Source organism: Chenopodium album, chromosome 6, assembly GCF_948465745.1.
Source record: "Chenopodium album chromosome 6, dcCheAlbu1.1, whole genome shotgun sequence".
In the NCBI taxonomy this organism is placed as follows: Eukaryota; Viridiplantae; Streptophyta; class Magnoliopsida; order Caryophyllales; family Amaranthaceae; genus Chenopodium; species Chenopodium album.
Window position 1 is genome coordinate 17,661,732 of NC_137839.1, and position 72,089 is coordinate 17,733,820.

General features: G+C 37.1%; 1 protein-coding gene and 1 long non-coding RNA gene across 10 annotated transcripts; one reads left to right on the top strand and one right to left on the bottom strand.

Moving 5' to 3' along the window:
* Positions 1-20,752: 20,752 nt before the first annotated feature.
* On the bottom strand, positions 20,753-40,293 carry LOC145634686 (uncharacterized). The gene is made up of 4 exons (XR_014113485.1): positions 40,159-40,293; positions 40,030-40,050; positions 21,991-22,053; positions 20,753-20,938 (listed from the first exon to the last, which is right to left on the bottom strand). It is a non-coding gene; the product is annotated as an uncharacterized LOC145634686 (long non-coding RNA).
* Positions 33,411-39,493, top strand: LOC145635931 (polyadenylate-binding protein RBP47B-like). 9 transcript variants are annotated; one of them, XM_081687310.1, is made up of 8 exons: positions 33,411-33,583; positions 34,079-34,641; positions 35,120-35,285; positions 36,074-36,141; positions 36,235-36,366; positions 36,504-36,626; positions 37,597-37,680; positions 39,201-39,493. In XM_081687310.1, exons 3-6 carry the CDS (start codon positions 35,225-35,227, stop codon positions 36,579-36,581), a joined length of 339 nt encoding a protein of 112 aa, XP_081543436.1. In that variant the 5' UTR covers positions 33,411-33,583; positions 34,079-34,641; positions 35,120-35,224; the 3' UTR covers positions 36,582-36,626; positions 37,597-37,680; positions 39,201-39,493. The 9 variants fall into 9 exon arrangements, with proteins under 9 accessions (XP_081543436.1, XP_081543435.1, XP_081543438.1 ...); XM_081687309.1 differs by having other exon boundaries at positions 34,431-34,641; XM_081687312.1 differs by having other exon boundaries at positions 34,436-34,641.
* Positions 40,294-72,089: the final 31,796 nt, after the last annotated feature.

The window sequence follows — 72,089 nt, forward strand, 5'->3', positions numbered from 1 at the left end:
GACATTCACGCCATTCGAGCTACTTTCGAGAATCGCCTAAACTACAAATGCTTTACATAGATCTCGAGCCTTACAATTTTCAAATGTATCACAATGATATAATAATCATGTTGTTCCTTTGAAAACTAAGTTTGCAACTGAACTTGGCCATTAACCAGGTTACATACTCGAGCCATTTTCAAGTTCAACTTCAAAAACTAATCTTAGTGCATAATTGTTGTTTCAATACTTTAATTTACTCTAAAGATTAGAGAGTATGACTAGTATAGAGCAAAAGAAACAAAATCATACTTGCTCATATGAAAGTTTAGTACTTAATCATTCATCATGAAAATTGTATCAAGACACGTCATTAACATAAGACAAACAATTTCATGATTTTGAATGTAAACAAAAGACTCCTAAGTTCTAAATTAAGAAGTCTTCATTTTAAATTATTCTCCATTGTTGCACACATTGGAATTTCACAAGGAGGATGACATCTACTTTCTCGAGCTTCAAAACAGTTACAAAATTTGAACTCAAAAGAAAGAATTCAAAAGTAGCAAGAATAGACGAAAAAATTTGAACAACATTTCATTTTTCATCTTACTTGTTCTAATGAATGACCAATATTACTAGACTTAGAAAATTTATTTGTTCAAACTATGAATGGTCAAAAAACGATTTAAACACACTAGTTTAAATCGTTTCCAAGATCCTAGTTGAAACACAGGATTTCTAGACCCATTTCAAGCAACATGAAAGGGTTTAATTATTAAAAACAAACAATTCATCGAAGTCACCCAACATTGGGGGCTACAATATTCGATAACATAAAATGGGGGCTCAAAAGCCCGAAGTATAGCCAAACTACTCTAGTTCGATAATGTCTTCAAGAATTCCCTAAACTAACTAGTTTTGTGCAAATCTTGAGATCACAGTTTTATAAGTGAATAATAATAACCGTCGGTTACTTTTATCATTGATAAAACTAATTTTGAAACTTACGCATGAAAAAATAAACATGAGTCGCAAGAACAAATTCATGTTATTATAAAAGTTCAAAATTTCATTGATAATTTTAATGCATAATTGTTGTTCTAAACACTTCAATTTACATTAAAATTAACAAGTATAGTCTATGCGAGCAATAAAGTTCAAGCATAAAGTAAGAATTAGAACAAAAAAAAAACATATATATGCTTGACATGCTCATACAAGATCAATACTTTGTCACTTTACATGAAATTTGTTGCAGTATATTGCTTAAACATGTCACAACGACAAACAAACAAATTCATGGAAACAAGCCGTATAAAAAACCACCAAATTCGAAATTTGGGGTTTAATATAATGGTTCGAAAATCACCCAAAATTCAGCCAAAAGAGAACGAATTTTAGCAAAAAACTTACATTGGATTATGGAAAAAATGAATAAGGGACGAGATCTACTTCCTTTAGCTTCGAAAAAAAAAAGAAAATCCGAGCTCTTTAGAGAGAGAAAGAAGCAAAAATAGATGAAGGAAGGAGAGAGAAGGCGAAATGAAAAATCGCGTTTGCGATTTTCATTTTGCTGAACTGAGTGTCGCGTGCAACTGAATCAGTTGCGCTTGACAGACCAGCGCAACTCAGAATGATGTGCGTGCTTGGCCAGCGTGACTTACTTAGTTGCGCGCGGATACCGGTCACTAAAATGACCGGTATCCAGATTTTGATTCGTTTTATAATTTTTTCAACGGTTTTTGCTCGTTGTTAGACATAATAACGCGCAAATTATCAAAATCTTTTAAATTTCTTTGCATTATGTAGTTTATTTTCTTCTTTGATAATTTTTTGCATCATAATGCATGCACACCGTGCTTTGTGCCTTCCCCAAGCATACGTTTTGAACGTTTTTCGTAAGAGTGCCTTAAGACGTTCCGTGGTGGTGCTTTACGTAAAAGCACCCATAGACAGGTTTGTCATTTTACTGTACTGACGTTACAAATGTCCGGGTTTTCTTCTTTTATCATGTCCGAAGCAAAAAGGAAGGCGTTTTCATGCAGCGTAAAAATGACAATGGTCTATCGTACGGTGCAAAATTGTACGGCGTAGGTGTTGCGTAAAATTTCACTTCAGCCCAAGCTTTGCGAGATCTACCTCTCGTAATTAAAAGGTAGAGAATTACTGTAGGCGTTAGCTAACGAGTCGACAGGCACGCCGAACCATCAGGAACATGCACTTCTTGAATGGAGGCAAATACGGTAGTTAGTGAGCTTACTAACTTACCAGACAGTTAGGGTGTCGAATCATCCCTTGTATAAAGAAGCGACGAGACGATGTCACGCCTATGTAGTCACCAGCCCCCAATCCTGAGACACGTGTACTCATCTTGTGGACAAAACTGCTGAAAGAGTTGCTGACTTTCTTCCCTTTTACTAGATTTGGGTATATGCCTCCAATCCTAAGACATGTATATCTATCTTGTGGACATCCGGCTCAAATACCCGACCCGACTCGAATACCGGACCTTTTCGGCTCAAATACCGAAAACCCCTTTTCATCTTTTTTACTTTGTTAAAGTTAGGCTAAAGTTTCAGTGACATATCGAGGGACTTTAGACCAACGATGACATGATTGAGAGGAAATCATCCCCTTTTATTGTTTTTTTTAAAACCGATCTCTTCTCATGACACGACATCACCTAGATTACCTTTACTTGTAAAAGCATTCTACAATTGCAAAGGATCAACCTAGATTCTTTAGCGCGTTAAGACTAGGAAAAACTTTTTGTGGCCTTAATAGCTACTTGTTTCAAACACTTAGCGAATCAAGGATCGTTTCGACATCCTTAAACATTACTGAAAGATTCTCTATCCTTAGAGAACTTTGCAGATTGAGTCTCGGATTTATTTCCTTGATTACTTTGATCATCGTCTATTCTAGACTCGATCAAAGTGGGGGCTAACTGTATACACCTACTTTTGGCCTCTTGTCCCGAAAAGGAAGTGCGATAATGTTACAAAAACCCGTTCTTCATGCTAGATCAAAGTTGAAGTGTTTATGGACTACGAAAAGCACTATGAAGTAAGTTAAAACCCATATTTGAGACCAAGTTATCTTAGATCCTTGTCCGATTACTAATTAGGCGTAAAACGTGTTCATACATGTTTAAACTTGATTAATAACGGACCCAAATGCGTTAAATGCAATGATTGGATCCAATGGAAACAACATTGTTGAAAACCGAGTCAAACAGATAAAAAAAACATTTTAATTCCCGTGCAAGGCCTATACAGATGGATAACCCTTTCAAAGAGCTTTCCAACGGTATATTATAATCCCAATTTCGAGCCAAAATGAAGAAGTTATGAATTTATGATCAAAACACTAAACCGGGCCCAAAACCGACACCCTTACACTCAAACGGCCATAAATTTTGATTAATAACATATTTTAACCTAATTCTAACGGTATTGAAAAGTAGACATTTAGAGCTTTCCAATGATATCTCACACGCCTAAATCCGACTTTGCAATAAATTGTTATGGAAGTTTTACAAACGCGTTTTCGTATAAGGCAAACCTAGATTCATACGCCTATAAAAAGGGGTCTTCATTCAGCACTAAACACACAGAAAAATCATAATTCTAAACCCAAAATTCTGAAATCCCTAATCTCTCTCAAACCCTCTTACTATCATACTACTTTTCCCTCTTTCTTCCCAACTACTCTTAAACCCTAATCCATCCATTGAAGCTCTTGAAGGTACGAAGAAGAAAGAAAGTCCATAAATGCATTAAACGGAGATTTAACATAAAAGAAGAACGATTAGTTTCCTCAGCACTTAGATAAATCACTTTTCTTTTATTGTTAAAATAACTTTAATTGATTAATTAGTGTTGTTTGATCACTTTAAACAAACTTTTAATTAATTAATTCACATAGTACTCTTTCGTTAATCAAGACTAGAATTTGAGTAATTAATTATTGTTTTATCACTTAAGACAAGGCGAATATTGTTTATTTCTTGATCATTTCATGAATATTGATTAAATAAGAATAACGACTTTTGCCATGTAATTCCTACATGATTAATGCATGTAAATAAAATCAACTAACTTAGTTTTAGGTATCACGTTGCATATATTGTTTGGTAATGAAATTGTGAAAAAGGAAGAGCTAGTAGAGGCCGCACTAGGGCTAGGATAGCGATTCCCCCCTAAAGGGAACGTTATTTTAGTACCCTCGCTCCCGAACTCATTTCAGGTTTATGTAGACCAATTTGGGCATGGGTAAACTTATGATTCATAATAAATATCCCTTGAACTCTACTTGGGAGAAAGGCATAAACGAGGTTTATGGGTTTTCCTAAAACTCATTGGCGACTCCCTACTTGTTTCTTATAAAAAGGCGTGATGACAAGATGAATAATAATTCAAGGTCTCCCAAACAGTCAGGAATTCAAATCCTAATACACCCTAACAAGTGTAAAGTCCTAAGCTCTTAAAGGGCCATGGCCATTTAAGGAGAGGACCTCTTATGATGGGAACACCCTCCTTACAATGTCGGAAATTCGAGCTTAGAGCGTCGAAACCGAGCGTCGAAAGTCGAGTCAAAAATAGTAAATGACGAGACGCGCAAATAATATTAAATCGACAATTTTCCCATAATACCCCTAGCATCGGAATGCCCCGAGCATCTGAATGATAGGGATATAATATGCTAGCATAGTTACCTAGCATGCGCACTATGCCGAGCCATGGCTGGCTGGCTGATGCGTGCTAGCGCACCATGGCTAGCAGCATCTAGCAGTCGCAAGCACCCCTAGGCAGTAGTTGCTAGCAGCCCGCACATAGTGTGCGTGGCATGCTAGTAGCAGCCCGCACTTGGAGTGTGTGGTTTGCTAGCCACAGCAGCAGCCCGCAACTCCAAGTGCGGGGCTAAGCTACAGCTGGGCTTAGGCTCGGGTAGCTAGGGGCCAAAACAAACGGGAAGCATGTGGGGGTGAGGGACATGTGGCAGAAGGAGAGTATGGAGTGGGGAGCAAGTATGGTCCCCTACTCTCCAAGTGGTTCTCACTTCCCTTTACATGTATTAGTGACACTTGTAGATTTAATATTAGTGTGCTTATTTATTTTATTTTAACTTTAAAATAAATTGTGGAATTTCATGATCCCACATTGATGGGATAGATATTTCCACTCTCACTCTTTTCTATAAATACCCACCTTGGGTTCTTGGAAAGAGTGCTTGAGTAGGAGTTCAGTAGAGCATTGAGTTAGAAAAAACTCTTAAACTCATATAATACTCGGGTTTTGGTCGGATCTCGCTAACCCCGAGGTAACGGACCTAAAAGTCGGAGTTTGCTTTTGCGGGTCGATTTCCGTTGGAGGCTCTCGTACTTTCGGAGCTAAAATTTTCAAGTAAGAGCCCATCCGTTAGGGCGAAGCACGCTTCAAAGGTATATTCCTATTATGCCCTTTATGTTTATTTGTTATGCTCTTGTGATTTTATTAATTGCGAGTGGATCCTTGGCTCGGGTTCATTTCCGCGGTGAGTTGGACTCACTAAACCCCAACAGCATCATGTCATGGAGTAGGGCAGTCGCTACTGTCGTTAGTAATTGGCACCCGCGTTTTTCAACCAGAATGGCATTACCGTGTAATAGTAAAAACCCCAAGGTGTTATGAATGTTGTCTTCTCCATGTCTTCATTTGCCATGAGAATCTGGTTGTAACCTGCGTATCCATCCATAAATGAGAGAAGCGCGTGATTCGCTGTATTATCTACTAGAATGTCGATGTGTGACAAAGGGAAGTCGTCCTTTAGACTTGCCTTATTTATATCTCTACATTCGACACACATTCTTGCCCTTCCATCCTTCTTTGGAACTGGGACCACATATGCGACCCATTCGGGGTATTTGGATATCCTCATAAAACCTGCAATTATTTGTTTTTGAACTTCTTCTTTTATTTTAAGAGTTACGTCGGGTTTCATTCGACACAACTTCTGTTTTACATGTTTCATTCCTGGAATTAGTGGTATAGTGTGTTGAGCTACTTCTCTATTTATTCCTGGCATATCTTCATATGACCAAGCATATCTTTTAGTAGATTAATTAATTCGGTTCTTTCATCTTTATTAAGCGTTAGTCCGATTTTAACCTCTCTTTTAATGGTTAGATCTTTTGAGATATCAACCAATTCAGTGTCTTCAATTACCGGTGTATTGTTCTCAAGTGTTTCCATTGCTTTGATTATTTCTTTGCCATTTTCATTGTTAGTTAAGAAATGCTCGTCATCTTGAGTTAAAGAATAAAACGAGAAGTAAGAGGAAGAAGACATATTAAATAAAGATAAGTTTGTTGGGACTTGACTAATAATTATTATAGGAGTATGTAGGTGCTGAAATAGAAGAAATTGGGGGAGGTGCTATAGCTACAGAGTTAGAGGACTCGATAGGGGAAGACTTTGACTCAATCTCTGACTCAGATGACTCTTCGAACATTGGTCCTTGTCCTGTTGTAATGGAGATCTTTCTTCCACTTGGAGTAGTTACCCTCACGGTCTTGCGCCATCCTTGCACTAAACCCTCTGCTGGAGTGATAAGCTTTGAAGGATCAAAGCTCACACTTTGTAGAACCGTTTGAATGAGCGAGGAGTTATCCTCAACATATTTTGGCTCAATCTTCTCATGCCCAAAGAGGAGTCTCATGACATTAAAGTCAAATCATGGGGGTGCTTTCTCCTTATGAATAGGAGTTGGGATATCATTCAAAAGGTTACAATCCTGAAAGATTTTGAACCTCGGTTGTCTAATCCCATTAACGACAAAGGGTTCAGGAAATTCATGGCATAAATAATGCTCTCCTTCTCTTATGAATTGTCTGTTAGAGTAAGATGGTAATAATCCATTGGGATTGCTTTCTTTTGGGTGCGAGCATTTCTGCGTGCATTTGCCTTTTCCCGGGCTCGCTTAAGATCTTCTAGAGTCGGTTCAAAACCAAGTCCAAAATTATCTAATCTAGGGAGGCCGGGTAATCCCATTCGTTTAGCTATCTCTTTCTTCTTTCCAAGAGTCATTCGAGGAAAGTGTGCCTGTTTTCTGAGAATAGCGTTTACTGTCAAGTTAGAGTGGAGGTCATAGCAAAGAGGGGTCCTTTCATCTTCCTCGATTAAGGAGACCTCTTCATTAAAGCCCCAAAAATCTTCATCATTCTCATCGTGCTCCACGTTTATGATTGGATTTTCGATGGCCTTGATTATCATTGGAGAAGCATCAATCGTAATAGGGATTCCTCCAAATATAGTCTTCACTTGTTGATGAAGGGATGAAGGGACGGCCTTAAGGTCATGAAGCCAAGGGTGTCCCAACAATAATTGAAAGATGCTTTAATAGCTACCACTTGAAAAGTAGTAGCATGTTCTATGGCTCCTGCTATTACATTCATAGTGATTGATTCGAGAGCTTGACGACGAGTATTGTCATAAGCCCTTATCTCTTGTGTAGATGGAGACAAGTCTTCATCCCTTATTCCTAATATTCTCGGAGTTCGAAGTGGACAAACATTAATTTCCGATCCATTATCTACAAGAGTCATTAGGACATTCATTCTCTAGTAGATTACTGTGAGATTTAAGGCTAGTTTGTGCTTGTGACCTTCTGGAGGTAGATCCTTGTCCTTAATGGTGATCAAGTTCATGAGACTAGGAAGATCACTCGTGACAAAGTTAGAAAATCCCCCAGGAATGGTTTCAGAATCTATTCTTACTTTAGCTAGAGCATTCATTACTACAACTCTATGCTCGTGGGATGTAGCTTGAAGCTTCCATACATTCATCTCAATCTTAGTCTTTTTTAGTTGTTTGACAACATCGTTGTCTTCTATGATGGGTATGGGAACTTGTTGAGTAGTAGGAATAGGTTGTGCAGTGATGGGAGGTTGCATACTCCCAGATCTCATGAGAACATCTATGGGTGAATCTTCTTCTTCCCAAATATCGTCTACTAGATAAATTGTGGAGAGTGGAGTTTCTTCCACATCTTGGAGGTAGACGTCCTCATCATCACTCTCCCAAACTCCATTGATGCTAGCGTCTTTCTCTTGTGGAATTTTGACCAACTTCTTATTATCAATCAATTTTTGAATTAAATCCTTCAAATGGTCTCAGTTCGAGAGGTTTGATATTACCACTCTGGGAGAGCATTTTAAACATGTTAGCATAGGAAGTCCCAATTGGAATATAGGACTTGTTGCTCCTTTTAGGTGTATCGACTACTTGGAGAGAAAATGGCTTCCTCTCAGTAGTCTCTATGGATGTCACCTCTTTATTGACATGCTTGCTTTATTCTAACCTTGGGCGTTCAAGAACTTCACTACACATGTCTATTGTTTTCATCATTATATTTATGAGGATCAAAACTTCTTCTTTAGTGGCAAGTTGTTAACTTGGAGCCCAATCACTCATGGCATCAAGAAGGTTTCCTTCTCTTCTTCAATAGCATGAGTTTCTTCAATTGGTTTAATAAGAGATGATGGGTCAACATGGTCTTCCTCATCAGAAATAGCCAAAGAGTAAGAAAGTGGTGAATTATTATTGATACTTGGCTTTTTCCTTGCAGGAGGCAATGGGAGTTTATTGCTATCAATTAAGTCATGGGTAGCTTCTTTTAGCTTCCAGCAATTCTCAGTAGGATGGCCCCTGCCTTGATGGTATTTGCAATGTGCATTGGGGTACCAACTAGCCATTATCCTTTCGACTGGTGGATCTCCAAATGGTCCAATAGGAGTTATAAGACCTTTTGCATAAAGACGATGAAATGCGGTGTCATAACTCATACCAATAGGAGTAAAGTTGTTCCTAAATGGTTTCTTTTGTCCTTGATTGTTCATAGCGAGGACTTCATTTAGATTAAAGGTGCTAACTTTGTTTAAGTGGGTGGTTTTGGAAGAAGAAGGACTGTCGCTCTTCTTTCCTTTCCAGCAACTGTTGGAATTATTGTTAGAAGCTTTTTGTTTAAGGTCGTCCTCAATATTGATTCCAATGTCGTAAACGGCCTTGAAAGTGTTCAAGTTACTTTGGTACTTGAGATGCTTAGAGTACTTTTCTTGGAGATTCTTAATTAACATCTTCACAGACTCTTTTTCAGTGGGTACCTCATTCATTTTAGCAGAAGTTTCCCTCCACTTATTAAAGAAAGAAGTAAAACCTTCATTCTCTTTTTACTTAAGTATTTCAAGCTCTCTATGATCAGTTTCAACTTGAATATTACATTTGTATCTATCAATGAAAGCGTTTAAAATAGAATCCCAAGTAGAGGTTTTCTCTTTATCGAGGGAAAAAAGAACCATTGTTGACAAACGGTTTCAAGAAATAATGAAAACAATGAATGAAAGACTTTCCTATCAATCCCCTTAATGTTCATTATAGTCTCAAAAGCTCTTTAGTGGAAAGATGGATTGTATGTTGCCTTCAACCTAAGGATGTCGTTATCATTGAACTTCTGCAAAAGACTCCTTGTCCACCGAGACCCCTTGTGAGCTAATACCCTGGAACCTATAATCATTAGAGAGTTTGCTCAAGCTTTCTTACATGAGCTCCATTTGTTGTTGCTTCACAAGGTCATTAATTTGAAGGGTCAAAGCCTTCATCATCTTAGTCATGCTAGCCACGTCTTTCCTAAGTTTGTTGACTTCTTCTTGACTTGCCATTATTTTCTTATCTTTTCTTTTCCAACTAACTGGTTTACCAAAAAGTAGTACTTGAACATAGGTGTTGTCCTTGATTAATCTCCCTTCCTTTCTTGACCAAGCGCTGTAAATGAAACCATTTTACTTGTTTTAACGACTTCACTCAAATTAACTTTGATTTTATTGGTTTTAAAAAGCAAAAAAGCAAAAATAGGGTACACATTTTTTGGAATCAAGTATGTGGGTTCAAACAAGTATGGTTTGATTGGAGGATTAATATCTGACTTACCCCCCTAAAAAAATGACGGAAAACACGCGCACACAAGACTCTCTAGACATGGTCAAGGTGTAACATGCATATTAAGTGTGTTCTTTATTAGTGAGTGCAAGTGACATGCTTTGACTCTTATGTAAGACCATGAGATTAAGTGCTTAGACTCAATTAAGGACTAAATATGGCTACTGCCATTAATAAACTGGTTACACTGATTAATAAACTATTAAATTAGACTTGTCGTAAAGACTCAAGCAAGAAACTGGATTGTTGCCAGAGCCACATAACTGTCGCCGCACACTGAAGCCCATCGCCTGACAACAGGGTTGTCGCCAGGCGCCACAGTCCAAACCTTTGTGCCATTGCTAGAACATCGGTCTGGGACTGTTTCCAGTATTTTACTTTAAAGGGACAAGCCTAAAGTCATACTACGTCGGGTTTAATCAATCTATTTAGACTTCGATTACTCATATTAATTAATTAATTAATTAAGCAAAGTCCTTTAGTCATTAATTAGTTTATTTAGACTCAAAAACAAGTAAAAAACGGTTAGTTGTTTCCAGGAGCGTTTGATTGGGTAGATCGAGCGTGAATCCCCAGAGAGTTATAACCATATGTAGAACACATATAGGTTTAGAAAAGAAGGAAAAAATCAATCAGGAAGTAGAACCGAGCAAACTGTACTAGAACTGGTCGAAACAAGAAGGCAGATTTCTTGCTCAGTATTGGAAGAACTTGGCGCGAGACAACAGACACTATCGCCAGAAGATGACCCTGTCGCGAGACGACGTTGCCGTCGCCAGGCGACAGAGCTATCGCATTGGCAACGGGCTCTGTTTTTTAGGCGCTAGTTCCTACATGCCTCAACAGCTTTCCGTGTTCTTAGAATTTTCCAGTTTTCACAGTATTATTTCGATTCTAGTTGTGAAAGATATTCCCTAAAATTCCTACGTGTAAAAATCCTATGTTTTTGACACATTATGGATGGTATTTCCAATGCGGACGTTTTTACGCACATGAAATACTTATAACTTTTCAAGTGTCATCCGCTCACTCTAAATCATTGCCAAAATAAGTTTCAGGAATTAAAATAGAAATCCTCCTCAGTGGAGTCGCCAAAAACTGTAGGGAATATTTCAAGCATCCTAAACTTGAACCCCACTGTGATCATACACTTAAGTATGGTGGCGTGCAAAGGGAAGGAAATTAGTGCAAAAGAGTTGCCAAAAAGTTTTCGGAACTTGTAAACTGTTCACAGGGTGAAGGTTACACCCCTTCACGATCCTAGAGATTAATAACTCCGTAGGTCTGGAACCATGACTTGATATTCGAGGATGAAGGTACGAATCCAACCTAAAATAGATTGAACCCGCCCTGTAAATAGGCCTCTACTTTATTCTTCTCATATTCATGTGCGCTTTCTAAATAACATGCAACCATTAAATTAGCCTTAAACTTGTATAATATATGTTGGTTGAATATTATTAATGCATAAAAAAACTATTATTGGCGATCACTTGAATCAAAATCATATTAGCCTAAACCAAATTATTAATTATCTTATTAGGCGTGATTTCAAGTACAAATTCTTTTTAAACCTGCATAAAAGGCGTGATCAAGCAATAACAATAATACATATCAAGCAACATGACAATAATAAACATCATCACGATAATATCATCATAATCATAATACTAAGATTCTAGGCATGATACTAACATTATTAATAACAGATCTTAGCATGTCACTAAACAATAAAAATCAAAGCTTTAGCCCTAACATGATATCATAAAAAGTAAGAAGCATCCTAAACATGATACTAGAAAGCAATAATAACATCCTAACATGATACTAGGAATTAGTAAATAATAAACATGCTTTCTACAATAATAAGGCAATAAGACTACATACTTTGATGCCTCACATCTCTTTCTAATAACAAAATACACGCGTTAGTAAAGTTCAATATAATAATTAAATTAAAGAATTAAATCAAATAATTGAAATAAATAGTTAAAAAGTTTAGATTGGATTTGGGTCCAAACCCTCAGAAATTATCAACCTTTCACGTCTAGGGCGAAGGCAACTTTGAGCTTGGCTAGGTGTGTCTAAAACTAATGAGTGTGATATGGTGTTTGTGAAAAAGCTAGTTTAGAAAGCAAGAGGGTGAAAGAAAGCTATATAGCTTAAAGAGATAGAAGAGAGAGAATTGTGATGGTTGTGGATGATTACAAACGGAGGTCCAAGGATCCTATTTATAGAAAAATAGTCCGAAAACCGATAGAAAAGAAATCGAGTTCCATTCGGAATAAAAGACCTCCTGTCGCCAGACGACAGGGGTTAGCGTCATACGACAGGATTAGCGCCAGGCGCTGAACATCAGTGTCAGGCGACAAACCTTAGCGTCAGGCGCTGATTAAGAAATCAAACTTGTTTGCACACAGAATCCACTCCTTAATATGATTAAGTCTTAAATTTCTTGTTTGTCAAATTATCATATTTTCATAAAACCCTTATTATATTCCAAGTAAAACTCTTTAAAACATAATTATCAATCCTAATTCCATTAGGATTTAAGAGAACCTTCTAAATTATTCAAGAAGACTATAATCAATCATATTTGCTTTAGAAATGATAATTAATAATAGGTCCTCCTCTAGATCATTGGGCCGCATATAAAAACCATATCGGCCCAATTTAGTATTTTTGCCATAACTTCCTCATTATTCATCGAAATTGGGCTTATAATATATCGGTGGGAAGCTCTTTTCAAGTCCAATACAACTACACCATTATTGGACCCTTATCATGTACCAAACTAAATAGGACTGGCTATTTTCATAAATAGAGTAGATTTTCGAAAACAGAAAGAAAGAATTTTAATAAAAACTACCACGTCACTAGACTTTTCACACGTTACGTTCACTTCGTTCGATAATCAAATGACGTGAAAAATATTCATCACTTGGTTTGGTTATGGGGAAACAGATCTGGGTGTCTACAAGTATAATAGAGATATATAACTTAAAACTAATTAACATAAGTATATACAACTTACATGTAATCTATATATTAAAACACCCATCATCCGATAGACCAGTAATACTTATATCAAAACTAAAACTAGATTTATAATTATTAGTTGATCCAATAAAGTATTGTAAATTAAATATCATACTTAAAAATAAATCCAAAAGTAATCTTGCTGCAAGAGGAGTAAATGTGGACTAGCTGTGTCTAATAAGTGGTAAAGAGAATGAATTGGTTTTGCATATGCTGTTGTTATGTCCTATTGTAGGTGCGATTTGGAGATATTCAGCTTTAAGATTGGAGGTGGAGCTAGGAGGGGCTGAGGGGTTTAGTGAGTAATGTTTTGCTGTGAAGATTAATGTAAGTGAGAGTAGGTGGTGGGATATGTTCTGGTGTGGCGTAGGGTGTATGGCTTAGGCAAAATGGTTGGTTTGTGGAGGCAAGAAGAAGCCGGAGATGGAAGTCATCCATAAAGCTGCTAGCTAGGTGGGAGTGTATGTTGATGAGATGGAGAAAGATGTGGTGAAACAGCATGTCTTACTGATGGAAGTTGTTTGGAAGGCGCCTGAGTTTGGTGTGTACAAACTCAAGTTTGATGCGGCTTTTTTCGATTAGCAGAAGCTAGGGAGTGGGGGTATTTTGCTCGACAGTGTGGGTGATGTTGTGTTTGCTTGCTACGAGTCTGCTCAAGGTAATTTCGAGGTTGATGTTGGGGAAACGTATGCTATGAGCTAGAGCTTCAAGGTGGAAATTGAAGCAGGATTTAGAGACTTTCACTAGTAGAAAAATACAAAAAGGCACCGCTTAAAAAATGGGCGGGGTAGGCTAATTCACATTGCCACCGGTTCAAACCAAACCGGTGGCATAAATGGTAAATGCCACCGGTTTTTAACCCGTGGAAATAATTAATTAAAAAAAAAACGCCCCCCTTATAAACCCCAAACCCTACCTAATTTCTCTCATCAGCCGCTCTTTCATTCTCTCTCGTCTCTCCTGCTCTCCCCTCTCCTCTTTCTCTCTCCTACTCTCCCCTTTCCTCTTTCTCTTTCGTCTTCACTGTTCTCCACGAACAGTTCTCCCCTAGATCTCCTCCTTCTCTTTCTCATCTCATTCTCTTGCTCTTCTCCTTCATCTCATTCTCCCTCTTCTCCTTCGATTTCCTTTTTTTTTTTGAAACATCTCCTTCGATTTCCTCGTCTCCTTCTCCTTCGATCTCCTCGTCTCCTTCTCTTTTATTTCCACCATCACCAACACCACCACCGCAACAATAACACCACGAAGACATGCACGAGGTTTGTGGTTAATTAATCGATTTTTCTTGGTTAATTAATCGGATTTTGTTGGGTTTAATTGATTGATTTTTCTGGGTTTAATCGATTGATTTTTCTTGGTTTAATTGATTGATTTTTCTTGGTTTAATTAATCGGATTTTGTTGGAATTTTTTGAGTTTCTTAATCGATTTTAATTTGATTTTTAATCGATTTTAATCAATTTTAATTCAAGGTTTTTTTTTTTGTTTTTTGAGTTCGTGAATCAATTTCTTAGTTTTTTTTTCCTTGGTTTTTTAACTTATTTTTGGGATTTTGTTTTTATTTTTGTTTAATTTTTTTTTCTGGGTTTTCTTCTGGGTTTTTGTTTAATTACTAGTTATTGATTTTCTGGGTTTTTCAGTTGTTTTTGTTTTTATTTTTGTGGGTTTTTTTTTTCTGGGTTTTTGCATTTTTGTGGGTGTTAATGTTGCATGTCTCTTCACCTTCGTCTCCTTCTTGAAGCTTAATTTAATCGATTTTTTTTTGTTTTGATTGATGCAGGAATATTATTGATTTAGATCTTAAATCGAATCGAAGAATCAAGATGAAGGAATATTTTTTTTAAAATTAATTCTTTTTTATTTATATTGTAATATTTTTTTATTTTTAATCGATTTTAGTTTTGTGTAATTTGATTAATTTAGTTCTTTTAAATTGGAATTGTTGTACGAGTAATTTATTTGTAGTTATTAAATTTAGTTTTTCACTCTTAAAAAGTGTACAATTACTTAGATATTGATGAATATATATGTGTTTTATGTATATTATGCATATAAATATGTTTCTGCTACATTTTAAGCAACAAAAATGCCAAAAAAAAAATCTTTTTTTTTTGTTTTTTTAGGGCATTATTAGTTGGTAATACAAAAAAAAAAAAAAATGCAGGAAGGCTTATTTCCACCGGTTAACCGGTGGCAATACTTGATTTTGCCACCGGTTTTGAACCGGTGGCTTTGCTTCAGTTTATTGTCACCCCCCAAATGACCACCGGTTCAAAACCGGTGGCATAGGGGGGTTTTGAACCGGTGGCCAAATGATATTTTCGCCTAGTGTTTGTGCTAGAAACAGATGGTATAAAGCTTTTCCATCACATGAAGAAGGGCATAACTCCCCCATACGAGTTTGGCAAATTGGTTAATGACATCTTGAAACTCTCAAAAGATTGCCGTATGGTGTCTTTTTCTTTCATCAAAAGAACCGAGAATGAAGTAGCACATTTTTTAGTTAAGTTAAGTTGAAATTTTAATGAGTTTAGAGTTTGGCTTGATGAGTACCCTCTTGAATTACAAGGGGCCATTTGTAACGATATTGCAAACTTGATGCCTTAATGAAATTTGTGCTTCTGGCTTGTGTCAAAAAAAAAAAAAGATTATCATCATCCAGTAAATGATTATAACTTCCATAGATATTATACCAATCAATCCGAAAGAAACGGAAAATTAGGTCCATGATTAAATGAGAGTAGGAGACAAAACAACAACAACATACTGCAAACAGAATTCCAATTAAACCATCATAAGATTAAAGTTAACAATGTCATAGTCTCAGATCCGAACTCATGGAACCAAATAACCTCAATTAACCCATCATAAATGTGAAAGAGTAGTACTCAATCTACGAGTATACAATGACACCCACTATTATATTTAAACAATCATGCCCATCACTTGATCATGACATGAGTTAAATACTAAAATTGTAGCAATATGCCAAAAGAAATTAAGCAAAAAAATACACAAAAATAAAATAAAATTGCAAGAGCTAAAGAGACAACAAGTAAGAAGTCAGAACCTTTAAGCAAATCATAATACCAAATTATCACGAACCTTTAAAAATATTATAATACAAAAGTGATTCCAAAGCACATGAAAACGTCACTTCCAATATTAATTGATGCATAAACTTGCTCGCTTAATTATATGAATCGATTAACGCTTTTCATCTCGGTGTACAACTAATCTAACCCAAAGCGGATAATAAGGTTTCGAGGTTCGTCTTGTATATCCAAAACATCTTAGAGGTTCCGCGCAAATTTTTTTTTTGATTCCTAATATAATTAAAATGTTATCTAATCTTAGTTAATGGATTAGAGCTTTGGTGCTAATAACTTGTTATGAAATAAGGGGAAAAATGAGAGATTAAGAGAGAATTAATCTATGTGTGTATTCCATAGAGTAGGGGATATATATACAAATACAATGCTAGGGTTTGTTTTTAGAATAATAAACCCTAAATCTAGAATGTTCTGGAGAGTACAAGAATATATATACATCCACAAATATTTCATAACAAAAACTAATGTTACTAACCTTTCTCCATCATTCATTTTATTAATGCCAAAAATGTCATTTTCCACTTATTCCTTCCCAATGTAATAAAATGGTGGGAATTCACCCCATTTAATCTCTGTCTCATTCTCTTCTTTATTCCCAATCCCATCTAACAAACAAGAGATTTTTTGAGTTGGGATTAAAATTCCCATTCCCACCCTCAATTCCCATTTACCAAACACCCCCAAAGGGTGTTAAATACCGCCATCCCAATTTATCAAAACCACCGTCATTTCAAGCAAAGGGGCATTATTGCCCTTACTAACCTCTGACCCATTTTTTCTCTCCTTTTTTTCCTCTTTCACCAAACAGCTCAACCACAACCCTTCACACAACCACCACAACGACATAGCAGAGGTTACCGACATCAGAAGGCGGCGGCGAAAGGCGGTAGTGGCGGAGCGGATGCAGGTAGCCAGTCATTATTATCCCTGCTCCGGTCCCTGTTTGGGCTGAGGTTCCATTTACTTCTACCTTCTAGATCCCAATGTCATCTTCTTTCTCCTTATAAGAGGATTCCAGGATGAAATCTGCTAAGGCTTGTGCCTTAATAGCTACCCTAGGTTTGACCTCAAACTATGGCCCATTTCAAGAGTCTGCCTGATGCATCCATCTTTTGCAATGCTTTTTCCAGCGGATGATTTTTGAGGATTTGTATTTTGTGCGCGTCAAAATATGGTTTCAACTTCCTTGCTATTGTTACCACTGCGAAGGCCAGTTTCTCTACCAATGGGTACCTTTGTTCCGCCTCAGTCAGTACGTGGCTCACAAAGTATATTGGCCTTTGCTGTTTTTGTCTTTCTACCAGGGGAACGGCTGCGATTGTCTGAATTGATGCAAAAATATACAACTGCAATTTTTCCCTCAGCTCCGGGCTGATTGTTGTTGGGAGCTTAGTCAGATGCTCCTTAATTCCCTCAAAAGCTTCATTTTCTGCGGCTCCCCACTTAAATTCTTTGTTCCCTTTTAGTAGTTGGTAGAACGATAAAGCTTTGTCTATTGACTTGCAGATGAACCTGGTCAACGTGGCCATTCTGCCTGTCAACCGCATGATGTCTTTAATGCACTTGGGCTCGGGCAGGCTTAGGACTGCTTCGACCTTTTTCAGATTTGCGTCTATTCCTCTCTCGCTGATCAGGAAACCTAAGAATTTTCCCGAGCTCAATCTGAAGACATATTTCTTCGGGTAGAGTTTGATTTTGTACTTGTTCAGGGTGGCAAATGTTTCCTCCAAATCCATGATATGCCCTGCCTGCGTTACGCTCTTAACAATTGAGTTGTCAACGTATACCTCGACATTTCTACCCTTCTGGTGTAGGAACACTCTATCCATTGTCTTCTAAAAAGTTGTCCCATTATTCTTCAGCCCGAAGGGCATAGCTATGTAATTGTTCAATTCCCCTTCGGTGATGAATGCGGTTTTCTACCGGTCTTGTTTATGTAGGCTAATCTGATGATAACATGAGAAGGCATCCATGAAGCTTAGCAGGGCGTGCCCGCTGGTTGAGTCTACCAACTGATCAATCTGTGGCAGCGGGTAGTAGTCTTTTAGGCATGCCTTGTCGAGATCTGTGAAATCATCACACATTCTCCACTGGCCATTTGCCTTTTTCACCATGACCACATTAGCTAGCCACTCTTGTTAATTGCAAGGCTCAATGAATCCTACCTCCAAGAGTTTCTCCACTTCCTCCTGGATTGCCTGATTTTTCTCTGTGGAGAAGCTTCGTTTCTTCTGCCTGACTGGCTTAATATCCTCCTTCACATTCAGCTTGTGTACCATGACTGCAGGATCAATTCTAGGCATTTCATCTGCGGAAAATGCGAAAACATCCTTGTTCTTCCTCACTAACTTTATGAGGTGTACCCCTACTCCGGGATCGATGTCTTTTCCAATTTTTACCGTTCTCGAAGGATCACCTTCTGTGAGCTCAACTGTGACATGCTCCCCGCTGGGGAGTGGTCTATCCATCTCTTCTTTTGCAGGCTTAAAAATTTCCATTGCTAACTTCTGTTTTTCCTTCTCCCTGTGATATTCTTCGCGCTTCCTTTTTCTTGACTTCCTCTCAACCTGCTCAGTGGACCTTTGTTCTGAGGTTGGCTGTTGTCTAGTTCTTGCAGGCTGCTTTAGGGCAGTTATGTAACATTGTTGAGCTGTCTTCTGGCTTCCCCTGAGCTTTGCTGACCGTCCCTCATTAGTCATGTAGGCCATGGCAAGGTGGTAGGTGGATACCACTCTGCCTATCTTGTGGATGAGCGGCCTTCCCATGATCACATTATAGGGTGAAGGAGAGTTTATCACGAGGAACTCTGCTCGAACATCACGTCATTTTGACCTTTCTCCCACTCGGACCGAGAGCTCAATTATACCCTCCGGGGTCAATCCCTGATCCATTAAACCCGGTGACTTCATAGCTCACCCTTTTTAAATCTTTCTTGTCCAACTTCAACTCGTTGAACTCGCTGATGTATATGATGTTGGCTGAGCTGCCTCCATCTATCAGTACCCTGTCCACCTCCCAGTTTGCAATTCTCATTGTGACTACCAGAGGATCATCATGAGGGTAAATTATGCCCTTCTGGTCGTACTCGTCAAATGTAGCTCGCGGTTGCGGGGGAAGGGGTGGCCATCTGCGTTTCTCATTGTAATTTATCTAATGTATCATTGCCCGCGGGTCGGCCCGCGCTTTGTTCACAGTTCCTCCATGTACCGGTCCTCCGCTGGTCACATATACTCTGCCCTCTGGCTTACTATCTTTGTCCCTGTCCTCAGCGGGACCCTTATGACATCCTCTACGGTGACGACCTGTTCTATCCTCGTCCCTTCTTCTGGGAGGGTCAGCGTGCTGCTTAAATTGATTCAGGTACCCTCTCCAGACTAGATCCTCTATGTTATCCTTTAGATGCGTGCTAACATCGGTGGTATGGCCGTGGTCCCTATGGAAGTCGCACCCCTTGCTCGTACCACGATTCCTATTAACCATCCTTGAGGGTCTCTGCCACTTATCGTCAGCTTTATTCACGCTGAAGATGTGAGACCTTGAGTGGGTCAGTGGGGTATATTGGTCGAACCTTCCAGACCTTCCCCCTCTCTTTGGATCTGATCTTCTCACCTCTACAGCTCTATCCGCTTCTCTACGGCTTTGCTCAGCCCTGCTCGGCTGGTCAGCCCTGGCTGTGTTCTCTGCCCGGGTGACCTTTGCCCGCTTAACTGAGTCGCCCGGTGCCTTCTTACTCAACATTGCTCTGTCAGTTTCGTCTGCTTTGATGAACTAATACGCTTTACCTAGCGCTTCAGCCAGCGTTTTGAGGCTCTTACGCCCCATATACGCTTTGAAAGGTGAGCCTGGCAGTAAACCGCTCTACATTGCCAGTAATGCTAACTCTTGGCTCATATTAGGGATGGTTGTTGCTTCCTTGTTAAATGTGGTGATGAACTCCCTTAGGGATTCATCCTTCCCTTGAACTGGTGACATTAGCTTAGTTGTCATCTTAGTTCGGTCTACCAAGGTGACGAAATGCTCCATAAACATCCTTTTCAGCTGATTATACGAGTATATCAAACCTTTTGGAACGGCTCCATACCACTCCGCTGCCAGCCCCTCCAGGGTTGGTGGGAATGTCTTGCACCAGACTGAATCTGTCATGGTGTAGAGCACCATGGGGTTCTAGAAAGCCGAGATATGATTCTTAGGTGTTGTAGTTCCGTTATACTTGCAGCTTGGCATTTTTATCTTCTCCATCGGTTCCTCTAGAATCTCCTGGCAAAATAGGGAATCATCTTGAATAACCTGGATTCGCGCTCGCTTCACCTTATCCAGGCTTAGTCCCCGCTCAGAGGCTGGTTACCTGCTGCGGGGAACTCGCTTCTCCGGGCTGCGTTCAGCTTGGGCTACTTCTTCCACACTCCATTCTTGATTCAGGTTCTGTAACACCCCAATAATTCTCTCTTAAAAACCTTTGAGAACCTGTACATAACCTGAACAATTTCAAGAGAATTACTAGCGTGCTACCGCCACGTGTTCAAACGTTAAGGCTATCTCAGAAATTAGCAGCGAAAAATTAAAACAGTTATAAATAAACTTCAAAACCAAAGGATTAAATCAAAATAAGTGTTACAAGTTGGAACCATTAAGGCCCTTATTCAAACCCAACAAAACTAGTAAGTAATTAAAACCAGTGTTCAAATAAATTCAAACCAAAAGAAATAGTGTCGAATAAAATCGAGTTAGAATAAATTCAACTTGCAAAAGAAATAAATTGCAGTCAACCAACTCTCTTCTCAAAATCCCACAACCCTGATTGATGCTGCATGTGTAAGAACCTGTGGTTATTCTGCTCCCCAATATTACAAGTGTAAAAATTGGATCGTCACAGGGTCATTGAAAGGCGAAGGCCATGACCAAAGAAAGACACACACAAAAGCACGCAATCAGCAAAGCTGAGTACATACAAGCTGCGAAATAAGTTAAGAAATACCTAACATGCTACTAATGATCAAACATAAGCATCATTAAATAATAGACTCCACACATGACTCAACCATCCAATTTATTAAGACTTCACTAGTTAATAGTAGCTAACTCATTTCAATTTATTCATTGGATTTAGCAATAGACAAGGTTGTCCAACCCATGCTCCATTTGGAACATCAATAAAAGAAAAACCCCATGCCTCCTTTCAGAAACATCAATAAACATCCAACGACCACGGACGCGACTCCGTGACCGTAATTAGTATGAGATCTCACCTAACTCCTAGTTTTAAGAAAAATATTTGAAATAAGAGACTCGTAGATAAGACGGCCTCGAGAAAAGTACACGGCTAATACCCCTTGTACCCCAACCCCTGATTGTCATTACTCCAGATGTGCACCAATCCAGAGTTTTATTGCTCATCCATCTTGCACTTTACATGATTTACAGATTTAGACTTGGTGATGACTCATATGCATAGCAATACAAACATTCCAAACACAATTCAATCAAGCAAGGCAAGTTTCCGATTTCAATTCTTAATTTATTAGTGACAAACAAAATTTATTATTTATTCCTTTACTACCTCGGTGTATAAACACCTTGAGTGCATAAGGCACCCCAAAACTTAACCTTGTCTTATAAGACTTGAATTCTTCCTTTACTCATCATATTTCATTAACCATGAATGAGTTATAAATAAATCATTTCACCAATCACATACCTTTGCCTCTAACCGCACCTTGCATAGTTAGAGCATAAAAAATACTTGCAATAAGGAATAGTGCACATCAAATGAAATTCACAATCTATAACCAAACAATTTAACCCAGTCATCCCTATACATGATACTAAGTTCTCAACCGTCCTTAAACATGCAGCTGAAAGCAAGGTTTCGTAACTTGTACGTACCTTGTGTAAACAATTCGGTTGGCCACTTTAGAAACTAAAAATCGCCTTCTACAAAGTCCTCTCCTAAAGCAAACAATGAGAAATAAATCAATACTCAAGAAATTAAATTGACAGCAATACTAAACTACTTTAAAAACTTCTCAAACCATCAAAATAAAGCCTTTAAATTGTTCCCATAAGTCAAAATTAATAGTACTACATCCCAACTACAAGTTTAAGTGTTCAATTCATGAAAATATAGCATATAATATAAAATTACAGCAAGTTTAACTTACTAATACATTCTGAAAATTTGTTTAAATAATAGTTTTTGCAATTTAAATAAACTATACTTAGCATATTGCCTAAATAGTTGTTTATATCATATTGAAGCATTCTAAAACTTTATTTTTGGCTCAAATCTAACAAAAATCAGATTATATATAATCTGAAAAATAATTTAAATTATAAATTTCAAACTTTTGAAGAGCTACAATCATAATTCAATAGTTAGAATAGTATATAGCACATTAAAACCTTAAAACCCTTCAACAAACAACATAAAACTCAAATTTCACAATATATAAAATATGAAAATTAATATATAACCAAAATAATCATACTTTGATGTAATTTAAACATAGAATAATTAGGTAACTTGATTAGTACGTTGTCAAGCCCTAATACATGAAAAATTAAGGTTTAAACCCTAAAATATATAACAGATATAATCTGAAATTTTATATAATAATTTAAACATGCTAAAACCCATAAATTATAATCTTATATAATCTAAACATACTATCAAACCATAATAACAATAATTTAAAATTGAAATCACATAAAAATTGTAGCTTTAAATCAATTTCATAAGATAAAAAAAAAAGTAAAGAAAAGGGGAAAGAAGAAGGGCGACTACTATAGGCTGCGTGTGGTGGCCGGAGGTCGACGGCGCGGCTGGGCAGCGGCGGTGGTTTCGGGCGGCTGGGCAGCAGGGCGTCGGCAGCAGCGGCTCAAGCTTTGGTTTTTTTTTTTTTCTTTTTGTTTGTGAATAACGTGAAGAGGAGGAAAGCAGTAAGGGTTTTCGTTTTTTTTTTTTTGTTCTTTTTCACGTAGAAGAGGAGAAAGAGAAGTTTGAGGGCTTTTATTTTTTTGTAGAAGTATTGGCTTAACTTCCTAATCCAAGTAGAATTAGGATTGTTGTTTGGCCTTGAGTAATTTAGTGTGTTAGGCCACTAAACTTAAAAGAGAGTTTTGATTACAAACAAAAAATTAATAGTTTTAGTTTGAAAATAATTAAAATCTTATTACTTTACCTCAAAATAATTCATACTTATAAAATCAAAAATAGAAATATTTGTATAAATAATAAACTAACACATTATATTTAAATTGAAAAATATGGGGGATTACAATCTACCCCTCTTAAAAGAAGTTTCGCCCTCGAAACTTAACCCAAAACCATAATTTTTTCAAAATCATTCAAAATTTTTGTGTTTTGTACTGCTGTAAATTGCTTGATCCTCAACATGTATACTCAACAAACTGAACTTTGTACTGAATGAACTCATATTTGGCCAAAGTTTACATACTTTCATTGTATGTAAACGCAATAATAATGCATAATAATAATCAAAAACATGCAAAATCAAGCAATAAATGGTATAGTTTAGGTAAAAGCGCGAAATTATCGCAGTTTACCCCCCTCAAAAGAAAAGAGTTACGCCCTCGTAACTCACCTCGTCAAATAACTTGGGATACTTGTTTCTCATCTCTTGCTCGGCCTCCCAAGTAGCTTCTTCGTATTCCTAGTTAGACCAAAGGACCTTCACTATCTTCACATCTTTGTTTCTAGTACTACGCACTTTGTGATCAAGTATCTTGACTGGTCTTTCTTCGTAAGTTAGAGACTCATCTAGTTGAATAGTCTCTGGCTGCAAAACATGGGTTTCACTAGGCACATACTTCTTTAATTGGGAAATGTGGAACACATCATGCATTTTCTCAAACTCCATTGGCAAAGCCAATTTATAAGCCACTTTTCCCACACGTTGGAGGATTTCATACGGACCCACATATTTTGCACTAAGCTTCCCTTTCTTTCCGAATCGCATCACACCTTTTGTTGGAGAAACTTTTAGAAAAACCTTGTCCCCAACACTAAACTCATCATCCCTTCTCTTCATGTCAGCATAACTCTTCTTTCTATCTTGTGCTGCCTTTAGACACGACTGAATCATTCTCACCTTGATCACCATATCTTCAATGAACTCTGTACCCAAAGTAACCCGTTCACTGTAATCATTCCAGCAAACTGGGCTTTTGCACTTCCTTCCATACAATGCTTCAAATGGTGCCATCTTGATGCTTGTATGGTAACTGTTATTGTAGGAGAATTCGATCAAAGGTAAGTGATCCTCCCAATTCCCTTGAAAGTCTAAAGCACAAGCTCGTAGAATATCCTCCATGGTTTGGTTTGTTCTCTCAGTCTGACCATCTATTGCAGGATGAAAGGCAGTACTCATCTTCAATGCTGTCCTAAGGTTCTCTTGCACTTTTTGCCAAAACTTTGATAGAAACCTCGAGTCTCTATCTGACACTATGTCCTTGGGAACCCCATGCAACCGAACTACATTCTTCACATAGACACTTGCTAGCTGCTTCTTTTTCCAGGTCTCTTTGATAGGAATGAACATCGCTGACTTAGTAAGTCTGTCCACAATCACCCAAATCGTGAATTCCAAGTACGAGTCTTTGGTAGGCTTGTCACAAAGTCCATGGATATGGAATCCCCCTTCCATTATGGTATTTCCAATGGTTTCACCTTTCCCATGGGTCTCTTGTAATCTATCTTCACCTTCTGGCTCGTCAGACACTTGGATACAAACTCGGCTACCTCTCTCTTCATATTCGGCCACCAATAAAACACCTTCAAGTCCTTATACAACTTGTCTCCCCCAGGGTGAACTGAATATGGTGTATTATGGCACTCCTCCATGATTTTCCTTTTAATATCCTCACAATTCTGTGGTATACACCATCTCTCCTTAGATCTCAAGCTCCTATCCTCATGAATCTTGAATTCAGTCTCCACACCACTAGTCACACGATCCCTAATCTTCTGAAATGACTCATCCTCCGGTTGCTTTTCTTTAATCTCCTCAAATATGGAAGGTTGGATGGTTAAAGCACTCAGTAATCCCTCTAACTCTCCTTGGTTGATAACCTCAAGGTTCAATCTCCTCATATCTTCACACAACTCATTGGCCACAATCAAAGCATTGACATTATGACTCGACCTCCTACTAAGGGCATCAGCAACTACATTCGCCTTTCCCTCGTGATACTGGATGTGGACATGGTAGTCTGTGAGCTACTCTAGCCATCTACGTTGCCGCATATTCAAGTGATCTTGGGTGAAGATGTACTTTAGCCTCTTATGGTCCGTGAAGATCTTACAAGAAACAGATAGTGCCTCCAAATCTTCAAAGCGAACACAACAGCTACAAGCTCCAAGTCATGAATAGGGTAGTTGACCTCATGTTTCTTCAGTTGTCTCGATGCATACGCGATCACCTTTCCATTCTGTTGTAGGACACATCCCAGACCATGCTTCGAGGCATCACTATACAATTCAAATCCTTCTCTCCCATCAGGTAATATATACCAGCACTGGTGTAGTGGTCAATCGCTCTTTGAGGGTTTGAAAAGCTAATTCACAACTCTCGTTCCACTCAAACTTGCTCTGCTTCTTCATAAGGGTAGTCATGGGTCTGGCTATCCTCGAAAAATCCTTAACAAACCTTCTATAATACCCAGCTAATCCCAAGAAACTACGAACATGAGTCACATTCTTAGGTGTGGGCCACTCACTAACTGCCTTGATCTTCGTAGGATCCACAAAATCACACCCTCTTTCGAAATGTAATGCCCCAAAAATGCAACTTTCTCCAACCAGAACTCGCACTTAGAAAACTTAGCACACAACTTATTCTTTCTAAGAGTTTCAAGGGTAGTTCTCAAGTGCTCAGCATATTCTTCCTCATTACTCGAATACACCAAAATGTCATCAATGAACACAACTACAAACTTATCCAAATACTCATAAAACACTCGGTTCATCAAATCCACAAATATGGTTGGTGCATTGGTTAACCCAAAAGGCATGACAGTAAACTCGTAATGCCCATACTGAGTTCTAAAGGCTGTTTTTGGAATGTCTTTATCTGCAACCTTCAACTGATGGTACCCCGACCTCAAATCAATGTTCGAAAATACACTTGCCCCCTTTAGCTGGTCAAACAAGTCATCTATCCTAGGTAAAGGGTACTTATTCTTCACATTCACATTATTCAACTCTCTATAATCAATACATATTCTCAAACTTCCATCCTTCTTTTTCACAAATAAAACAGGTGCTCCCCAAGGTGATGCACTGGGCCTAATGAACCCCTTGTCTAACAACTCCTGTAATTGAGCCTTTAGCTCACTCATCTCAGCTGGTGCCATTCTATAAGGTGCTTTTGAGATAGGTGCAGCTCCTGGGACTAAGTCAATGGTAAACTCAACTTCCCTCTTAGGTGGAATTCCCGAAATCTCTTCTGGAAAGACATCTTAAAACTCATTCACAATGGGTACATCCTCCATCCGCCTACTCTCACTCATTCTCAAATCTTGGACACAGCAAAAGTACAATGGACACCCCTTATTCACTAGCTTCTTGACCTTCAAGGCAGAAATAATCCCAAAGCCCTTAGGCTTCCCTAAACGTCTATAGGACACTGTCTTACCCAAAGGATCACTCAGTTGCACCCTCTGCATCTCACAGTCTATCTTGGCCTTGTATGAACTCAGCCAATCCATCCCCACAATTACATCTAAATCCCCTAGATTAAACTCAATAACATTCGAGGAAAAGATAGCTTCTCCAATTTTCAAACGCAAGCCTTTGAATATTCTATTACAATGAACAAGTTTGCCCGTAGGCAGACTAACTGACACATCAACATGACTCGATTCAGTTAAGTTTAACTTGCGTACAACAGAAGTAGAAATGAAAGAGTAAGCTACTCCAGAGTAAAACAAAGTGTTGACAGAGACAAAATGAATAGAAAAAGTACTAGTAACTACATCTGAGGACCTCTCAGCTTCTCCCTTGCTCATCACAGACAAGCGCCCGGGAGTGCTGTTTCTTGCCTGGTAACCATTGTTGTTGTTGCCTGAGTTGTTGTTGCAGTTGCCAGATCTGTTATTATTGTTGCTACCTGATAAGTGACTTTTATGTCACTTTTAGGGTGTTTATTGAGTCGTATTCCGGCTTATTTTCCAATAATTTCACCCTTTTACCCTTTATTTCTATTATTTTATTATTCTCGTCTTTTATCTTTATTTTGAGTATTTTTGCTTTTTTATTAGTTTTTAGTTTATTTTTGTAGTTTTAGTTAATAATTTCCCGCTTCTCTCGTTTTATTTATTTTCTTTTAGTTTTTAGTTTGTTTTATTTTATTTTATTTTATTTCATTTTATTTTATTATTTCTTTAGTTTTAGCATTTTAGGTTACTTTATTTATATTGTTTTATTTTATTTAATTTTATTTTAGTTTTTGTCCCTATTTCTCTCGGTTTTCTTGGTTTATGTAGGATTGTGCTCGGAGGTTCAAGGTTCGAGGTTCAATATACGTGTCTCAAGTTTTGAGTCATAAATGGAGTCTCGCGTTCAAGCCAAACATCACCCCCTAGCTGCTGCCCACCTAGCAGCTCACTCTAACCTACACCACTCAAATTCTCTATCCTACACCACACCACACTACCCTGCTCCCAGCTCTCCAATCAACCACCACGCACTCCACCAACTGCCACACCAGCCATCACAACCACCAACAACACCAGCACCTCACTTCCCCTGCCCTCACATAACCTGCCAAACCCCAACAACACAACTCCACCAGCCGCAACACACCCGCAACTCCAACCAAACCCACGAAAACACTACCCACGCAACTCCCTCACCACCAACACCAACAGCAACAGCAGCATACCACTCACCAATTAAACCCCGCAAACCACAACAGTGCTCCCCTGCTTTCCCTCTCCTTCTCTCACGATTATCAGCTGCACCAGCCACCACCAAACCACCTCCAATCGCATCGACACCACCCAACATCACCAGCAGCAACCACGCACCACCTCACCTCGGACTCACCTCAAATTCATCTTCATTCACCACCTCCAACCAAACCCACGCAAACACCAACCACCAATCAGAGAAGCCGCTTCAATCGAACCCCCGAATACGCCAATTGCAGCTACCCAAACCTTTGCGGCCGCGCAGCCCTGTCAGAAGGCGCACACAATTGAAGTCCAAAATCAGAGTTGAGGCAGTAGCTATTGTGCGACCTCTGCGCAATGTCTTTGCGGGCGCGCAATTGTGGGTCAATCACGAGCTATTCACGTGATTTTTAATGAGAATTGGATGGCCACGATTTTGGATGCTAGATGACGATGATGCTGATGAACGGTGATGATGGTTGTTTGGGATGATGCGTGAATGGGTGCTTGAATTGGAGCAGGGAAATTCGAAAGTGAAAGGAGTTTAGGGGGTCTGATTGTTTCGTGGTTTTAGGGGGAAATTAGTGGGTTTTGGGTTTTTCATTTTCCTTTTATTTTATTTTATTTTTAGTTTTGTTTTTTTTGGTTTTTATTTTAGTTATTTTAATTGTTTTAGTTTAGTTTTATTTTCTTTTTAATTTCTTTTATATTATTTTAGCTTGTATTATAAATACCCCTTTGGGGTTATTTTCAAAAAGAACACTTAACATTTTAATTTACCCTAGATTAGAGTAGTTTAGCTATTTTATTTTTCTCTCTCTTAGGGTTAGATTAGGATCCTCTCTCTCGAGTTTAGGTAGTTTAGAGAGAGAAAGCTTGGATTTTTCATGGAGTTTTGGGATTTTGAAGAAGCATTTTTGTGGATTTTTCTTCTCATTTATTCAATGAGTCTTCCTAACTTTCTCTCACCTTTATTGCTTTCATTTATTATTGTTTTTGCTTATTTATATGTTGATTTGAGTAGATTAATTAGTTTAGTTGTTTGATTCTTACTTTTATTCTTGCTTTGCCTTGTTTTTCATGTTTTTGTTCATTTTGTTAGCTTAGATTTTGTTCTAGGGAAATGGATGAAGGTTATGTTAATAAATTGAATGATTTATTGTGATTAGTATGACATTGTTTCTTGATTATTGTGTATGGATGATGCTTTTATGGATTAGAATCTTTCTAGCTAATTTGTTCTATGTTCTTAATTGTGTTTTCAATCAATTGCACGAGAGTGAGTTGGTTGAGAGCCCTAAATTCTCCCATACCTTTGCTAGGCTAGTTGCACGAGAGTGAATTAGTCTAGTAGGATAATTAACATGCTTAATTGTGCGAGAGTGAGTTAAATGTGTTGATTGTTCCTAATCAAGGTCATCTTCATCTAATTGTATGATGTTGTTGAATGCATTAATGTAATTGGATTCCACTTTCCCTAGTTTTAGTTGTTTGTTCTTAGTTGTGTTTAGTTTAACCTCTCTCTATCTCACAAGCTTTCCTAGTAGTCTAATTAGCATAGATTGATACACTTAGTCCTTTTGGGTTTGACCCTTTACTTACCCCTATACTTGTATTAGGGTAGTTTAGGATTATAAATTTCTAATTTGATTAAGGTTAGTAGTCCCAACGACCTACTCTCATCCTTATCAAATTTTGGCGCCGTTGCCAGGGACTAAGGCGTTCATTAGTTTGTGTTGATTAGATTATCTAGGTTTTTGTATATTATTTGACTTTTGTTTGCTTTTTTTTTTTTTTTGTATAAAAATGGCATACTTATCTTTTCCTCAATTTGATGATGAAACCTTTTATGCTTACTTTGAAAGACTGGATGGTTTCCTTAGTTACCATGGGTGTTCTCTTAGTGATGCTTGTGGTATAGCTTATTGGGGCATGAATGAGTATACTAGGGGAATGGTTGAGGACATGTATAATGGTAGATTCCGTCATTTGTCTATGCATGATGTGGAATTTCTTCACTTGGCTTGCTAGAGATTCTTATGATAGAGAAAGTCATGTTTCTTGTTTTGATTCTCAATGTCAAGATTCTTCTAATTTTTGCATGAATTCTCTTGATACTTCTAATGTGCCTTGTGATGATCCAAATATGCATGTTGATCCCTTTCCCTCTTATGCTCATTATGATGAGGTTTGTGCTAATTTTGATAATATGCAATTTTATTTTGATCATGAACCTCAACCCGATAACATTGATGCCCAAATTCTTTCTCAAATGCAATATCTCACCCAACAACTCCAAGAGCTTCAAGAGGAACAAAAATTGAGAGAAGTGAGGCTTGCACAAGTGATGAGTGTTATGGTTGATGTAAATGGATGTGAGGCACCTCATTTGGAGTGTGAGAGTGTTTTTGAGGATGATGTGGGCCAAGGGTGTGAAGGTGAGGGGAGATTTTCTTGTGATGAGAGGATTTGTGAGGATTTTAATCCTTTTCATTCCCCTTTTGAGCTTGAGTGCCATCCTTCCCCTTATTTACCCCCTTTGAGAGCTTCCCTTGGTGAGGATGTTAGTGAGCCATCTTCCATTTTGAATGAGGGAGTTCATGAGGATGATGATGATGAGTTTGAGCAATCAAGAGAGATTGAGAGTCCCTTGATTGATGGTGGAAGAGTTGAGAATGAAGAAAATGTCGATTTTGAGGATTCCAACCCACTTCCCCATCTTGATGAGTCTACTTTGCATGTTTGTTACCCTTCTATCCATGAGTCTTTGGACTCTTTTGAGGCTATTTCTAGTATATTCGTTGAAGGAGTAACAAAGCATTATAGCCTTTTGAGAGAGTTCATTGGCAATGCTTCATGGGAAAGGGATGAGTTTGAGAGAAACCTTTATCCTTTCATGCATGGGTTAGAGACTCTAGGCTTTGAGGATCTTGAGGGAGTGGTTGTGCATCGTTGTGATAGAGAGGAGGATGAGGTTGTTTCTATTGGAGAGTTTTTGTTTGAGGGAAATGTGAGTCATGAGTGTTCTTTTGAGGATTATATGATTGATTTTCATGCCCTCATTGGTGATGTGAGGCTTTGTGAGACCATTGTTTCTCCTCCCCTTCCTCATGTCCCTTTTTCGAGGAAATTTGACCACATCCCCTACTATCCTATGTTCCTTCCCTCTTTTGTCAAAGAGCCTATTGAGGACCCTCTCTTCTTTGATGAGACTCTTCCTTCTCATCCTCCCATTGTTGAGGAAATGGGTGATTGTGCCACCCAAATATATTTTGAGGAGAGTTTGCCTTATTTTTATTCTTCTTTCTCTTCTTATTTTCTTGATTTTTCTTTTGATTTTTCTTCTTTCTTTTGGCATCTTCCTCCTCAATTACGTGCAATAATCTTGTTGCACGTTCTCCTTCCGTCATTTGCCTACTATTTATCTTATGAAATGTGTAGTAGTGCATTTGATAAGCTCTTGCGTTCGTTGCAATATTATTTATTAGAGCGGTCTCTCTTGGACGTTAAACAAGCCTTTCTCGGGAAGTAACCCGAGGTTTTCATTGCTTTCATTTTCTTTTCTTTTTAGATTAGATTTTCTCTCATGGAAATGTTTGTGTGTCCCTTGCTAGGTACATTACTTGATATACTCTTATGCATTGGTTCGGATCAAGAATCAAGGAAGTTTGATGCCTATTTTTGCCTAGCATATGGAAATCAAGATTCAATTCAAGAGGAAATCGGCTTTGAAAGGTTAAATTGGGTCATTTGCGGGTATTTACACCCACCAATATCCGGTAATATCTTTCTTAGCTCTTTCTCTAATGGTTGGTGACTCGTTGGACGTGTGTTGGTTTGTTGGATTGATTTCTTTCTTTTCCCCTCCCATGGATTTTTTGGTTTATGTTTGAGTATATTGTCTCATTCAAGCTTGGGGGAGGGTATTCTATCATGCTTTGGTGGGATGTTGATTCATTTATGCCATGCACTTGAGTATATGCATTTCCATGTCTTTTCTTATATTTTGAAAAATCCAAAAAGATTTTGGTTTATTTTCAAGGTAATTTTGGCAAGTTGTGTTTTGTTTGTTCTTATTTTGGACATTTTGTTTTGGACTTGTATTCTTGAATGTTTTTCTTCCTAAGTGGTGAATGTATGCACGATTTGAGAGTGTCATTGGTTGACTCTAGGATATTATATGCTAAGGTAGCCGGTTTAAGAACTTTTAGGGGTCCATGAAGCCTTAGTTCACGGGAATGTGGTAAGATAGAGTTGCTCTCTATAGTGGATTTGAAACCCTTGGTTGGTATTTGCTTGGTTATTGTAGGGAATAGTTTCAAGCCTTTAAAATCCCACTAGCTTGAAACCCACTGTGATCATACACAAAAGTACGGTGGCGTCCAAAAGGGAAGAAGATAGAGCAAAAAGAGTCGCCAACAAGTTTTTAAGGAACTTGTAAACCGTTCACGAGGTGAAGGTTACACCCCTTAACGATCCAAGAGATCGTCAACTCCATAAGGTCATGAACCAAATAAGGGTTTGGGGATGATGGTACAAATCCAACCTAAAAGAGATTGAACCTGCCCTAATAATATGCCTCTACTTTATTCTGCTCGTATTCATGTGCGCTTTCTGACTAACATGCAATCAATAGAATTACCCTAAACCTGTTTAATCTATGTTGGTTGAATATTAATGCACACATAAACTATTATTGGCGATCACTTGAAATTATAATCACAATTTACCCTAAAAAGATTATTAATTATCTTATTAAGCGCGATTGCAAGTACAAATTCCCTTTAACATGCAATAAAAGGTGATCAAGCAATAAAGAATATAAAATAATCAAGCAACATAATAATAAATCATCATCAAAAAAATAAATTATAATCATAATAATATTCACAATCATAATAAATTACAACAATTAAAATTTTAATCATGTTCATGTTAATATTAAAGCATAATAATAATAGCAAGATCCTAGGCATGATACTAACAAGATTAATAACAAACCCTATCATGTCACTAAGCAATAAAAATCAAATCTTTAACCCTAACATGATACTAACATGAATAAATATTAGGAAGAAAATAGGAAGCATCGCAGGAATCATATTTAATATTAAAGTTACCCTAGACATGATAATAGGAATATCATAATAACACTACTACAAATCCCTTAGTTTTTGGACGCTATTGGCTCGACGCTGTGTATGGGGCGTCTGTGCTAAAATAAATTTCCGCAATTTTTCGACGCTTTTATGTGTCGAATTAGTTTCTTGACGACAAAAAGCGTCAAAAAATTTGTATGAGTTGCACGTGAGTCAAGGCAACCCAAAAACAGTGTACAAGGAAAAAAACTTTAAAAAGTGAAACTGCCTTATAGAAACCCTCTCTCTTCTCTCTCTCCTTTCTCTCTCTCTCTCCTCTGTCTAGGTCTTAGATCTTAGTTTGTCATCTTTTGAATTTGCTCTTAATCTAAGTTCATCATATTTCAAAATCGCTTGAAATTTAGCAAATTTGGCTGGAAGCCGTGATATAATTTCCTTCTTCTCCTTGTTAAGTTCTTCGATTTAAGGTAATCTCATTCTTTTCCTCATCAATTTCGATGCTTTTGTGCTAAAACATCGTTCGGATTTAATTAGATATATGCAGTTGTTGTGAAAAAACATTGAATTTGTAGTTATTGTGTAAATGTGTAGTAGTAGTAAGCCATCGTATTGAAATCTAGGGTTTTTTGTGTGTCGTGTTGGGTGCAAGGGAATTTTGAATACATTTTTGGTTGTTGATTTTTGTCCGACTTAGATCGTTTTTCATGTATTTTTACCAATTTTGGGTCTAATTGCAATTCTTTGAATAATACTGTGTGGGTGTTTCAAATTAAGGTTCTAATTGCTTAACATTAATACATATATATCTCTGATTTTTCTTCTTCCTCAATCTCTAGTTTATGTTCTTAAATCTCTATGTTTGGTTACTTATCTAAGCTAATTCGTAGCATTTTGGTATTCCTAGGTAGGGCAAAAAGATATTAAGAGTGAAAAGGGTAGAAAATAACATTTGATTGTTGCAGAAATGTTCCTAGCTGCCTGATGTCAAGGATACAAGGCCTATCTAATTCAGTTGGCTATTTGTAGTGCTGATTATTGAATAGATTAACCTGGTTTAGAAGCTTCTAACTGTTCGAGCCAATTTAATGCATGCTTGGTTCAGGCTTTAGTTTGTAAGTGCATGTTTTGGTACATTTTATATTATCCTTGTTTCATATGCTTGTTGCTGCTATATATATATATATATCTTATTTTGCTAGTTAAGTTTGCTATTGTTTCGGCACTCTCTACAAACTGGTTAGTGTCCACTAAGGTTTGTACCTCCTGAAATAATATTTCTATAAGAAGTTAAACCAATGTATATTTTTTTCGTAGATAAGATGGATTATATTTAAAGTGCTGGCTTTTGGCTTATTTGTACAAATATGTGCTGGCTTTTGGCTTATTTGGACATTTTGCAAAGAGTGATTGTTGGATCAAACTACGGGTAAGGAAAAATGCCACGCTGAATAAGTCCATTGATCAACTCTTTGAGAAAGGCAGAGATGCAGTTCAATATTCTGCTTTGGAGGATATTGTGAAAAAGGTGAGATGCATGCTTCTAAGTAATTGTCCAGCAGGGAAAAGAGAAAGAAACAGACACTTGCCTTGTTCAAATTCTTTAGATGTTACACATTATTATCTGTATTGAAGCTAACTACAAATTATGCGTTACAATATTTTGCTTAAAATCATTACTGCTTACAATGGCAATGACATATGTGCGCAAAAGATTAACCAGCTTCTAAGTGTTAAAATATAACTGTTTCTTTTATTCAATGTAATTTCATATGCTTATATTATTAGCTCTTCAACTAGAGACTTATCATCTAAGATAGTCTTGTAATACTATTCACAGTATTATCTTTTATTATAATCCTGTTATTCACTTATCATCTTTTCAAAGCTATGCTTTTGGGAAGCTTTGGTTGCAAGTTATGCCCTAAACAGACAAATAAGTGTCCTTTGTAAACTGAAATCTCATAGATGTGGTATGTGATTTTACTGGTGCTATCCATCGACAGGTTGTTAAAGGAAATGCAGTAGTATCCTGTTATTAGAATTTAGACCTCAAATAGAAGAAAAAGAAGGAGTTTTTTAAACCGAAGATCACCTTCTCATTATATTCCATGAAAATGGTGGGCAGTGGAATCGCCGAGTCTCTAACAACAAGGGCGAATATTGCTGAATGTATGTCTCTTTGCGATTTGCAGTTTATAAAATTGATATGAATTTTTTATTTTTTTTTTGTTGCTTTGATGTGATTTATTATTGATGATTTCTCAACTTATTAGGCTATTAGCTGAGATGAATTCATTTTTCTGGGTAAGAAGAGTTCTTGATGTTAGTTTGTTTTTTTAATTGCATAATTATTTCAGATATAGAGTTAGATTCTAAATACTCAGCTTCATAATTTTAATTATATTGATTTGCATTAATTATGTTCAAATATTTCTTTTGTTTTTAATGACTCAACGGTTCATATAGCAGTTACCTTTGTTGTTGTGGTGCCTAGTTCATAAAACATGCCTTTTTTGCATAATAATTGAATAAGTGGCTTCAGTTATTTGCCACTAGTTTGTAAGTTTAATTTTTTCGGTAGAAATGTTCTCGTGAAAGACCAATTTGCAACTACATACTAAAAACCAATTAATAAGCTCAGAGAGATTATCTTTGTAGACATACACACCATAATTAAATAAGGCTTCATTTTTTCAGTCCGTTGATGTTGTGTATGTGTCTATGATATGTGTGTAGCAACGCTGTCATTCTCAAGTGTATATATATTGGATATCATGATTTGTTGACCATGATTGGTTATGACTTAAGATGAAGAAAATTTTATCAAAGAATCAGGAGGGGGGATGAATTAAGACCTGGCTTTTCTAAATAATCTATTTCCTTAAAAGTTATAGATGCTTGACATTAATGAACTCATATGTTTTTTTTTTTTTTTCAAATAATCTTTTTGCTGCTAGGTGGATACGGATCAAGTAACAATGCTGGACAAGGTTCTCAATCTGAAGGAGATTCGTCAAACACAACTGTAATAGACTTTCTAGAGTAATTTATTACAGTTAGGAGATGAATTTGTTTTGTTTTGTCTTTCAATTATGAATCTATCTTTTTATTACTGTAGATTTTTGTTGGAGGGCTTGATCCTAGTGTCATAGACGAGGATCTTAGGCAACCTTTCTCCCAATATGGGGAGATAGTTTCTGTTAAAATTCCAGTAGGGGAAAGGATGCGGATTTGTGAGATTTGCAAACAGGTGAGGCTTATACCATGCTCTGAAACAAAATTTGATGATCTGAACTGTCATTAGATTGCTTATGTATTAAAATTGTTTAGGTAAAAGTCAACATTCTTTGATCTTTTTCTCTTATGTAAATTGTATATCTAGCTCAGGTGGCCACTCACACTATTAGCCATGTTCTTGACACGGATATGTGGCTAAACATTCATCGTCTAGAGAAATACCTTTAGAAGCTTAAGGTGTAGTCATTGGATGTACCACGCTACAGGATACATGTAAGTTTTTTTTACCACTTTACAGATTACATGTCAGTTTTATGTATTTACTAGAAATGGAAGTTCTAAAACCCCCTACAAAACTTTTATGTTGAAATATGTTGTTATGGATAATTATTCAGTGATTTAAAGGGGGAAGGGTGTTTCATAATGGGAGTGTTAGTTGATTAATGATTCAATTTTTGTATAATGAAATCTGTTGAATCAATAATGAAAGATTAAAATAGACTTATCAGGAAGTTGCTGTAATTATCAACTATAGAATATTAAAGAGTTATTGAGATACATGGACATCAAAGTAATCTGACAATTTTGAAATGATATAATCATTTTGAAATATTTCACAGGTCCTAAGTTATATGACTATAGTATTTTCCTTAACCACACATGGGCTTTCTCTGGGTTTCCTGATGTCAAATCCATCATGGATGTTGATGGTCCTTATCTTAGTGACTTGGAACTGGGTGTGAATTCTGTTCCAATTTTGCAGTATGGATTTAGTGGTTTCTTGACTGTATGATCTCTTCCCATACCTATACAACCATTTTGCACATTTTTTTACCTGTCTGCCTGCCTCTTTGTAATCAGTCATGCAATTGTACTTAGTTCTCTGGGAAAGAGCTGCATTGTAGGAATAACATGTGTTGTCCCGTGTTTGTATCAAGTATGTTATGCATTCTATATGCTTATAGAATAATGTATCTGAATTTATGTGAAACTTTTTCTTTCGTTTAGGACCTTGGTAATATGGGTTAGTTAACGGACATGTGGGTGCCATGTATTAGTGTTTCATAAAGACATTGGTTCACTATTAGACTGTTAGTCTTTATGTTATTGGAATTGATAATGTGTTTCAACTATTTATAGCATTTTCCTATATATTACACTATCTCAAGAAAATGAAAAGCTGAAAGATGAGGTCGGATACAACAATCTTCTTCTTAAAGCGCTTGTTGGACAATTTTCTCAGATTGTAGGTGCAAATCGTCAAGGGAATGCATCTCCGGGTCTTCTAGACAAAGCATCTGAATTCTTAGGAAAGGCAAAACATCAGGTAACAAAGTCACATTTCTCTTTATGTGTGTGAAAGTAAGAGCTTGTGTGAATGCTTGCTTGTGATGTGTGTGTGTGTGTGTGTGTGTGTGTGTGCTCTGCTCCCCTGCTACTGCTTGTCCTGCTCCCCTGCTGCTTTTATACTGCATGTCTGCCCTGCTCCCCTGCTACTTGCTGTAAAGCTCCCTCACTGCTGCTTTTATAAATGAATCCAGAGCTGAATTCAAGAACTGAACTCAGAACTGAATGTAGAGATGATCTTCAGAATTCAGTTCTGAATTCAAAAACTGAACTCAAAACTGAATGCAGAGCTGATCTGAATGTAGAGCTGATCTTCAGAATTCAGAGCTGAACTGAATGTTGAGCTGATCTTCAGAATTCAGTTCTGGAATTCATCAGTTCTGAATTGCAGCTCTGACCATTAGAACTTGTGTGTGTGTGATTATATTTCAAAGCTTAGCTTGTGTGTGTGTGTGTTTGAATTTCTGGATTTTGTATGTTGCTACCCTAGTAAGTACTAAGTACTAATTAGTAGCCTTTTAAGGTATAGTTGATTATGTCATTAGAAGTGGAAACCATCCTAATTTTTCACCCTCATAAATTTTGATGACGATTTTAAGAGTCCACCTCGAGTTGATCATAGATGTCTTGCACTTTCAGACTTCAAGAGTATCAGGAAAATATCTCTTAATTATATACCCACTTGAAATTTGCATCTTATTCAAGAGTTTGGTGCTTCACCTCCAGTAGCTTGTTATATTTACCTTGTAATTGTTTTAAGTCAACTTTCTCTAACATGTGGGCAAGATCAACAAACAAAAAATTAAAACCTTATTCCCAAGATCAACAGTAATTTCCTTAGTTAAATTTCTGTCTATCAAATAGTTATACCATCATTTTATTGAAATTTATTTTCTGGGTAGTATTTTTTGGAAGAAAACCCTCCTAATTTGATTGACCTTTAATGCTGTTATAGGTTTGAATTGTGAATTTTAAGGAATTATGAACTGGGTTTTTCTCAGATTTTGTAATCATGCATTTTGTAAATTATTAGAACTGTGTACATTTTTTGGTGTTTGATTTTGGTTGGGATGCTTTTCTTTGTTTACAAGACTGCATTTTTCTTTTGGAAGTAGATTACTGATATTTGCACTAGGGTTGTTTACTAGTATGTTCTGTTGTTGATTTTTATTTAACCACCCAAATTGATTTTCTTGAATTTTGTCACTGAAACAAACATTTGGATTGTAACATCTCCAACTTCTTCTAAAATTTTTACTGAAGTTATTCTTATAGAAAGTATGAGAACCCACTTAAGGCTTTAAGCTGTAGATCATCCAACACATCATGAATTGAAATTATATGAGTCAATTGAATTCTAACAAGTCATTTTTTTTTTTTTTTTTCTGTAACTTGGCTCTTGTGTAATCTAGATTTGTATATAGTAGCTCTGTTTTATTTACGTAATGTACTATATTGTGTAATGTACTAATTTATACTTTGTATTTTTTTTTTTTTAAGATTGGAAAAGGCAATGTAGGTGCAACAAGAGAATAGGCCATGACACTTGAGCATGAACAAGCGACTATATCGTCTATAAGGCCATCGTCTATCTAATTTGGTTTTTAGTCTTATATTGGTGATGTAATTATTTAGGGACAAGCTACTATAATATGCGACTTTTTTTTTTTTTTAAATAATTGTGTTGATGTTTTCTTTTATAAATTTGGTAATTAAGTACTACGTACTCTTATTATTGTTAATATTAATTATTTTCTTTTAATCTAGTTATATAGAATATTTGTTTATTATTATTTTTATGTTATTAATTAATTTAATTTATGATAAATTTAAATAACTATAATGTATATGTATGATGATAATAATTTAATAAAAGAAAAAAAAAACTTAAAAAAAATTTCTAGACGCTTTTTAATGTCTACACTTTTGCACATTTTCAAATTTGAAAGAGTTTCCCGCCATACCATAGGCTGACACAAATAAACGCAAGACAACAAAAAGCGTCGCTACATTTGATTATGTGGACAACAAAAAGCGTCGCTACATTTGATTATTTGGGATATTGCGCGAAATACGTAATTTTCGACGCTTCGTATATTAGTTTGGACACTAAAAGGCGTCGAGAATCTCGACGCTTTTTAGTGTCCTTGACCAATTTTCGACTCAAGGATTTTCGACGCTTTTTTGCAGCGTCGAGAAATAATTTTTCGACGCTTTTTAGCGTCGAAAAAAGGCCTAAATAGCGTCCAGAAAACGCGCTTTTTGTAGTATAACGATATAAACATGATTTCTACATCATAATATCAATAAAATCAATTAAAGTACTTACTTGGGTGCCTCGTACCTCTTTCTAATAACAAAATACACACGTTAGTAACTTCAAGGAAAATAATAATCAAAACAATTAAATTAAATAATTGAAATAGATATTTGGGACCAAACCCTCAGAAATTAAAACCTTTCACGTATAAGGCGAAAGCAACTTCGAATATGTTCGGTGTTTCTAGATCTTGTGAATGCGAAATTATTTATTTGAGAAAAGGCTAATTTAGAAAAGAGAGAGAAAGAATAATCAAGAAAATCTTGATGAGAGTTGGTGATTGAAAAAGGGGAGATATGACCTCTATTTATAGGAAAAAAGAGGGTCGAAGAATTAAGAAAAGAATCCAAATTCGAATCGAAATTAAACTCGTAGACAGCAGTTTTTGCGGATTTTGTTTTTATCATATCTTTTGATCCAGAAGTCCAAATAAAGCATATAATATGTCGTTGGAAAGATCTTGAAGTCTAATTTCTAACCCAATTAAAATCAGATTAAAATATTCTGTATATAAAAAGATATAGCCGAAATAGTAGGACGGTATCAGTTTTGGATAAAGTTTCATGTCTCATTCATATCTTTTTCGTTATAGCTCGGATTTAATATTATAATATATCATTGGAAAGATAATTTAATGATCTATCCAACCATATAAAACTTGGATAAATAATATGAGGCACAAAAATAATATCTGACTGTCTTTGAACATGTTTAAATTCGAATAGAATAAGGACTTTAAAAAAGGAAAGTTTTATAAAAAAGGAAAGTTTATATTTAAATCAAATTCCTTAATCTTATCTTTTCAAAAAAGGATAATTAAGATATTTAAGAAACTTATAGAAGATTCTAATCAATCCTAATTAGTTTAGGAATAGAATTAAACCTTTGGACCCTCTTCATGATCATTGGGTCGTAGGTAAAATCCGGTTTGGGCCTAGTTTAGTATTTTGGCCATAACTTCCTCATTATTCATCGGAATTGGGCTTATAATATATCGTTGGAAAGGTCTTTTCAAGCCCCATCCTCATCCGCATTGATAATATTCCACGTCCAAGGGAATACTATCAAAGATTGCTTCTCTTGAAACAATCCTAATCCGCATTGATAATATTCCACGTCCAAGGGAATACCATCGAAGATTATTTCTTTTGAAACAATCTCCATCCGCATTGATAATATTCCACATCCTAGGGAATATGATCGAAGACAACTTCGCCCAAAATTACCTTTAGTTGTTTGTGACAACTCTCCACAATCTAAGGAATGTCACCTTGCTGCTTTGACATTCTGAACAAAGAGCTCCTTTTTCCCGCTGTGATATTCTTCGAAAAGATCACTGCTTTTTAATATTTGCTATGCAAGTACGTCGGTGCTTTGCTGCTTGTGAACCAGTATGTCGGTGCTTTTGCTATGATGACAATCCTCTTTTCTTTGGGAATAGTTGCCAACACAACTCTTGTATGATGTATGACAATCCGATTTAGGGAAAGTTGTCAATGCTTCGTAACAATCCATCCTTGGAAATGTTGCCACGATGAAGTGACAATCTGTAACTCGGAAAATTTGCCAAAATCCAATTTTTGGAAATAGTTGCCAATGCTTCGTAACAATCTTTCATAAGAACTTTGCTACGATCGACAATCCACATCTTGGAATATAACTCTTGAAAGCAATCCACCTTGGAAATTTGCCAACGCTATGCGACAATCCTTTTGGGAAAATATTGCCACTATTGACAATCCGCGTCTTGGAACATTTGCAAAAAAGAGTCGACCGACAATCCACTTCGGGAAAATTTGCCACTTGCTGAAATGAATGACAATCCACGTTGAGGAACTTTTGCCGAAATTTATGATGAGTAGAGACCTACGACAATCCTTTGGGAAATTTTGCCATAGGAAACTGGGTGTATGACAATCCAATCTCGGAAAACTTGCCAGCGATGTATGAATGTATGACAAACCGAACTTGGAAAAACTTGTCAAACAAAGAAGGAGCACGACAATCCACGCTTGGAAACTTTGCCAGAGATGACAATCCAATCTTGGAAAAATTGTCGTTGAAGAAGATGCACGACAATCCATTTTTGGAAATATTGTCAGTTGGGGATGACAATCCAATTTTTGGAAAACTTTGTCGTTTAATAAGAATGCGCGACAATCCATATTTGGAAATATTGTCGTTTGAGTGCTTGCTTTTGAACCGATTGTAATGAGCCAGTGTTTTAGGCGCTTAAGCTAAGTGAGACGATCTTTTGTCAGGTCAATCACTTACTACGATTGTAATCGAGCCGACTACTAATCATGTCAAATTGCTTATAGGGGCTAACTGGCGTACCAAGGAACCCGAAATTGCTGCATGAGGTCGAAATCACCTTTCTGGGAGGCTTTGAGCTCTGTCGTTGCTGAGATATCTCTGGCGCCAAGAATTGGAGTAGGGTCTTCCCTATTCTGTTGCACCTGTATTTATTTTTGACTATAGAACTTTGCCAATCATTAATTATATTAGGGTTGACCTAAGGTTTAATGTTGCTTGACTCATCGACTTGACACGACTCAAGGTATAAACTTGACTCGATATGTTTGACTGACTCGAGGTTGACTCGACTCGAAATGTAATGACACATGTGTTAGACTCAAATCAAAGTGATATGGCACGACATGACTCAATGTGTACATGACTCGTGTGTGCATTGTAATGTGATCGTGCGACTCGAAAAATGCAAAAAAACAAAAATTTTCCGTCATTTTTGTGGAGGGTACCGACTTTCTCCCGAAAAAGAAAGACGCAAAAAGGAATCGAAAGTTTGAAGATGCATGTTGAATGAGCTTAGTCAAATGTTGTTTGATACTATCTCTCAAGGTTCAAGGATTAATTCAGCCTAGGCTATCTCAATGGTTGACTCAATGATGAAAGTATTTGGGTAACTTAGGCACGGAGGCTGAGCACTTCATACTTCGATGCAATGATGATTATGATTGATGAGTGATTTTTTTATGACGAGGCATGCTTCAGCGTTAAGATTTCATGACAAAGGGTTCCTAAGGGAAATATATTTGGTCATGTATGTGTGCAGTGTGTGAAAGTGACACTAAAGTTAGGCTGCAAGAGCTAAGTGTGTGGGAAAATATTATTGCTAGAAGAGCCAAATAATGGTGACTCTTAGGCTAGGTAAGCTAATGATGTAGGGATCAAGCCCCCAAGTCTAGCTTTAAGTGAAAAGGGATGAGCATTGGAGATTCCTTGATATGATCATGGTGCAAGTGTGTGAATGTGAATATGAATGCATGTTTATTACGGCCGCACCTCGATGTGGGGTTGCCTACGTATCCGTTAGGAATCAGGCCAAACGTAGCTCTAGCCGAACCTCGCACAAGTGTGTATACCTCAAAAAGGTCTTTTTAAGGGTTGTAACGTGGTTAGGCTAAAGGTTTAAAGAAGAAGGGGATAAAGGCTCAAGACCCTAGATAAGCCCCCAAGGTGTGCAACCTCGCTTTTGAATCTTTATATTTTTATGCTTGAGTTTCTACTCTTTTTAAGCCCTCTTTTATCTTTTGCTTTAGCATTTATTTTATTTTAATAAGTGTGGGCAATCCCGATCATGCGGTCTATCACTCACTTGGCATTCATGTTTCTCAAGCACAGTACCGAGCACTCGATAAGAGACGCAATCTAAGACGTGTTCTTATCAAAGATATTTTCACATCATAGACATTGGAACACTTGCCCTTTTGTACACTTTTATTTATTTTTGCTTTTGCTTATTTTTGCTATTTTTGAATTACTCAAGATTTTTATGAAATTGAAAATTGCATAAGTTGCACACTATCCCATCCCAAGGTTAGATAGATGTAGGTTGAAAAAAGAAAGGTCTATCGTTAGACGAGGCTCAAAGGGTTTATGAAGAAAGGATCGTATAATTGAAGGGCGAAAGGAGATATGATGTGGCTACAAGAGGTGCCTCAAATCATTGGTATACCTTGTGCTTAATTCGACATGGATTTTTTTTTTTTTTTTATTTTTTTTTTAATGAAATGATCATATGCAAGGAAATAAATGCTCATTTTATTAAAAAGGGAAAAGAAAAGAAAAATTACAAACATAATCTAAAGGAAAAGAAAAGGTGCCTATGCTAGACTTATTGGGGAAAGGAAAAAAAAGAAAATGAAATAGAAAAAGAGGTCATGAAATCTTTTCGTTGAAGCTCGCCTCTTCTCTTGTGTTGTTTCATCATTACCCTCATTTTTTGTTTGTCAATCACATGACTCAAACTCGATTCAACACACATGGATGAAGAAGGTGAAGAAAGATGGAAGAATGTGAAGAAGATTTAGGTGGAGGGATGTGAAGAATTAAGAATAGAATGTACCCCCTCAACTCAAATGAAGGAAAAAAACTGACTCATGCATGAACCTAAGACATGGCCATGGTGACATGTGCTCAAAGTGTGTGCTAAGACTAGTAAGTGTAGATGGTACTTTAAGACTCGTGTCATGACCATGTGGCTAGACTATGTGACTAGACTCAAGCAAAGAACTAAGTTAAGACTTCACGTATATGTATTAAACTGGACAGACTGTGGTATTTTAGTCATAACTTTTGATATGCGACTCTGATTGGGATGAAACCAACGCCAAATTAAAGATAAAACTCGGGGCTACAGATCCATAGTTTGTACGACTCGTAGTTCTTTCTAGAACTCCAGATATGACCAAAACAAGTTGACGTTTGTGCAGTATACGGGAATAAAAATCCGGGTTGACTTAAAGGAACTATGACTCGATTTTATGTTTATTTATTAGCTCAAATTAATTATTTAATTAATTAAACAAAGTCTTTTAGTCATTAATCATTTTATTTAGTCTTAACACAAGTCAAACAAACGGTTAGGAAAAATCACATAGAGTATGCACAACAAATAATGCACAATTAGTCAAGTAGGCACAATATGATGCAATGAGTTTGCAACCTAACCTTGGCTCTAGTTCTCTAAAATTCGGGATATGGTTTAGTCAAACAGGGTCCATGGTTAATTGTCCAGATGCACCGCGTAGAAGCCTAACCGTGAAGGGTTAACGCGTGTGGATAGAACACCGCGAGTTTTTTAGAAAAAACTCGCTTCCATGGTTTGGTGAATTCAACCTCTCAGATGTACCCTTTGTTGCCAGGAGCGTTCAATCGGGTAGATAGAGCATGAATTCCCAGAGGGTTATGTCCATATGTAGAACACATATGGGTTTCAGAAAAATGAGAAAAAATTCAATCGGGAAGTAGGATCGAGCAAACAATACGAAAAACCGGTCGAAATTAGAACGCATATTTCTGGCTCGGTATTGGGGGAAATTGGCGCCAGCAAACAAAGACTGGCGCCAACTTTTAACTGTAGCGCCTGGTGCCAATACTGGAGTCTAGCGCTACGGCTAAAAGTATGGCGCCAAGCTCTGGCCCCTGACGCTACTTCCCACATGCCTCAGCAGCTTTCTGTGCTCAATAAAATCATCCAGTTTCGCGCGGTGTTATTTCAGTCCTAGTTCTGAAAGACATTTCTCAAATTTCCTACGTGTAAAATCCTATGTTTTTGACTCATTACGGATGGTCTTTCCAATGAGAACCTTTTTATGCATATGCCACAATGTTAATCAAAATTACGCACATGAAATACTTAGAACTTTTCGAGTCTCATCCACTCATTCTAAATCATTGCCGAAACAAATTCAGGAATTAAAGTAGAAATCCTCCCCAGTGGAGTCGCCAAAAACTGTAGGGAATAGTTTCAAGCCTTTAAAATCCCACTAGCTTGAACCCCATTGTGATCATACACTAAAGTACGGTGGCGTCCAAAAGGGAAGAAGATAAAGCAAAAGAGTCGCCAACAAGTTTTTAAGGAACTTGTAAACCGTTCACGAGGTGAAGGTTACACCCCTTAACGATCCAAGAGATCGTCAACTCCATAAGGTCATGAACCAAATAAGGGTTCAGGGATGATGGTACAAATCCAACCTAAAAGGGATTAAACCTGCCCTAAAAATGGCCTCTACTTTATTCTGCTCGTATTCATGTGCGCTTTCTAACTAACATGCAATCAATAGGATTACCCTAAACCTGTTTAATCTATGTTGGTTGAATATTAATGCACACATAAACTATTATTGGCGATCACTTGAAATTATAATCACAATTAACCCTAAAAAGATTATTAATTATCTTATTCAGCGCGATTGCAAGTACAAATTCCCTTTAACATGCAATAAAAGGTGATCAAGCAATAAAGAATATAAAATAATCAAGCAACATAATAATAAATCATCATCATAAAAATAAATTATAATCATAATAATATTCACAATCATCATAAATTACAACAATTAAAATTTTAATCATGTTCATAATAATATTAAAGAATAATAATAATAGCAAGATCCTAGGCATGATAATAACAAGATTAATAACAAACCCTAGCATGTCACTAAGCAATAAAAATCAAATCTTTAACCTTAACATGATACTAACATGAATAAATATTAGGAAGAAAATAGGAAGCATCGCAGGAATCATATTTAATATTAAAGTTACCCTAGACATGATAATAGAAATATCATAATAACGATATAAACATGATTTCTACATCATAATATCAATAAAATCAATTAAAGTACTTACTTGGGTGCCTCGTACCTCTTTCTAATATTAAAATACACACGTTAGTAACTTCAAGAAAAATAATAATCAAAACAATTAAATTAAATAATTGAAATAGAGATTTGGGACCAAACCCTCAGAAATTAAAACCTTTCACGTCTAAGGCGAAAGCAACTTCGAATATGTTCGGTGTTTCTAGATCTTGTGAATGCGGAATTATTTATTTGAGAAAAGGCTAATTTAGAAAAGAGAGAGAAAGAATAATCAAGAAAATCTTGATGAGAGTTGGTGATTGAAAAAGGGGAGATATGACCTCTATTTATAGGAAAAAAGAGGGTCGAAGAATTAAGAAAAGAATCCAAATTCGAATCGAAATTAAACTCGTAGACAGCAGTTTTTGCGGATTTTGTTTTTATCATATCTTTTGATCCAGAAGTCCAAATAAGGCATATAATATGTCGTTGGAAATATCTTGAAGTCTACTTTCCAACCCAATTAAAATAAGATTAAAATATTTTGTAGATAAAAAGATATAGCCGAAATAGTAGGACGGTATCAGTTTCGGATAAAGTTTCATGTCTCATTCATATCTTTTTCGTTATAGCTCGGATTTAATATTATAATATATCATTGGAAAGATAATTTAAAGATCTATCCAACCATATAAAAGTTGGATAAAAAATATGAGGCACAAAAATAATATCTGACTGTCTTTGAACATGTTTAAATTCGAATAGAATTAGGACTTTAAAAAAGGAAAGTTTTATAAAAAAAGGAAAGTTTATATTTAAATCAAATTCCTTAATCTTATCTTTTCAAAAAAGGAGAATTTAGATATTTAAGAAACTTATAGAAGATTCTAATCTATCCTAATTAGTTTAGGAATAGGATTAAACCTTTGGACCCTCTTCATGATCATTGGGTCGTAGGTAAAATCCGGTTTGGGCCTAGTTTAGTATTTTGGCCATAACTTCCTCATTATTCATCGGAATTGGGCTTATAATATATCGTTGGAAAGGTCTTTTCAAGCCCCATCCAACTACACCATTATTGGACCCTTATCATGGACCAAACTAAACTGGAATGGACGTTTTCTTAAAATAGAGTGGGTTTTCGAAAACAGAAAGAAAGAATTTTAACAAAAACTAACCGCAACACTAGACTTTTCACACTTTCATTTCATTCGATTATGATTCGACGTGAAAGGTACTCATCACCGGGTTTGGTTTTAGGGAGACACAAATGGGTGTCTACAGTTATAATCCCTTGTGAGCTTCATTTTTTCTAGCCTTCATCACCTTGTTGAGCGGCAATTTAGGATCCTTGACTATGCATGTCTTAATCCTTGTTTTGACCTCTAGCTCCCAAGATCGTGACCGAGCCACTCTAGGGGAGGAAAAGGACACCTTTTCTCATTTTTCTTTATCTTCTTTTTGTTTTGTTACAAATTTGGTTTTCTATTTTGCATCAACCTACTTATTAACCAATTTGAGCCTAATGTTTCCCGCTCTTGTTTAAACCGCGTTACAAACCTAACGGCCTATGTTTACCAACCCTCTTAGTTAGTGAAGCATTGGCATGTGAGGTTTGAGTTTTGAGAGTGTTGATCATGAGCAAGAAAATTTTGAGAATTGGTTTAAGTACGGTATTGAAAGTTGAGCTTGAAAAGAATATGCAAGAAAAGTTTGAAAAGAAAGATGCAATTCAAGAAAATCAAATGAAGCTTCAAGAAAAAGCCGTCCATGGTTAAAAAAAAAGGCAAGGACACCAAAAAAAAAAAATAAAATAAAATTGAATTGAATAAAAAAAAAAAACACAAATATATTTTAGTTTGGTTTCGTTTTCTACCCTAGTTTAAGCATTGAGGACAATGCTTCGTTCAAGCTTGGGGGGAGCGTTCCTTCTTTTTTTGTATATATTATGTGTTAGTGTCGAGTAAGCTTGGGGGAGATGGCATTATTGGTATTTTTCTTTGATATTTTGTGACTTCTCGAGTTTGTTTTTGAGAGTAGGCCACTCTTTTGCTTCACTTAGGAAATATCACCAAAATTTTAAAATTTTTACCCCGCCTTAACCCTTAGCCTTACGTTTCAACCCAATAAAAGACCCTTAGACTTTAGTGGGGTTAGGTCAAAGAACGGTGGAGGGAGATGGACTCCTATGGAGAGAGTATGCATAGTTGAGATGTCGGGATTACCTTCTCAAAGTTTTTCATTTCTTTATCTTTTTCCGGTTCCTTCGAGAAATCATGAGAAGCTAGCTTAAGGGTTGATTTGAAGCTAGTGGCGAGAACGCGGCCCGATAGGTTGGGGCTAGGGTGGATTGAGTCCTCATTAGTTCTCTATGCTTAGAATATGTTATGTTTCAATCAACCATTGACATCTTGGAACGTGCATACATTTGTCTTTTTAGAAAGGTTTGCATTCATTGGTGCTTGTTCCTATCTCTTGTCCAAATATGAATTTGTGTTTTCTTTCTCTTTTTATGTTTCTTTTTCTTTTCTTTTTATTGCCTTGCCTTGGTTTTTGTCTAGAGTTGTGGATAAAACTCTTAGGACACCCTCACGAGAGCACACTCGTCCTCTAGGGCGATCTAGGGGTTTAAAGGGCTTGTCTTTAGTTGCTAAAATTGACCGTGATTCCTACGAAAGTGAGTTAGTGTACATTCTTGTCTCCTTTAGTGTTCTAGCTTTGCTTGAATAAATCATTCTCCTTTTCCCGTGTTATATGTTAATTTGCTCGAGGATGAGCAAAAGGTTAGCTTGGGGGTGTTTGATAAGTGACTTTTATGTCACTTTTAGGGTGTTTATTGAGTCGTATTCCGGCTTATTTTCCAATAATTTCACCCTTTTATCCTTTATTTCTATTATTTTATTATTCTCGTTTTTTATCTTTATTTTTAGTATTTTTGCTTTTTTATTAGTTTTTAGTTTATTTTTGTAGTTTTAGTTAATAATTTCCCGCTTCTCTCGTTTTATTTATTTTCTTTTAGTTTTTAGTTTGTTTTATTTTATTTTATTTTATTTTATTATTTCTTTAGTTTTAGCATTTTAGTTTACTTTGTTTATCTTGTTTTATTTTATTTAATTTTATTTTAGTTTTTGTCCCTATTTCTCTCGGTTTTCTTGGTTTGTGTAGGATTGTGCTCGAAGGTCCAAGGTTCGAGGTTCAATATACGTGTCTCAAGTTTTGAGTCATAAATGGAGTCTCGCGTTCAAGCCAAACATCACCCCCTAGCTGCTGCCCACCTAGCTGCTCACTCTAACCTACACCACTCCATTTCCCTATCCTACACCACACTGCCCTGCTCCCAGCTCTCCAATCAACCACCACGCACTCCACCAACTGCCACACCAGCCATCACAACCACCAACAACACCAGCACCTCACTTCCCCTCCCTCACACAACCTGCCAAACTCCAACAAAACAACTCCACCAGCCGCAACACACCCGCAACTCCAACCAAACCCACGAAAACACCACCCACGCAACTCCCTCACCACCAACAGCAACAGCAGCATACCACTCACCAATTAAACCCCGCAAACCACAATAGTGCTCCCCTGCTTTCCCTCTCCTTCTCTCACGATTATCAGCAGCACCAGCCACCACCAAACCACCTCCAATCGCACCGACACCACCCAACATCACCATCAGCAACCACGCACCACCTCACCTCGGACTCACCTCAAATTCATCTTCATTCACCACCTCCAACCAAACCCACGCAAACACCAACCACCAATCAGAGAAGCCGCTTCAATCGAACCCCCGAATTCGCCAATTGCAGCTACCCAGACCTTCGCGGCCGCGTAGCCCTGTCAGAAGGCGCACGCACTTGGAGTCCAAAATCAGAGTCGAGGCAGTAGCTATTGTGCGACCTCTGCGCGATGTCTTTGCGGGCGCGAAATTGTGGATCAATCACGAGCTTTTCACGTGATTTTTAATGAGAATTGGATGGCCACGATTTTGGATGCTAGATGACGATGATGCTGATGAACGGTGATGATGGTTGTTTGGGATGATGCGTGAATGGGTGCTTGAATTGGAGCAGGGGAATTCGAAAGTGAAAGGAGTTTAAGGGGTCTGATTGTTTCGTGGTTTTAGGGGGAAATTAGTGGGTTTTGGGTTTTTCATTTTCCTTTTTATTTTCCTTTTATTTTAATTTATTTTTAGTTTTGTTTTTTTTGATTTTTGGTTTTTAGTTTAGTTATTTTAATTGTTTTAGTTTAGTTTTATTTTCTTTTTATTTTCTTTTATATTATTTTAGCTTGTATTATGAATACCCCTTTGGGGTTAATTTTAAAAAGAACACTTAACATTTTAATTTACCCTAGATTAGAGTAGTTTAGCTATTTTATTTTTCTCTCTCTTAGGGTTAGATTAGGATCCTCTCTCTCGAGTTTAGGAGTAGTTTAGAGAGAGAAAGCTTGGATTTTTCATGGAGTTTTGGGATTTTGAAGAAGCATTTTTGTGGATTTTTCTTCTCATTTATTCAATGAGTCTTCCTAACTTTCTCTCACCTTTATTGCTTTCATTTATTATTGTTTTTGCTTATTTATTTGTTGATTTGAGTAGATTAATTAGTTTAGTTGTTTGATTCTTACTTTTATTCTTGCTTTACCTTGTTTTTCATGTTTTTTTCATTATGTTAGCTTAGATTTTGTTCTAGGGAAATGGATGAAGGTTATGTTAATAAATTGAATGATTGATTGTGATTAGTATGAAATTGTTTCTTGATTATTGTGTATGGATGATGCTTTTATGGGTTAGAATCTTTCTAGCTAATTGATATTATGTTCTTAATTGTGTTTTCAATCAATAGCGCGAGAGTGAGTTGGTTGAGAGCCCTAAATTCTCCCATACCTTTGCTAGGCTAGTTGCACGAGAGTGAATTAGTCTAGTAGGATAATTAACATGCTTATTGTGCGAGAGTGAGTTAAATGTGTTCATTGTTCCTAATCAAGGTCATCTTCATCTAATTGTATGATGTTGTTGAATGCATTGATGTAATTGGATTCCACTTTCCCTAGTTTTAGTTGTTTGTTCTTAGTTGTGTTTAGTTTAACCTCTCTCTATCTCACAAGCTTTCCTAGTAGTCTAATTAGCATAGATTGATACACTTAGTCCTTTTGGGTTCGACCCTTTACTTACCCCTATACTTGTATTAGGGTAGTTTAGGATTATAAATTTCTAATTTGATTAGGGTTAGTAGTCCCAACGACCTACTCTCATCCTTATCACTACCATTTCCAAACTTCCCATTCTGACCATTTCCCCGGTTCCCCTGGTTGTCGAAGTTGTTAGGCCTCTGTTGGGTGTTCCCACCATTCCCACCATTTCCATGTTGTTTCTGCTTGGTGTAACACTCATATTCCTTGTGCCCCTTCTTGTTACAGAACCGGCAAGTCACCAAATTTCCATCACAGTCTCTCCCAGGGTGGTTTCTCTTACACCTCTTACAATGGTAGGTTCTCTCTCCATTGTTAGCATTAGAAGAGTTGCTAACATTTTGGTTACCTCTATCAAATGAGTTCCCATTCCTATGCCTCTCAAAGCTACTTTGGTGTTCGGGTTTCCCTAAGTCCTTCCTTTTTTCTCCGGCCTTAGCACTCTCACCCACACTCTTTGAATTAAGGTGGTACATGTGATCAACTCTCTCATTTACCTTATCAAGGGTTTTAAATACTTTTCCAGCTAAATCTTTTTGTAATTGGTCAGTTAACCCCTGCTCAAACCTCTGAGCCTTCAGTTCTTCAGTGGGTACTACCTCAGCAGCAAACCTAGCAAGGGTCATAAATTTATTGTAATACTCAAAAATTGTCATCTGCCCCATTTCCAGGTTTATGAACTCCTGAGCCTTTTATTTCTTTAGGAAAGGAGGGTAAAATTTTTCTCTCAATGCGGTTTTGAACACTTCCCACCCAAAGTTAGGTCTGGCTCTCACCACCTCAGAGTTATCTCTCCACCAGATATCAGCTTCGTCCTTAAGGTACATAGTGGCCTGGTCCACTTTCATACCCTCAGGACAGTTGAGTGCCACAAACAGCTTGTCAAACTCCCTAATCTAGTTTTCTAGGAAAGTAGGGTCAGCACCTCCCTTAAAAACTGGTGGCCTAACCCGGGCCAGCTTCTTAAACATCTCTGATTGTGGGTCGACTTGGTCTCCCTAATTTTGGTTTAGATTTTCAACCAACAAACGAATAGCATCAGCTAAGGCAGCGTTCCCAGCCATTCTAGCACGCACTACGCCTGAAATAGAATAAATGTGCACTCCATTTTAAATGAAACCCAAATATTATTCACACATATTCATTGAATCACAATATTATATTTTGTCACATAAATTGGTTCAAAAGGGTACTTTGAGATTGCACCCCCTTGTTCCAAGCAAAACCACACATTATAAACACAATTCATACGCAGGATTAAATGAATTTAAGAAAATAATTCCCCCATCCCGCGCCACTCTTACTAAGTTTAATCATAAACAAAGAAATTTTTCCTAAAATTGTATGATCACAAAAATTAGACTTGTTTTTACTCACAAACAAAAGTAAAATAAGGCTCTTAAAATAAAATATCAACTTCTTATTATAACTTGAATAAAGGTATCAATCCCAAATAATAACTCTGTAGCACTGGCTACTAATTAAAATTAATCATCTAAATCATACTATAACGAGGTTCTAATAACCATCATCAATGGCAAATTCCTTATTCATGCTAACTCCACCCTAACAAAAAATAAATAAATCTCAAGGTATCACATTGCTGTTCTTATCTTTCTTCTCATTATAATTATTAACATCAAAATCGGGATCATTTTCATCATTTGAGTCTTCAATAATTATTGCCTTGTAAAGCAGATTTAGATTCCTAGTAGCTCTCTTCCCAGCATTTGGATCTTCAGGTGGTGGTTGTAGCCATTCAAGATTTTTCTCATCTGGAAATTCAATAAGAGAATACTCATGGAACATTGTTTGGTAGGTTTTAATCTTATGCTTTTTATTCTTTGCAGTCTTAAACTCATGTATGTACTGGTAATCTTCCTCATCAGGATTAGTTGGCGTGATAGTCCTTTCAAACCTCTCTAGAGTATCTTCACTTAGAGCATCATTCTCATCCTTAGACACAACAATGGGGTTGTTCCTAGTACCATTAATCATGCTTTCAGACGGGCTTACTGAGTCACTCATCTTTTTTCTACGTCAACCCAACGCAACGAACATTCAAAAAGCATAACACAAGCACATCACAAAACAAATCAATTAGAACATTAAGTAAAACACTTCATGTGATAATTAAATGAAAAGATATATATGAAATATGCATGCATTCCCTTCTTAAGTCTACCCAAAGCTCACCAAGTAGACAAAATAAACTTTAAAATCATTTTAGATAAGACGTTTCAAACATACTAAGTTTCGAAAAATCATTTTAGCCTTTGAACTTAAATCCTCAACTGTTAGTTAGGCGCCTAAGACAAAGTAAGCTAATTGGCTTTAGTGGTAATTAAATCTAACCTAAGCTCCCAGATACCACTTTGTAACACCCCAATAATTCTCTCTTAAAAACCAGTGAGAACTTGTACATAACCTGAAAATTTTCAAGAGAATTACTGGCGTGGTACCGCCACGTGCTCAAACGTTAAGGCTATCTCATAAATAAGCAGCGGAAAATTAAAACAGTTATAAATAAACATCAAAACCAAAGGATTAAATCAAAATAAGTGTTACAAGTTGGAACCATTAAGGCCCTTATTCAAACCCAACAAAAGTAGTAAGTAATTAAATCTAGTGTTCAAATAATTTCAAACCAAAAGAAATAGTGTCAAATAAAATCGAGTTAGAATAAATTCAACTTGCGAAAGAAATAAACTGCAGTCAACCAACTCTTTACTCAAAATCCCACAACCCTGATGAATGCTGCATGTGTAAGAACCTGTGGTTATTCTGCTCCCCAATATTACAAGTGTAAGAATTGGATCGTCACAGGGTAATTGAAAGGCGAAGATCATGACCAAAGAAAGACACACACAATAGCACGCAATCAGCAAATCTGAGTACATACAAGCTGCGAAATAAATTAAGAAATACCAAACATGCGACTAATGATGAAACATAAGCATCATTAAATAATAGACTCAACACATGACTCAACCATCCAATTTATTAAGACTTCACTAGTAAATAGTAGCTAACTCATTTCAATTTATTTATTAAATTTAGCAATAGACAAGGTTGTCCAACCCATGCTCCATTTGGAACATCAATAAAAGAAAAACCCCATGCTACCTTTCAGAAACATCAATAAACAACATCCAACGACCACGGGCGTGACTCCGTGACCGTAGTTAGTATGAGATCTCACCTAACTCCTAGTTTCAAGAAAAATATTTGAAATAAGAGACTCGTAGATCAGACGGCCTCGAGAAAAGTATACGGCGAATACCCCATGTACCCCAACCCCTAATTGTCATTACTCCAGATGTGCACCAATCCAGAGTTTTATTGCTTATCCATCTTGCACTTTACGTGATTTACAGGTTTAGACTTGGTGATGACTCATATGCATATCAATACAAACATTCCAAACACAATTCAATCAAGCAAGGCAAGTTTCCGATTTCAATTCTTGATTTATTAGTGACAAACAACATTTATTATTTATTTCTTTACTACCTCGGTGTATAAACACCTTGAGTGCATAAGGCACCCCAAAACTTAACCTTGTCTTATAAGACTTGAATTCTTCCTTTACTCATCCTATTTCATTAATCATGAATGAGTAATAAATAAATCATTTCACCAATCACATACCTTTGCCTCTAAGCGCACCTTGCATAGTTAGAGCATAAACAATACTTGCAATAAGGAATAGTTCACATCAAATGAAATTCACAATCTATAACCAAACAATTTAACCCAGTCATCCCTATACATGATACTAAGTTTTAATTTTTGTTCTTTTTCACGTAGAAGAGGAGAAAGAGAAGTTTGAGGGCTTTTATTTTTTTGTAGAGGTATGGGCTTAACTTCCTAATCCAAGTAGAATTAGGATTGTTGTTTGGGCTTGAGTAAGTTAGTGTGTTAGGCCACTAAACTTAAAAGAGAGTTTTGATTACAACCAAAGACTTAATAGTTTTAGTTTGAAAATTATTAAAATCTTATTACTTTACCTCAAAATAATTCATACTTATAAAATAAAATATAGAAATATTTGTATAAATAATAAACTAATACATTATAATTAAATTGAAAAATATGGAAGATTACAGGTTCCTAGCCTCCAGTTCCAACACCTTCTTCCTCAATTGAACGTGCTCCTTCTGCTCCGGAGTGAGGGTTGTGGCTGCTGCCTTTTTCACCGCTGGTTCTGTAGCTGCTGCTACTGGTGACGAGCTTGTCCCCTTGCCAAAGTTAGTAAGGACTGCTGTCATCGCTGCCAACTGTTCCTTGCTGCACTTAGAGAGATTCTGCAGGATGGCTGGCATGTTTACGGGCTGCGGTTTCTGGGTTGCTGGTGTTGAAACGATGGGTTCATTGTTCGCCCCTGTTAACGGCAATCCATGTTTGAAAATGGAACTAGATCCTATCGGATCAACTGGTTTTGCTGTTGCTTTTGTTGCAGCAGATGTCGATCCGGTGGGATTGGATTTTTGTGAGATGGAGGATTTGGGTTTTTCGGCGGATCCTTTTGGATCGATGGTTACCGATGGTGTTTTTTGTGGTGTTTGGTTAGTCTCATTGGCTTTGGGTATGGGTGTTTGCACAGCTTCCTATCTGGCCATGGTGGTTTGTCAAGTAGTCCTTAACTCAGCTGGTGAACCTCAGGTTAGATAATCCTTCCTCTCCTTCTAGCGCTAATTATTCCAGGTATGGATCCAAGGGTTCTGCTGGGTTAGCTGGGTCCCGTCGATAACCTGCACACGGTATCACACGTAACTGCCCTCGGGTGTGGTTCGAGGAACCCCCCTCCGATGCCTAAGTTAGAGAGTGTTTTAGAGAGAGAAAGTGTACTTAGAGAGATATGGAAAGTATAATAACTTGAGTGACTAACCCCCTTTATGTTGTACTTTACCCTCTATTTATAGGTGTACTATCTCCTTCGTAGAGAGTTTAGCCTGGTCAGCCCTACGGGCTGACTCCACCGGGCTGATGAGTCCCTCCTAGCTGTTCTCTCAGTAGTGAGTGCGCTCCCTGGGGGCTGGGCGATAGTTCAGCGGGAGCTATCCTGTACAACTATTTTTATTAGAAACATGTTGTTTCGAACTATAATTCAAAATTTGAAAAGGGTCCAATAATTTAAATGAAAGTTTGTTTTGAAAAGCAACTTATTCTAGTAGGCAAAATACATAATAATATTATTTTCAAAACTGGACCCAAAATAGAGAGAAAAGTCTAGCTCGTAATTGAGTGTGACTTTTTTGTCAAAGATTGATGAAGGTAAGTTGGAATTTGCACACTTTCGTATATCTAATTTTGTTTATGTTTTTGTTTAGTGTTTGTCGTCATTGTCATATTTTGCTAATTGAAAGTGAAATACTTTCAATTAAATAAGCACCGTAGTTTGAAAATGAATTTTATCAAACCTAGGTTTGGTGGAATGTTAGAATAAAAAATCGTTCTAATCACTTTCCAAAATATGGTCTTATTTCAAACGAAAGTTGAGGTGAGACCTATATTTTTGTAGCCCCAAAGTGTAACCTTAGGTGGCTTTCGTAATTCATGTATACACATGCTAGGGGATATTTTTCATGTTTATTTGAAGCCCCACGACTTGTATTTATAATTTGTTGAATATTGCATATGTTTATCATGAATTGTTTGATCAAGTAACATAATAAATTATCTTGGTCAAATAATAGGAAGTGGTATTCTTCCCTTTGTCATTTAAAATTATTAAGATGGTTCGTAATAAGTTTTGCATGACATTGATTTCGCAGTATAAATAGTGTGCTCAAATCTGTAAATAGAGAGAAGTGGGGATGTCCAGGCTTTTTTAGCCCCCAGTTCGAGCCAAAGAGCGACAAAATTATACTATTTTCGAGTATTTTAGTTGCCAAATGGGAGGAATCATCCCGACTTACCCCCCCCAAAAAGAAATGAACAAAAAAGACGGATTTGTATAAAAAGGGAAGGGAATCCAACTTTCCCATAGAAGAATAAAGAAAGAGAATTAGACATGTTTTTAAAAAGCAAGGATTATTGACTTAATATTTGAATCATCGTGATGACTTAGCAGTGAGGTATACGTGTGATAGCGATAACGATCATTTTTTTTATGTAGCGATCATGTTCAATCAATGTTTCTTGCTTAGAGAAGATGTAGATATCCCACGCGGGCGGACATGTTAGTTGCTCATGATACGTGAGAAGACCAATGCTCAAGAGTTGTAAAAGACATCTAAAGTTGACGGCAAGGCTGTCAATATATCAAATCAATTTATTGTATTAACTCTTTTTCTTTCTAGGCAATGTATATAGAACTTGAATTACCTTGGTAATAAATATCTCTATTATTAAAAGAAAATAAGATGAGTGTGTTTTTTTAAAGTGATTAGTCATCTCATTTTTCTTGGCAAAAAATATGAAAAACATCGAATTTAGTTTGATTCGATTGCTTTACTAAAATGTTGTCATCAAGCCAATGGCTATCAAATCATCCAAATCATTTGATTTTTTTTATATGATTTTGTAATAATAACTCAACACTTCATGGATTTTATATATGGGCATGACTACTCAATAGTAGGTCCATATGTGCAAAGGCCTAAGATTGGCCATGTTTTCATGGAATGATGATTTTGGTAGATGGTTATGGTCTACCTCAAGGAGGGCCTTTCCAAGGTTGTAACGTGGCTATGCTATGGGTTATGAAGAATGGACAGGCTCAAGTATACTCCCATTATCCCTTACTTTTGTTGCTTATCAAATTAAAACCTTTCTGTTTTGTATGGCAACTTCCTACATTAGGTGCCTTTTCCTTGTCATCTCTCTCTTTTTTTTCTTTCTCTCTTTTTTTTTACAAATTTTATTTTGGGTTTACAATGATTTTTTATTCTTTTGCATTGGATCATTCCTTTTGGGTTTAGACTAACTTTGTGTCCCCCTCTTATGTTTCGTTCCCCTAATTTTTCATTATCTCTTTGCACCGTTCCCATCCCAAGGTTTGGAATAATGTAGGTTGAATAACTAAGGCTCAATAGACGAGGCTCAAAAGGGCTGCCAAAAGATGGATTCTCTCTAAGGTCAAGAACATGGGATTATCTTCATGGAGTTTCAAGTTGCCTCCTGTGTTGGTAAAATCATCATATCCTTTCTTTGTGGGCCAAAGATGGGCCTCTTTTCATTCGATAAATCTAGTAAGCCAAAGCTCATCAAGTTTCTTAAAGTGTTGAGTATGTATGCCTTTTTGATATTGCTTGTTTGTATGTATACGTTTGTATTTAATGTGAGACAATAACAATAAAGATATTGAAAAGAGAACAAGATAGACGTACTTGAAAATATATTTTTTATTCATTTATTAATGAGAGTACAAAATAAGTAAATTTGAAAGCATGGATCTTATAGTCTATCATAAAAAAAACAAAGGAAAGAAACAAAAAAAGACCTAGGGTGCTACATCTTGAATTGTTGACAACTTCTTGAGATTGCGTCTTCGAGCATTTTTCATTTCCAACATAGGTGAAATCCTCTCTAAAAATCTAGTCCATCTATATGATTCATGGTTTCATTTACAAAGTCCCTTTCAATTATTGTTCCCACGATATAGACCTTCTGAAATGTGTCTAAACCAAGGTATTGTAAATGGCAGTTGTATGGTGGAGACATATTGTCTATGAACTTTGGGACAAGTTCATGATCCGGAGGTCTTTGTGAAAGAAGAGCAACCTTTGATCGCCACCTGGAAAAGAGGTCAATGAAGCCATTTTCTCTTCCTTGCTTAAGCAATTCAAGATCGCGCAAGGTAGTTGTGAGCTCGATGTTATCTCCATATTGGGTTAAACAATGCTTTTACAACGTCACTCCAAGTGGAAGTTTGTTTTGCATCGAGGTTATAAAACCATGATCTAGCAGTTGGGTCCAATGAAAGAGGAAAAGTACATGTATATAGACTTTGCTCAACCCCTTTCAATGCCATGATTCCAATAAAGCTCATTAAGTGAGAACTAGGATTGTCTGTAACCTTAAAGGTTGGTAAATCCGTAGTCAAGAAATTTTTTGGAAGAGTCTTGCCACTAGGTTATGGTGCAAGCTCAAAATTGAAGTACTTAGTCCTTGAGCTAGCTCGAAGGACAAGTTTTTCCAAGGCCTCTAGTCTTTCGACTCTTGCTTTTTCTTGCAAAATGTTTTTTCTTTTCTTTTTCTCCTTTTTTATGAGCTTTTTCTGTTTTTGATGAGTCTGTAATGAGGCTTCTTTTTCTCATAGGGCCTTTAGGTTTTGGAGTTCCTGTCTATGTTTCTCCAATACTGCTTTGTTACCCATGATTGGACTAGTATGCGAATGTGGGATATGGCCTAGTAATGTGTGTCACGAGAAATTGAGCGCGTTCACTTAAACCTTTTCTGCCAAGCATTTAAACAATGAACCAAAGTCAAAATGATTGTTTTATTTCTCTCTCTTTTTTTTTTTTTTTAATCCTTGTAATATGAATTCACTTTAAGTAAGTTTGTTGATAGAAATGTCAAAAAATTCATGAACAATCATTAATGAAATGTCATGATTTGTGTTTACTTCAACAAGGTAATCATCTAAGGATTTTACTTTAAATGAATTGTTTTCGAAAAAGGTAGAAGAGAAAGAAGATAAAGTTGGGTTTAAAATGCTCATCAAATTTTTAGGAATATTAATCGACCCGAACACACTCCTTAAAATGATCAAATATACTATAGTATTTGTTGATCACTTGGATTTCAATAGAGATCAATATTGTTTTTTTAATAATGATTCTCATATTGCTCATCTTTAAAGGATAATATATTACTATTTGCTTAAAAAGAATGTTGGCCTCCGAGTGTAAAATCCAAGAAATAATTGAATCATTTTCTCCGTTTTATCATTCAAAATTTTTTTTTTTCTCTCTCTCTCTCTCTCTTTTTTTTCTTTCTTCTATTTCTCTTTTTTTTTTTTTTTTTTTTGTGTGAGGCGATCATCCCAAGTAAAGTTATTGGGATTTTCTTTTTAAACCATAGAAGACGTAAATAAATTATACTCTTAAATCAAGGTTGACCAAATAAAACTAAAAATGATGAACACGAAAATAGGCACGTTTAAGAATACATATTGATGACGTCCTATTAAGGGAAGCGAACTTCTGATGACGAACCTCATAAGATGTAATGTCATTAGTTCAATTATAAAGTACGAAAACGAATCATCATAATCAAAAATAGTATCGCGCGCAATTTTCCGTCTTTCGCTAAGGTGGAAAGTACAACTTCAAGAGTAGCATTTGCCACATGCATTTTTTTTTTTTTTTTTTTTTTTTTTTTTTTTTTTGCGAAGGCGAAAAAGGAACGATAAAAAAAACATGTTTTTGGATTTTTTGAAAAAAAGAAAAAAAAACAAGACGATCAAAGTAAAAGTTAGACAACTTTGTTAGCCAAAAAGATATTTTAAGCACCTACTTAACGATTAACCTTGAAGCGGTAATATCAATTTCTCTGTATGATATTGCTCGTAACGAGTCAAAGTCAACGTTGAACAGTTAGCGCGCGCAAGACACAGTGTTGCGCTAGGGTGCAGCGCGCCTTGATAGTTGCGCGTGCCATCTAGTAAGTTCGACAATTTCTTTTTTTTTTCTTTTTTTTTATTTTTTTTTTAAAATCAGTGCAGGCAACATTTGTTTTTTTATTTTATTTTATTTTATTTTATTTTATTTGTGAGCCATAATTTTTTGCGAATTTTTTTTTATTATATCTCTAGGTAACAACTGGCTGAATATCCTCCTTCACATTCAGCCTGTGTACCATGACTGCGGGGTCAATTCCAGGCATCTCATCTGCGGAAAATGCGAAAATATCCTTGTTCTTCCTCAGTAGCTCTATGAGGTGTACCCCTACTCCAGGATCAATGTCTTTCCCAATTTTCACCGTTCTCGAGGGGTCACCTTCTGTGAGCTCGACTGTGACATGCTCCCCACTGGGAAGTGGTCTAGCCATCTCCTCTTTTGCAGGCTCGAAGTTTTCCATTGCTAACTTTTGTTTATCCTTTTCCCTGTGATATTCTTCACGCTTCCTTTTCCTTGACTTCCTCTCAGCCTGCTCAGTGGGCCTTCTCTCTAAGCTAGGCTAGTGTCTGGTTTTTGCGGGCTGCTTTAGGGTAGTTATGTAACATTGTTGAGCTGTCTTCTGGCTTCCCCTGAGCTTTGCTGACCGTCCCTCTTTAGTTGTGTAGGCCATGGCAAGGTGATAGGTGGATACCACTCCGCCTATCTTGTGGATGAGTGGTCTTCCCATGATCACATTGTAGGGTGAAGGAGAGTTTATCACAAGGAATTCTGCTCGAACATCACGCCTTCTTGATCTCTCACCCACCCGGACTGAGAGCTCGATTATGCCTTCCGGGGTTAGCCCTGATCCATTAAACCCGGTGACTTCGTAACTCACCCTCTTCAGATCCTTCTTGTCCAACTTCAACTCGTCGAACGCGCTGATGTATATGATGTTGGCTTAGCTGCCTCCATCTATCAATATCCTATCTACCTCCCAGTTTGCAATTCTCATTGTCACTACCTGTGGATCATCATGAGGGTAAATTATGCCCTTCTGGTCATACTTGTCAAATGTGGCTCGTCAAACGCTTCTCATTGTCGTTTATCTGATGTATCATCGCCCGCAGGTCAGCCCGTGCTCTGTTAACTGTTCCTCGATGCACTAAACCCCACTGATCACATATACCCTGCCTTCTGGCTTGCCATCTCTGTCTCTGTCTCCAGCGGGAACCCTATGACCTCCTCTGCGGTCAGTGCGGCCTGTTCTATCCTCGTCCCTCCTTTTGGAAGGGTCATCGCGCTACTTAAACTGATTCAGGTACCCTCTCCTGACTAAATCTTCGATGTTATCCTTCAAGTGTGTGCATTCCTCAGTGGTGTCGCTATGGTCTCTATGGAAGTCACACCACTTGCTGGTATCACGGTTCCTATTAACCATCCTTGGGGGTCTCTACCACTTATCATCAGCTTTATTCACGCTGAATATATGGGACCTTGAGTGGGTTTGTGGGGTATATTGGTCGAACCTCCTAGGCCTTGGCCCTCTCTTTGGATCCGACCTTCTCACCCCCACTGCTCTGTCCGCTTCTCTGCGACTTTTCTCAGCCCTGCTCGACTGGACAGCTCTGGGTGTGTTCTCAGCCCGGGTGACCTCTGCCCGCTTAACTGAGTCACCATGTGCCTTCCTACTCAGCATTGCTCTATCAGTCTCGTCTTCTTTGATGAACTCGTGCGCTTTACCTAGCGCTTCAGCAAGTGTTTTGAGGCTCTTACGCCCCATATACGCTCTTAATGGTGAGCCTGGTAGTAAGCCACTCTGCATTGCTAGTAGTGCTACCACTTGACTCATATTTGGGATGGTTGTTGCCTCTTTGGTAAATCTGGTGATAAACTCCCTCAGGGGCTTGTCTTTCCCTTGAACTAATGACATCAGCTCGGTTGTCATTTTAGTTCGATCTACTAGGGTTATTAAATGCTCCATGAACATTCTCTTCAGCTGGTTATACGAGTATACGAAACATTTGGGAATGGCTCTATACCACTCCGCTGCCAGCCCCTCTAGGGTCGGCGAGAACGCCTTACACCAGACTGAGTCTGTCATAGTATAAAGTACCATGTGGATCTCATAAGCTGATATGTGGCTTTTGGGTGTTGTGGTTCCGTTGTACCTGCAGCTCGGCATCTTTACCTTCTCTATTGGTTCTTCCAGAATCTCCCGGCAAACTGGGGAATCATCTGGAACATCCTGGATTCGCGCTCGTTTGTCTCTCTCCAGGCTGGGTCCTCGCTCTGAGGCTGACTCGAGCCGGAGTTATTTCCTCCACGCTCCATTCTCGATTCAGATTACGAGCTTCCAACTAATACCTTCTTCCTCAGTTGAGTGAGCTCTTTTTGCTCAGGGGTGAGGCTGAGGACGCCAGCTTCTTTGCTGCGGGCTCCGCAGTTGCCGTTGTCGCTGACGGATTCGCCCCCTTACCCATATTGGTAAGGACCGCCGTCATTGATGCCAGCTGCTCCTTACTGCACTTAGAGAGGTTTTGCAGGATGGATGGCATATTTACGGGCTGCGGTTTCTGGGTTACAGGTGCTGAAATATTGAGCTCATTGTCCGCGCCTGTTAAAGGCATTCCGTATTTGAAAATGGAATTGGATCCTATCGGGTCGACTGGTTTCGACGCCGCTTTAGCCGCAGCCAATGTCGATCCGATGGGGTTGGATTTCTGTGAGATGGTTGATTTGGGATTTCCGGTGGATCCTTTTGGATCGAGGGTCACTAATTAAGGGTGTTTTTTATGGTGTTTGGTTGGTCTCATTAGCTTTGGACATGGGCGTCGGTACAATTTCTTCTCCGGCCATGGTGGTTAGTTAACTCGTCCCTAGCTTGGTTGGTGAACCTCAGGTTAGATGATCCTTCCCCTCCTTTTAGTGCCAATTGTTCTAGGTATGGATCCAAGGGTTATGCTGAGTGAGCTGGGTCCCGCCAACAACCTACACAAGGCAGCACACGTAAACTGCCCTCGGGGGTGGCTCGAGGAACCCCCATCCGAAGCTTAAGTTAGAGAGTGTTTAGAGAGAGAAAGTGTACTTAGAGAGATATAGAAAGTATAATAACTTGAGTGTTTAACCTCTATTCCGTTGTACTTTACCCTCTATTTATAGGCGTACTGTCTCCTACGTGGAGGATTCAGCCTGGCCAGCCCTGCGGGCTGACTCCACTGGGCTAACAAGCCCCTCCTGGCTATTCTCTCGGCAGTGAGTGCGCACCCTGGGGGCTGGGCGATAGTTCAGCGGGAGCTATCCTGTACACTAGGATTATAGGTATTGGACTATGGGTTATTCTACTTGATGGATTGAAAAGCGTTAACCTGCTCCATGGAACTATTGCACTCTTGTTCCCAATGACCTACAATTCCTTAATTTTCACAAAAAGCATCGTTAGCATTATTATTAATTTCAGAAATAAACATTAGCTACATTAGAATTAACAATTTTGAGATAGTCTAATTTCTAACAAATAGAGGTCAATTGGGCTTGCAAAATGGATACTGAATCAACGTGGTGTTTTCCTTTATTTGCAAAACCTCTAGGATTCCCATATTGGGAATTGTAGATTGCCATATCTTCAATAACCTATCCTGTATCATCATCATTAAGGTTCATAAACCTCCCACTAGCTGCAGAATCCATAATTGTTCTAGAGGAATATCCAATCCCATTGTAAAAAGCTTGTATCCACTGCCATTATGCTAAATTGTGATGGGGGCACTCTCTCCGCAGATCTTTAAACCTTTCCTAAGCCTCATATAACGTTTTATCCGTCTCTTGGGAAAACTTTTGAATTGCACTTCTCAATAAGGTTGTTCTCTCTGCAGGGTAATATTTATTATAAAAATTTAACACAAGAGTCTCCTAGTTAGTAATGCCAAGTGCAGTTCTATTTAAACCATTAAACCATAATTTTTCTTTTCCACATAAAGAGAAAGGAAAAAAAATCTCCCTTATTTGGTTTTGTGTAACCCCAGTTTGCCTTATAGTATTGCAATATTGACAGTAGTCGGCAATGTGAAGGTTTGGGTCTTTAACCTTAGCTCTACTAAATTACTTCCTTTCTATCATTGTGATGAACTGGGGCTTGATCTCGAACTGTGTTGAAGCATAAAGGTTTTGATGATGAGGAACTTAAACTAAAGCAAACTCGACTAATAAAGGTTTTCAAGTGTTTGATTAGTTTAGGTGAAGTTGATCATGGTGATGGAAGAAGTAGCTGGAACTAAGAAGACATGAAGAGATCTTTATCAAAGAAGTTAAACAAATTAGAAGAAGAGTTCTCTAACAAGAACTAGTTCTCTAACAAGAACTGAGTTCCCTAACAGGAACTTGAAGATAGCAAGCTGAGGTTCTTTGGTGGAACTTAACAAGCTTGGAGCCTAAGTAATCTACCTGAACAAAAGCGCGGCGCAGCTATTAATTTAGTTAAGGTTTTTATCTTTCTAGATTATTTGTTAATATGTTAAGTAGGTTATTGCACGAAATTTATTAGAAGCGTGACAAGTTAGTTTGGTAAATAAAATAATACGGAAAGTAATAAAAGACAGATTTTAGGAAAAGATTTTTAAAACTTTATTTCCTTTAAATCGGTTTGTTAAAAAGATAAATATTTTTAACAAAATATCTTTTTATCTTTATTTTCAGGAAAAGATTTTATTCATGTGATTTACATAAAACCGTGTTTTAAAGATAAGTTAAGTTAACTTATTTATCTTTTAGAAAACCTACTTTCTATACGAGTGTGACTTGTATAAATAGTAGAGAGCAAAATGGTTTTAGATTTTTGTGAGTTTATGCGTGAAGAAATCATTGTGCGTAATTGAGTAAGTTTACCAAGCTTCTAACTTGTCATATTAGTTTCGGATTTCGTGCATTGCTTGCCTAACATACTAGGTGTCGTATGTTTGTATTGGGTTAAGTTATTTGGGTGAGTTTATTGTTTATTTCATAAACAGTTTTGTAAGCTTCTTGGTGAGGCTGAGAGTTTGTACTTTGGCATTACGTGTAGTTCTTTGGTAGTACGAGTGAATCTAAGTGTGGTGCTTAGGTTGGGTAGGATAGGGTTCTATCAAGTAGCAATTCCAGTGAGGAACTTGTGAAACTAAAGGTCCGTGTCTAATAGGTTGTAACTTGGTGTTTGCCCTATTATAGTAAAGTTTGTGTGTTTGAAATCCCTAAGGTAGGGTCGAGGTTTTACTTCCAGTTGCGCCCTAGAAGGTTTCCTCGTAAAATCTGTGTGTGCTTGCAAGTTCCTATATGCATTGTTTATTAATCCGCAAAAAGTAGTCATTAGGAACTCAATACAATTCACCCCCCCTCTTGTATTAATCGTCTCAACTAACAATTGGTATCAGAGCAAGGTTCTCACGTGTAAGCAGATAACTTTGCTGAGTAAGTTCCTGGAGAGATGAATTACAAGGAGAAGCTAGAAGAAGGGTATTCCACCAAACGTCCACCCATGTTCAATGGTAAGTTTTACACCTACTGAAAGAACAGGATGGAGATCTTTATCAAGGCTGAAAATTACCAGGTTTGGCGTGTTATTGAAACTGGTAATTTTGAAATAACTGCAACCAATGACAAGAACGAGGTAGTTCCTAAACTTATTTCTGATTATGATAAGGAAGATTATCAGAAACTTGAATAAAATGCTTTAGCTATAAAGTATTTGCACTGTGGACTTGGACCTCATGAACATAATCGTATCATGGGATGCAAGTCTGCAAAACAGATTTGGGATCTACTAGAAGTAACTCATGAAGGTACCAATGAGGTAAAACTTTCTAAAATTGATTTATTGATGTCTAGATATGAAAGGTTTGAAATACAATCAAAGGAATCTATAGAGGAAATGTTTACTAGGTTCAATGATATTATTAATGAATTGAACTCCCTTGGTAGACACATTCCTATTGATGAACAGGCTAGGAAGATCTTAAGGAGCCTACCACAAGATGAACGTTAAAGATCCAAGGTAACTGCCATGCAAGAAGCCAAGGACTTCACGAAGTTTAACATGGAACAACTAGCTGGATCATTGATGACTCATGAACTTCACCTGAGTTCCAATTCTGAAAGTTCCAAGAACAAGAGTCTGGCTCTTAAGGCTCAAGAGTTAGAGGAATCGGAAGCTAATGAGGAAGAATGGCAATGCTAGTTAGAAAGTTCAAAAGGATGATGAACTACAAGAAGTTTGATAGGAAAAAGAAGTATGCAAGTTCCAGAAACACAACTTGTTTCAAATGTGGGTCTAAAGATCACTTCATCTAAGATTGTCCTCAACCAGATGGTGAGAAAGGAAAGACTAAGGGCAAGGAGCAATCCAAAGAGTCAAGAGTCTATAAGCCTTACTTCACCAAGGACAATGTGAAGAAAGCCATGTTAGCTGCTTGGGGAGATTCAGATTCAGAAGAAGAGGAAGATCAACCGTCAGAAGAAACTGCACATCTATGCTTGATGGCAAAGACTGATGAAAAGGCAAAACTGAAGGAGTTAGAATCTGAGGTATGGTTTTCTCAAAAAGAACTTAGACATTTCTCTAAAGAAAACTTATTATTTGCTGTTTTAGAAATTCAAGAAGAATTGAAAGAATTGCACAGAGCTAAACAGCAAAGTGATGAAGCTTTGGTAACTTTTAAAGAAAACAGTGAGTGGGTCGATAATATGAAATATGATATTCAATATAGATTCATTAGTCTGTTTGATGATAATAATTATTTGAAAGAAACTATAGACAGGTTGAAACATGATAACATAATGTTAAATGTGGAACTATCCTTGATGAAACTCTGTCTTGAAACTCCTGATTCTGAAGTTCCTCAAATTGCTCATTATCCGAATTTTGAAAAACTAAAATCTTATTTGGAAGATATGAAAACGGATAGGGCAAGACTTGAGGGGGAACTTGAGAAAGCCAGGAAAGGTAAATATCTAATAGACTACAGAGTTCCAAATTGGATCACTAAAGCACAAACTAAGAGAACAGAAGGTTTGGGTTTCAAAAAGAAGTTCCAAAAGGAAAAGAAGTATGTTGACCTGCCTAGTAGTATTGTTTGTTATTTCTGTGGGAATACAGGACACAAACAGGTTAAGTGTCCTAAGAAAGAAAAGAGTACACAGAAAAATGAAAAACATGTAGAACAGATTTGGATCAAGAAGAATGATGAACTTGCTGCTGTTACACAGGAACCCAACGAAACCTAGCTTCTGAAACTAACGTTTGATTTCTCATGCAGGTTCCAGTGAGGGGGAACAACACTTGGTATCCAACAAAACTCCTTATGAGTTGATCAAAGGGAGAAAGCCTAATATTTCTTACTTTAGATCTTTTGGTTGTAAATGTTTTGTTCATAACAATGGTAAAAGGAATTTAGGAAAGTTTGATGAACGTAGTGATGAGGCTGTATTCTTAGGATATGCCTCTAATAGTAAAGCATACAGAGTATATAATAAAAGGACAATGTGTGTTGAGGAATCTATACATATTATATTTGATGAAACTGAACAATTGAATGATGTACAGGATTGTAATGAGGATTTTGAAATTGGACTTGTACGCAAGGCAGATCCAGATGAAGAATCAACATCATTGCAGAAGCAGCAAGTTGAAATTGCTGAGCAATTGAATCCTAAAGCAAATGAAGGTCAAGAAATGGATAATGCACCTGGAACTCCCCCTCAAGAAAAGAATCTAGATCAGAATGAGGGGGATCCTGCTGAAGTTTTAGCTGAGACTCAAGAACGAGTTCCTACAGAAGAACCAGTCAACAATGATCAGGGAAGATTGTATCCAGTCAAGGACTTTACACCTAAGCGTTAGAAATATCAGAAGTCTCATCCTATGGATGCAATAATGAGTGATATCTCAAAAGGAACTCAAACCAGATCTCAACTTAAAAACTTCTGTGCATTCTATGCATTCCTCTCTTCATTGGAACCTTAGAATTATGTTGAAGCTTTAACTGACGCAGACTGGATTAATGCTAAGCAAGCTGAACTAAATGAGTTTGAAAGAAATAAAGTTTGGCATCAGGAACCTAGACCCAAGAATAAGAAGACAATAGGTTTAAAGTGGGTGTTTAGGAACAAGCTGGATGAGCATGGTATTATTGTCAGAAATAAAGCAAGACTTGTTGTACAAGGTTTCCACAACAAGAAGGAATAGACTATAAAGAAACATTTGCTCCAGTAGCCAGGTTAGAGGCTATTCATTTACTTATTGCTTTTGCTGCTTATATGGGATTCACTTTGTTCCAGATGGATGTTAAATGTGCATTTTAAAATGGATTTCTAAATAAAGAAGTCTATGTGGAACAACCTCCTGGATTTGAAAGTCGGGAGTTCCCAAACCATGTTTATAAGCTTGACAAAGCTCTTTATGGGTTGAAGCAAGCTCTTAGAGCATGGTATAAAAGGTTATCAAAGTTCCTTTTGCAAAATGATTTTAAACGAGGCAAAATTGATAAAACTTTGTTTTTGAAGTCAAATGGAACTGATATCCTAGTTGTACAGATTTTATGTAGATGATATTTTATTTGGTGCAACTAACGAATCTTTGTGCAAGTATTTTGCCGACCTTATGAGTGGAGAGTTTGAAATGAGTATGATGAGAGAATTAAATTTCTTCCTCGGGTTGCAAATCAAGCAAACTGAAGAAAGAATCATGATCCATCAACAAAAGTATATCAAGGAACTCATCAAGAAATATAAGCTTGAAAATGCTAAGACCAATGATACTCCAATGGGTTTAGCAACTAGATTGGATGTAGATCCATCTGGAACTTGTGTTGATCAACCTATGTATCGAGGTATGATAGGCTCTCCACTTTACTTAACAACTAGTAGACCTGACATATCTTTCAGTGTAGGTTTGTGTGCCAGGTTCCAAGCAAATCCAAAGGAGTCTCACCTGAAAGCAGTAAAGAGTATCCTTAGATACTTGAAAGGAACTGATGACTTGTGTCTCTTCTATCCTAGAAGTGATTCTTTTGATTTAATTAGCTTTACTGATGCTGACTATGCAGGTGATTTGGTTAATAGAAATTTAGGACCTTGTTTAGTTTTTTGGGGTTCCAAGAAGCAAAACACAGTTGCATTATCTACAGCTGAAGCTGAGTATGTGGCAGCAGCAGCATGTTGTTCACAAGTACTCTGGATAAAGCAACAGGTTAGAGATTTTGGTCTTATTTTTTAATGTGTACCTATTTACTTTGATAACACAAGTGCTATATGTATTTCTAAGGATCCAGTTTAGCACTCTAAGGTAAAACACATCCACATTAGGCATCACTTTCTAAAAGATAATGTGGAGCAAGGGAATATTAAATTGGAATTTTGTAATACGGAATATCAACTTGCAGATATTTTGACCAAACCCTTGAACAGAGAAAGATTTGAGAAATTTAGACTGGAACTTGGGATGATCAAGCTGAATTGATTGCTTCTGAAGTTCCAAGATATGGCAAAATCGAAAATAATTTAAATAGAGCAAAAAGAGCATTTAGCACAATCTTAGTGTGCTAAACATAGCTGAAGTGTCACCGTTGTTGATCACTGGAGGTTAGCTCATTAAAACGCTTAATTAAATTTGCTTGTAGTAATGTACATTGCATGTGTGTAGAAAGCTTGTTCCTATTGCGTGTTTTATTTTCAAAAAGTTCTTTTTGAAAAATTAAATGAATTTGGAAAGAAAAGAATTTTGGTAAATTCATCCTGCCAAATTGATTTTGAAAAATTAATTGAATGTGTTCAATTAAATGACTGAATAGTGACCCATTAACTCCATCACACCGCTTTATAAATTATAAAAGCATCTTTCACCCACTACTTTCACCTCACTGTCAAATCAATTTAACCCACCTTCAGTAAAACTCATCAAAGCTCAAAGCCACCTTCAAAAACCATGGTTATCATTGCAGAAATCGTTTCCTCGTAGAATTCCCAGAATTCAGAAAGAGCTATTCAAGAAGCAACCTCTTCCCTAGCCATGGTGAACTACAAAGCCTCTCCTTTAACCATCAAAGAATCTGAAAATCCTAAACCCTCGTTGTCTGAACCTAAATCATTAATGGCAAACCGTAAACTCGATAATGAAGCAGAAAGCAAGAAGGATGCCTCTGTTTTAGAAAGACTTAAAGAATGGAAGGAAAAGAGATTGAGAGAAAATACATTCGAAGAGAAGATGGCAGAGGTGGATGCTTTTGCTAGAGGAGAAAATTCAGATGATGAAAAAGATGAAGAAGAAGAAGAGGGTGAAGAGGAACAAAATGTATCAAAAAATAGAGAAAATGTTGAAGAGGAAGATGATGGTGAGCAATCGGAACTTAGTACTGATGCTAAGAGGTATGTTTTTGGACATAGCTTCGATTTAGATTGGTGCAAGAAGACTAGGTTTTTAGAATTTCTTAATTTGATTAAATTTCAAGGGTGGGAAAACAACTGCTTCAAACAATGTCATGTATCTTGCTGCAATGGCTGAGTTTTGTTCTAAGTTTCAAGTAAAACAAGGAAAAATCTCTGGTTTGGTTAACAAAAAGAAAATTGCATTTGATGTTGCTAAATTAGTTAAAATTTTGAAAGTACCAACTGATGGGTACGGAATGTATTTGAAAGGAAAGGGAACAGTGAAAGTAGGGAATTATTTAGGAGGTGATATTGTTGA

Coding starts and splice junctions, on each gene's coding strand:
- LOC145635931 (XM_081687308.1), top strand. CDS start 35,225: ATGAAAATGGTGGGCAGTGGAATCGCCGAGTCTCTAACAACAAGGGCG. Junction 35,286..36,073: donor AAGGGCGAATATTGCTGAAT/GTATGTCTCTTT, acceptor TTTTGCTGCTAG/GTGGATACGGATCAAGTAAC. Junction 36,367..36,503: donor TTTGTGAGATTTGCAAACAG/GTGAGGCTTATA, acceptor TATCTAGCTCAG/GTGGCCACTCACACTATTAG.